We start from the raw sequence: 72,089 nt of genomic DNA on the forward strand, positions 1-72,089 counted from the left end.
GGGGGGGGTAGAAAGTGTAGAGGGGAGGGGAATATGGGAATACTGTGAAAGAAACGGGGGAATGGGGAAGAAGAAGGAGGGGGCGGGGAGGGGGATGGACTATGGAGGGGAACCTGAAAAAATAAAGAATAGAATTAAAGTTTTTTTTAAAATTTATTCTTTTTAACTTTTTTCTTTTAATTAAAAGCTTAAAATTTTTGTTTTATTTATTAAGTATTTTTTAAATCATAACCATTACATACACGTGCTTTTTGATGGTGATAGGCACACACTTTTGCCACGTCAGTTATACCACTGCCACATAAGCTTGGTCAATGGTCAATGGTATTTATTAATACTCGTTCTATCGAGTTGAGGTGTTAAAATGGGACTTTTTAAAGTTGATTTATGGGGATGAAAAACCGATGCAAGTTCAAGTGTTTACCGGGATGGAGTTGGTGGGGGCAGCAAGAGGGGTTTGCATACCACCCCAAATGCAAAAGCCTAAGGCTAAATCACTTGTGTTTTGCAGATGATGTATTATTATTTTGTAAAGGAGAACCACAAACAGTCATGCTCCTTATAAGAGGGCTTACAACCTTTTTCCAAGCATTAGGATTTGAGTACAAATAGTGCCAAATCCAACATCTTCGGTGCAAATATGGATAAGCAAAAATTGGCAGACATATGTGAACTAACATGATACCAAGAAGGGAAGCTACCAATTAAATATTTAGGAGTGCCTATCTCACCTAAAATGTTGTCAGTAATAGATTGTGAAGTCTTAGTGGAGAAAATGTCACGACTCAAATTCCACTGCAGGTCATGATGGCGCCCAACGCCATCATTAGGAAAGCCAACAAATATATCAATACATTAATAGTTAATCCAAAATATATTTCGAAGAAAGTAAGGAAATAAGGAGCGAAAATCACTCGTTTTTATAAAAAATATAGATATTATTATTTTAAATATCCAAATTAGGTAAAAATATAAACCAGAAAAATCATAGAGGAATACAATCAAGAGAAAAATTCTTAATTCCTAAAACCCGGTGTCACAAGTGCATGAGTATCTACTAGAAAGTACAATACTAATACAACATCTGTCTCGAATGTAAAATAGACAAGACAAAATAAATGAATATGATGGATACTCCGTGTGCTGGGGATCGTAACATGGAATGCAGTACACTGTAAAGTCCTCTCAATAGCTGCGCACATGCACCCAAATGACCACCAAAAGTACTTGTCTCAGTACCTGCATAATTAGTGCAGAAGTGTAGCATGAGTACACAAATCAACGCGTAACAAGTAAGTATCTAGCCTAACCCCAGAGAAATAGTGATGAGGGGTCGATATCAACACTTACTAGTGGTCCAATAAATTAGTACAATAAATTATAAATAGATATGAAACACAATGATAATGATGAGTTAAGAAACTGTAACTAACATAATCCTCCAACATAATGACAGTATGAATTTCTCAAATATCATGTGCTATCTCAAACAGATAAGAAATATCATGTAAATGCCAAGTCTCAAATCACAAGGGAAATCTCATGAATATTCGGACTCCTAGCGATGTTACGCACGAATTATGCTGAGGTCGTATGCCCTGATCCATAATATTCGTGTACATACACTGCCGAGGTCGAACGGTCCGATCCATGAATGCATCTCAAATATACTACTAAGGTCGTATGACTCTGATTTTGTGGTCAAAATTCAAGATTATCATTTCTAGTTTTATTTTTTTTTTAAAAATCCTACAATTTTCATAAATTATCACGTTCAAATCCATATAAAATCCATGTATTTAACTTCCAACAAGTGGGAATGACATACCTCATGATAGGTGATGTAAATGGCTCCTCCAAATCACCCAAAATCGGCTCCAATTGAGAGAAAGACATGAAATGAGCCAAAACGTGAAGGCCAAAATCTCCAGGCTCAGCTTCTTATTTTGCGAACGCGACAAGGTTACCGCAAACGTGTAGCACCACTACCCAGACCTTTGCGAACGCGATGAACCTGTCGCGAACGCGAAGAACAAATTTCTTCTAGCTCAAGATCCTTCCTCGCTAACACGTGCTCCCCACCAAATTCGCGAAGGACAAAACCAGAACCAGCACCAACAATTACAAAACAAAGAAAAATGGTCTGAAACCACCCCGAAACACACCCGAGGCCCTCCGAGACCTTGTCCAATCACACCAACAAGTCCCAATACCTTATCCAAACTTATCCAAAGGCTCGAAACTCCACGAGTAACAATAAAACCATGAATTGACGATCAAAATCCTTCTCTTAACTTTCAAATATTCAAACTTCGCTGAATGCATCCGAATCACACTTAGACATTTCATATCACAACTAAACTTCACGCATAAGTTCAAATCAATAAAATGAACCTATCCAAGGTCCCGGAATACCACCTGAAGTCTGATAAGATCGAAATCCATTCCAAGTCAAACTTAGCAAATTTCAAAATCTTCAAAATACCAACTTCCGATATTAAGCGCTGAAATGCTCTCAGACCATCCGATACTCAACCCGATAATACACCCATTTCTAAAATCACCTTACGAACCTGTAGGAACCTTCAAATCCCAATTTTTAGTTCGTTTACTTAAAAGTCAAACCTTGGTAAACTCTTCTAACTTAAGGCTTCCGAATTGAGAATTATTCTTCCAAATCAATTCTAAACTCCTCGAAAATCGAAACCAGCCACACGTGAAAGTCATAATACATAAAGTGAACCTACTCAAGACCTCAAATCGCCAAACGATACGCTAGAGCTTAAAATGACTGGTCGGGTCGTTACAAAAAATCACTAGCAGGATTCAAACTTTAGGGACTAGGAATATATCATATGGAGGAAGGGCACAACTGATTAACTCAGTTCTCATACAACTACATATCTATTGGGCATCAATATTCATACTGCCAAGAAAGGTTTTTAAAACTATAACTACAAACTCTAGGAACTATTTATGGGATGGGAAGACCAATACTACTAGAATACCATTGATAACATGGTCTACCATGTGAAAGGAGAAAAGAGGAGGAAGATTAGGCATGAAGGATTGTGTGGTATAGAATGAGGCTTCACTAAACAAATATGTGTGGCATGTCGCAAACAAGGCAGATAACTTGTGGATTAAATGGGTAAATCACATATGCTTAAAGGAGGCTGATTGGTGGCAATACAAGCACCCTCAAGACTATAGCTGGTACTGAAAGAAATGATGTAGTGTCAGGTAGGGGTGTACATGGACCGGGTTGGTTTGATTTTAATAAAAAACAAACCAAACCAACTATATCGATTTGGATTGATTTGATTTTTTCGGATTGTTTAGATTTTTCGGATTTTTTTGTTACATGAATATTATGCCAATAACTAAAACTATGATCATATGTTTGTCAATTTTTTAAATTTTTATTAAACATATATTTACTTATAAAAAATTTAAGTAAATATAAAAATCAATATGACACCTAAATAATGATATGTTCTATTTAGTTTTTAATTATCGAAATACCACTTTAAATTCGACAAAGATATAAGAATTTAATAGATCTTGACATATGAATAAAGAAGAACAAAGAGAACATGCCATTTGAGTATTTTAGCCCCGTTTACCTATTTATTCCCTCCTCTATGTCGTATTGTGGTTATGTGACTTGACGAGGATGTTTGATTTCAGTTCGGGTGAGTTTCAGAGTGAAATGGGACACATAGTCCCTAAGTTGGAGGCTTAAGTTGATAGAGTTGACCGTAGTTTGACTTTTATGTATATGACTCCGAAATGGAGTTTTGTTGGTTTCAATAGCTCCGTATGGTGATTTTGGAATTAGGAGCGTGTCCGGATATTGATTGGAGGTTTGTAGGTCGTTTCGTCTTGAAATGGCGAAAGTTAAAAAGTTGAAGGTTTGGAGGGTTGAAAAGTTTGACAGGGAGTTGACTTTATTGATATCAGGGTCGGATTCTAATTCTGGAAGTTGAAATAGGTCGGTCATGTTATTTATGACTTGTGTGCAAAATTTGAGGTCAATCGGAGTTGCTTTGGTATGATTCGGCATTAGTTTTGGAAGTCGGATGTTCATAGTTTCAATAAGTTGAATTGGGTTGCGATTCGTTGAATCGATGGTGTTTGATGTGATTTTTGGCCCTGAGTAGGTTCGTTATGTGTTTTGGGACTTGTTGGTATATTCGGACGGGGTCCTGGGGTCCCCGGGTGTGAATCAGATTATAATCAGGATGATTTTCTTGGACTTAGTGGTTGCTGAACCTGCCGCTGTTATGGTGTCATCACATCTGTGAAGGGTTTGTCTGCAAGTGCGGACACGCAAGTGCGAGGGGGCCCATCATAGAAGCGGCCTTGAGTAGGCTTGGCTATGACCACAAATGCGAGGAGATTCCACATCTGTGAGTCCACAGGTGCGGAGGAGCTTGTCGCAAATGCGAACTCGGCTAGCTTGGTCTATTGTCGCAGAAGTAGACATTGTTTGCGCTCCTATGTCCACAGGAACAGAAGCGCAGATGCGCATTTTGTACGTAGAAGCGAAGAGTGCTGGACCTTAGTGAGGACCGCACCTGTGATGGAAATTCTGCAGGTGCGGAGCCGCAGATGCAGCTGTGGGTTCGCAGATGCGAAAACGCTGGGTAGAAAAAGGCTTAGGTCGAGGGTTTTATTTCATTTTCCATCTTTGGCCCTAGAGAGCTCGGTTTGTGGCTATTGTTTGAGGGATTTTCAAGGAAATTTTCAGGGTAAGTGATTCTAACCTGAATTTGACTATATTACATGAATCCATTGTTATTTTCATCATTTAATTAGTGATTTGAGTTGGAAATTTGGGGAACAATTGTGAAACCTTCTTAGACTAAATTTTGGGGTTTTGAAAGGAAATTTGAAGTTGGATTTGAGTAATTCTAGTATGGTTGGACTCGTTATCGAATTGGTGTTCAGATTTTGTAATTTTGGTCGGGTTACGAGGTGCGGACTCGGGGTTGACTTTTTGTTTCTCTTTAAAGATTGCAACTTTATTGTTCGGAATAGCTTTCTATAGTTTATATTTATGGTATGAAGTTGTTTTGACTAGATTTGAGCCATTCGGAGTTGGATAATCGTGGAAAAGACTTACTAGTGGATTGAGTTAGCGTATTTTGAGGTAAGTGTCTTGCCTAACTTTGTGTGGGGGAATTACCCCTTAGGATTGGTGTTGTTTGTGTAAATTGTGATATGTGGAATCCACGTACGCAAGGTGACGAGTGTGTACACGGGCTAAATATGGTAATTGACCCGTTTTAGCTATGTAGATTCCTTTCATGCCTTTAATTGAGTTGCCATGGTATCTTATCTTCATCATCATTAGTTTATCTACACATGCTCTACTTGTCATCTTTAATACTTGTCTTAGATCTTACATGCTAATTGTCTTTACATGTTTAGCTGAATTTATTGTTCTCTCTGTTCCTTATTCATTATTTAACCGTTGAGTTCCTTAGTTGAAGTTGTTATTTCTTGGAATATCTTGTTGTTGAAATTGGTATTGAGTTATAAAGGTCGTGATTCACACTGAGGCAAAGTTATTAGTTGTGAAATGCAATTTTGTTGCGTTATTCACTTTCGGTTGTTATTGTTGACACTCTTGTGGATATTGTGGTTGAGCCATGGACTATTTATTGTGAAAAGACTATTATTGCTGACTTGATTTGGCAAGTTGTGATATTGGGCACTTGAGGTGCAATTTGTGATACTTTGTGATATTGATACGCATGCGGTAGTATAAGGATTGGGGTTGAAACGCATGCGGTGAGATAAGGCAAGCTTGATACACGTATTGCTAGTAGGGGATCTACTTGAAGCCACGCGGTGTGATAATGTGGCTAAAACACTGGTAGCTATTTTGTGATATGAGACTATGAGGCGGTATCTCAGTAGTAATTCGTGTTGATACCTTTCTACTACACCAATTGTGTTTGGGTTTCTTTGTTTCCTTGAGATATTGTTCTTTGTTTTCTTCCGTGATGCCTTATTTGCCTTAGTTTAGTGTAGCTATTCTTGGTATATTTTTCTATTATTTCATTTCCACTGTTTATCATTATTACACTGTCATATACCTCTTTAGCTTTCTTATTTATTCCAGTAGGGCCTTAACCTTACCTCGTCATTACTCTACTGAGGTTAGGCTTAGCACTTACTGGATACCGTTGTGGTGTACTCATGCTATGCTTCTGCACATTTTTTGTACAGATCTAGGTACCTTTTACCAGCCTAGGCACCAGTGAGTTCGAGCTCGGATTGGAGACTTCAAGGCATACATGCCGGCGTCCGCTGTCCTCTAAGTCACCCTCTATCTAGTTCTATTTCATTTTCCCTCTTTTTATAAACACTGTTGTATAGGGATGTTCAGTATTTTCTTGTATAGCTTTTGACTTGATATCACCAGATTTTGGGGAGTTCTGTTCTGTTGAGTTGCGGAGTTCTTTATATGGTAGTTGTTGAGTTATTAGAAGTTTTTATAATTTTTCAATTAGATTCTGCATGTATGTTAGGCTTACCTAGTCTTAGAGACTAGGTGCCATCACGACATCCTACGGAGGAAAATTAGGGTCGGGAGAAGTTGGTATCAGAGCTATAGGTTCATAGGTGTTACGAGTGACAAACAGGTTTAGTAGAATCTCGTGGATCGGTACGGAGACGTCTGTACTTATATTCAAGAGGCTACAAAACTGTTAGGAAAAGCTTCACTTCTTTGATTCCTTATCGTACGAATTTGTTGACTTTGAAATTCTAAATCTTGTCTTTCTATTCTCTCATATATGGTGAGGACATGCACAGCTGGATCTGACGATTAGACACCTGTGCCCCCTGCTAGAGTCGCGAGAGGCCGGGGCCGGGGCAGAGGCCGAGAATGGGCACGTGGTGCAGCTAGAACACCTGCCCAAGCTGCGACAGAGGAGCCACCAGTAGCTCCAGTTGGAGGGCAAGCACCTGATACACATGTTACTACCCCTGCACTTTATGAGACTCTCGCCCAGTTCTTGAGCATGTTTGGTACTTTAGCTCCGATAGGGTTGATCCCACTTACACCGGACACATATCAGGCTAGGGAGGAGCACAGAATCCCGCAGCCAGTACCCCAGAGCAGTGGGTCCATGTTGACCAGGTCCCAGAGGTCATACCAGTGCAGTCAGTTGTCCTAGTTCAGCCCGAGGTTAGGGAAGCAACATCTAAGGAGGAGCAGCTCACGCTCGAGAGGTACAATAAGTACCACCCTCTACTCTCAACGGCTTAGCTTCAGAGGATGCACATGGTTTTTTGGAGGAGTGCCACCGTAACCTCCGCACTATGGGTATTGTGGAGACGAGTGGGATTACTTTTACTACGTTTCAGCTAAATTGATCGGCATATTAGTGATGGCGAGCGTACGAGTTGGGTATCTCGACCGAGGTAGCTTTACTCATATGGGCTCAGTTTTCAGAGGTGTTCCTGAGAGATTTTGTTCCCTAGAGTCTTCAGGATGCATGGCGCGGAGTTTGAGTAGTTGTGCCAGGATGCTATGACCGTATAAGAGTATGCTGTCAGGTTTAGTGAGTTGTCCAGACATTCACCCGCCTTATTTTCCACAGTCAGAGAGTGAGTTTGTCGGTTTATCGAGGGGCTCAACTATGGTATTAGATTCAGCATGGCTCAAGAGATAGAGACTGATACCCCATACCAGCAGGTGTCAGAGATCGCTCAGAGATTGGAGGGTTGCGGGGCCGAGAGAGAGAGGACAGGGAGGAGAAGAGGCCTCGAGATTCTGGCACAAATAGTGGTGCCCGTGCCCCAGTTGCAACCCGTCATGGTAGAGGCTATGTGAGCCGTCCGGTTCATTCGGCACTTCCAGCTTCCAGTGGTGTTCCGGCTACTCCCAAGTCTCAGGTTTCCCATTATACACCGCCATTATCTAGTGCACATCCTGCACGAGGTGCTTTCAGCGGTCAGTCCAGCCGACCAGGCCCGAGCCAGTTTCGGTAGCCACGTCCTCTGAGAGCTTGTTTTGAGTATGGTGATACTCGTCATATGGTGAGGGACCACCCCAAAATCAGGAGGGGTGCACCTCTATAGACTACTCAGGCTCCAAGTATTCCACAGGGTCCCCATACTTCTCAGGCCATGGTTACCGCACCAATTGCCACACCACCTGCACAGCCAGCTAGAGGTGGAGGCCAGGGCAGATGTTATGCTTTTTGGGGTTGGACGGAGGCGGATGCATCAGATCAGTTATCACAAGTATTGTTCTGGTTTGTCATAGAGATGCATCAATCTTATTTGATCCAGGCTCCACTTCTTCCTATGTATCATCTTACTTTGCCCCATATTTGGGTATATCTAGTGATTCCTTGAGTTCCCCTATTTATATGTCCAGGCTTGTGGGAGATTCCATTTTTGTTGACTGTATGTATTAGTCATGCTTAGTTGTTCTGGGTGATTTTGAGACAAGAGTTGATCTATTATTACTCAGTATGGTAGATTTTGATGTTATTTTGGGCATTGACTGGTTGTTGCCCTATCATATTATTCTCGATTGTCATGCCAAAATGGTGACCTTGGCTATGCCAGGTTTACCGCGGTTGGAGTGGAGGGGTACTTTGGATTATGTTCCTAGCAGGGTGGTGTCTTTCCTTAAGGTACAATGAATGGTTGGGAAGGGATGTGATGCATATCTAGCCATTGTAAGAGATATCAGTGTTGACACTCCTACCGTTGAGTCAGTTCCGATAGTGAGAGACTATCCAGATGTATTTCTGGCAGATTTTCACGGCATGCCACCCGATAGGGATATCAATTTTGGTATTGACTTATTGTCGAGCACTCATTCCATTTCTATTCCCCCGTATCATATCGCCCTAACAGAGTTGAAGGAGTTAAATGAGCAGTTGTAAGAGTTGTTTGATAAGGGTTTCATTCAACCTAGTGTGTCACCTTGGGGATCTCCGGTCTTGTTTGTAAAGAAGAAGGATGGTTCTATGCGCATGTGTATTGATTATCGTCAGTAGAACAAGGTTACAATGAAGAACATGTATCCATTGCCACGCATTGATGACCTATTTAATCAGTTACAGGGTGCCAGAGAATTCTCGAAGATTGATTTGCGGTTAGGCTATCATCAATTATAAATTTGGGATTCAGATATTATGAAGACTGCCTTTAGGACTCGGTATGGTCATTACGAGTTCCTTGTGATGTCATTTGGGCAGACCAACGCCTTAGCAGCATTCATGCACTTGATGAACAGTGTATTCCAGCCCTATCTTGACTGATTCGTCATTGTATTTATTGACGACATCTTGGTGTACTCCCGGAGTCGGGAGGATCATGAGCAACATTTGAGGATTATGCTCTAGACCTTGAGAAAAAAAGAAGTTGTATGCAAAATTTTTGAAGTGTGAATTTTGGCTTGATTCAGTTGCGTTTTTGGGTCATGTGGTGTCGAGTGAAGGGATCAAGGTAGACCCGAAGAAGATTGAAGTAGTGCAGAGTTGGCCCAGACCGTCTTCAGCCATTGAGATTCGGAATTTTCTTTGTTTGGCAAGGTATTATCGTCGTTTCGTAGAGGGTTTCTCATCTATTGTTGTACCTATGATCAGATTGACCCATAAGGGTGCACCGTTCAGATGGACCGAGGAGTGTGAGGAGAGTTTTTAAAATCTCAAGACTGCTTTGACTTCGGCCACAGTGTTGGTGTTGCCTACAGGTTCGGGGTCTTACACTGTGTAATGTGATGCGTCACGTGTTGGCCTCAGCTCGATGTTGATGCAATACGGTAGGGTGATTGCCTACACGTCTAGACAGATGAAGGTGCATGAGAAGAGTTATCCTTTCCACGACCTGGAATTAGCAGCTATTGTTAATGCCTTGAAGATTTGGCAGCACTACTTGTATGATGTCCTTTGTGAGGTCTATACCGACCACCGAAGTCTACAACATCTGTTTAAACAAAAGGATCTTAACTTGCAGTATCAGAGGTAGTTAAAGTTGCTTAAGGACTATGATGTCACAATTCTATATCATCTCGGGAAAGCCAATGTGGTGGTTGATGCCTTGAGTCGAAAGGCGGAGAGCTTGGGTAGTTTAGCATATCTACTGGCAGCGGAGAGGCCATTAACATTGGATGTTCAGGCCTTGTCTAACCAGTTTCTTAGATTAGATGTTTCGGAGCCGAGTCGAGTTCTGGCTTGTGTGGTTTCTCGGTCTTCTCTATATGATCGTATCAAAGAGCTTCAGTATGACGACCCTCATTTGCTTGTCCTCAAGGACACGGTTTAACACGGCAATGCTAAGGAGGTTACTATTAGGGATGACAGTGTGTTGCAGATGCAAGGCCGACTATGTGTGCCCAGTGTTGATAGTTTGTGTGAGTTTATTTTTCAGGAGGCCCACAATTTGCGGTACTCCATTCATTCGAGTGCTGCTAAGATGTATCAGGACTTGAGGCAACACTATTGGTGGAGGAAGATGAAGAAAGACATAGTGGAGTATGTAGCTCGGTGTCTAAATTGTCAGCAGGTGAAGTATGAGCATCAACGACCTAGTGGGTTGCTTCAGAGGCTTGAGATTCCCGAGTGGAAATGGGAGCGAGTTACCATGGATTTCGTTTTTGGGCTCCCACAGACTCAGAAGAAGTTTGCTACAGTATGGGCGATTATGGATAGGTTGACCATGTCGGCTCATTTCATTCCTATGGTGACTACTTATTCTTCAAAGCAGATGGCTCAGGTCTATATAAGAGAGATTGTCCGACTTCATGGCGTGCCGGTATCCATCATCTCTGACTGGGATATGCTGTTTACATTATGATTTTTGAAGGTCGTACATCATGAGTTACTCACACGGGTTGGGTTGAGTACAACATTCCACCCTCAGACGGACGGACAGTCCGAGCGCACTATTCAGATATTGAAGGATATGATTTGTGCATGTGTTATGGAGTTGGAGGGTTCTTAGGATCAGTTCTTGCCGCTTGCGGAGTTTGCCTACAATAATAACTACCAATCGAGCATTCAGATGGCTCTGTATGAGGCTTTGTATGGGAGGCAGTGTCGATCTCCATTGGGTTGGTTTGAGTCGGGTAAGGCAAGGCTATTGGTTACTAACATGGTTTAGGATGCTTTGGGAAAGGTTAAGTTGATTTAGGATCGACTTCATACAACCCAATCTAGAAAGAAGAGTTATGCAGATCAGAAGGTTCGCGACGTTGTATTCATAGTTGGAGAGCGGGTGTTGCTCTGGGTTTCGCCCATGAAGGGTGTCATGAGGTTCAGGAAGAAGGTCAAGTTGATCCCTAGGTATATTAGACCTTTTGAGATTCTTGAGAGGATTGGTGAGGTGGCTTACAAGCTTGCATTGCCACCTAGTCTAGCTGCAGCTCATCCAGATTCATGTTTCTATGCTCCGGAAGTATAACAGTGATCTGTATCATGTGTTGGAATTCAGCTCAGCCCATATGGACAAGGATTGTCTTATGTTGAGGAGCCGGTGGCCATCTTGGACAGGAAGGTCCGAAAGTTGAGGTCCAAGAGCATTGCTTCAGTAAAGGTTCCGTGAAAGAGTCAACTAGTCGAGGAGGCAACGTGGGAGACCGAGCATGATATGCGTAGCCTCTATCCTCATATTTTCACAACTTCAGGTATGTCTCTATACTCGTTCGAGGACGAACGTTTATTTTAAGAGGGAGATGATTTAATGATCCGGTTGGTAGTTTTGAATATTTTAGCCTCGTTTCCCTATTTATTACCTCCTTTATGTCATATTGTGATTATGTGACTTGCCGGGGATATTTGGTTTAGGTTCGTGTGAGTTTCGGAGTGAAATGGGATACATAGTCCTTAAGTTAGAGGCTTAAGTTTGTAGAGTTTACCATACTTTGACTTTTGTGTAGACAACTCTAGAATGGAGTTTTGTCGGTTCCAATAGCTCCGTATGGTGATCTTGGACTTAGAAGTGTGTCTGGATGTTGATTTGGAGGTCCGTAGGTCATTTCACCTTAAATTGACGAACGTTGAAGGTTTGAAAGGATGAGAAGTTTGATATGGAACTGATTTTATTGATATTGAGGTCGGATTTTGACTCCGGAAGTTGAAATAGGTCCATCATGTCATTTATGACTTGTGTGCAAAATTTGAGGTTAATCGGAGTTGCTTTGGTATGATTTGGCATTAGTTTTGGAAGTCGGATGTTCATAGGTTCAATAGGCTTGAATTAGGTTGCGATTCATTGAATCGATATTGTTTGATGTGATTTGTGGCCTCGAGTAGGTCCGTTATGTGCTTTGGGACTTGTTGGTATAATTGGACAGGGGTCCCGGAGGTCCCGGGTGTGAATCGGATTGTAATCGGGATGATTTTCTTGGACTTAGTGGTTGCTGAACCTACTGCTGTTCTGGTGTCTTCGCACCTGTGGAGGGCTTGGCCGCAGGCGCAGACATGCATATACGAGGGGGCCCATCGCAGAAGTGGCCTTGAGTGGGTTTGACTGTGACCGCAGATGCGAGGAGATTTCCGCATATGCGAGTCCGTAGGTGCGGAGGAGCTGGTCGCAAATGCGGACTGGGCAAGCTTGGTCTATTATCACAGAAGCGGACACTGTCCGCAGGAGCGCGTGCGCTGAAGCTTTTCTATGTCCATATGAGCAGAAGCGCAGATGCGTGCTTTGTCCGTAGAAGTAGAGAGTGCTGGACCTTAGTTAGGACCGCACCTGGGTTGTACGCGGGCTCGGGGTTGACTTTTTGAGTTAACTTTTACTTTCTCTTTAAAGATTGCAACTTTATTATTCGGAATAACTTTCTATAGTTTATATTTATGGTATGAAGTTATTTTGGCTAGATTTGGGCCGTTCGGAGTTGGATAATCAAGGAAAAGGCTTACTAATAGATTGAGTTAGTGTGTTTTGAGGTAAGTGTCTCGCCTAACTTTGTGGGGGGGGGGGGGGATGGGAGGGGGTTACCCCTTAGAATTGGTGTTGTTTATGTAAATTTTGATATGTTAAAGCCGTATACGCAAGGTGACGAGTATGTACACGAGTTAAATGTTGTAATTGACCTGTTTTAGCTATGTAGATTCCTTTCATGCCTTTAATTGAGTTGCCGTAGTATGTTATCTTTATCATCATTAGTCTATCTTCACATGCTTTACTTGTCATCGTTAATACTTGTCTTAGCTCTTACTTGCTAATTGTCTTTACATGTTTAGGCAAATTTATTGTTCTCTCTGTTCCTTATTCATTATTTAACCATTGAGTTCCTTAGTTGAAATTGTTATTTCTTGAAATATCTTGTTGTTGAAATTGATATTGAGTTATAAAGGCCGTGATTCACATTGAGGCAAAGTTGTAAGTTGTGAAATACCATTCTTGTTGAGTTATTCACTTTCGGTTGTTATTGTCCAGACTCTTGTGCATATTGTGGTTAAGCCATGGATTCTTTATTGTGAAAACACTATTATTGCTGACTTGTTTTGGCAAGTTCTGATATTGGACACTTGAGATGCGATTTGTGATACGTTGTGATATTGATACCCATACGGTGGTATAAGGATTGGGGTTGAAATGCATGCGGTGAGATAAAGTAGGCTTGATACGTGTGTTGCTAGTAGGGGATCTACTTGAATCCATGCAGTATGATAAGGCGGGCTAAAACGCGAGTAGCTAGTTCTGGAAAAATGATTTTCAAAACTAAATGTAAGGCTCCCCTGGTGATATAAGAAAAGATTGTGAATTATTTTGTGATATGAGACTACGAGGCGGTACCTCGTTAGTGATTCTTATTGATATCTTTCTACTACACCACTTGTGTTTGGGTTGCTTCGTTTCCTTGGCATATTATTCTTTATTTTCTTCCGTGATGCCTTATTTGCCTTAGTTCAGTGTAGCTATTCTTGGTATATTTCTCCATTGTTTCATTTTCACTGTTTATCATTATTACACTGTCATATACCTGTTCAACATTCCTATTTATTCCAGTAGGGCCTTGACATGACCTCGTCACTACTCTTCCAAGGTTAGGCTTGGCACTTACTGGGTATCGTTGTGGTGTACTCATGCTATATTTGTGCACATCTTTTTATGTAGATCTAGGTACCTCTTACCAGCCTAGGCACCAGTGAGTTCCTGCTCGGATTGAAGACTTCAAGGTATACCTGCCAGTATCCGCTGGCCTCGGAGTCACCCTCTATCAAGTTATATTTCAATTGTTTCCCCTTTTTATAGACACTGTTGTATAGGGATGTTCAGTATTTTCTTGTAGAGCTTGTGACTTGATATCACCATATTTTGGGGAGTTGTATTTTGTTGAGTTGCGGAGTTCTTTATATGATAATTGTTGAGTTATTTTAAGTTTTTATCATTTTTCAATTAAATTCTGCATGTATATTAGGCTTACCTAGTCTTATAGACTAAATGCCATCACGACATCCTACGGAGGGAAATTGGGATAGTGACAAAGAGATTGTCACATTTCAATAACACTTGATAAGAAAGTAATCATACAACACATTACTTAAAGTTAATAAAAAATGGAGCACTTCATATTCTATTAAGTATTACATACCATAAGAGAATCCCAAATATCTCTAGACAAGTTTTAAGGAAAATTCTATATTAAGTCTTAAAAGTATATAAAAAATTATACATTTATATGTCAGTTTGATTCGGATTTTTTTACTCAATACCAAACCAAATCAAACCAAACTTTATCGAATTTTTTAATCGGTTTGATTTGACTTTTCGGTTTGGTGTTGTTTTCCAGTTCGGTTTGAACACCCCTAGTGTCAGGGATAAATTCAAAGAAGGATTCCAAGAGAATGGATGTTTAAAAAGCACATCGTGAGTATACAGTGGCTAGTGGATACAAATGGAGAATGGGGGATGAAACCCATTGACAGGAATGGAGATGGGTGTGGAACTCAGGAAATAAACCCAAACATAGCTAGCACACAGAAGATTGATGACTATGGAAATAATGAAACAAATTGGAATCAGTACAGAAACTACATGCAAAGTATGTGGAGACCAAGAAGAAACAATTGAGCATCTGTTTTTTAAATGCAAGCTGTCTAAAAGGTGTGTCCCGAAGCTGATGAGATGGCTAGGGGTAGAAGGGGATGGGGATATACTATCTCAGGAATATGAAGAAAGCTAAATAGATCAATAACAGAGAAGCAATGCAAGAACTTTGCACTATAAGTATTTGTTGCCCTAGTATATGCTATATGGAAAAATAAGAATGATGCTGTGTGGAATCAACATTTGACAAGAGACCAAATCATATGCAGACAAATCAAAGAGGAATGTAGATACAAGATGCAGAGAAAAGGGAAACAAAGCAAAAGACAAACGAAATGGATAGAAAACTTGTATTGATAGAATAGAGTAGAGGATAGATGAACTGCATAAAACAGCTACAGGAATATGCAGTTGAAGTTTTATAGATGTCAGCGACTACACAAGCTTTGTATCGTCAGTTTTAGTAGGTGATTTGTGATGACCTGATAGGTCAGTATCAGTTTTATCTTTCATTTCTATGTTCCAAGACCTCAAATAGCTTCGTTTAACCTTTCTCGATTTGCGTACGTAGTCCGTGTCTCTTTTCGAAAAATTGTTATGTGAGAAATTGATAAAAATTTGAAATTTTGGCTTAAAACTCATTTGAGTTGACTACGGTCAATGTTTTGTATAAACATAGCCGGATAAATGTTTTGACAGTCCCGATGGATCCGTATCATGATTTGGGACTTGGGCATATATCCGAAATCGAATTCAGAAGTCCCTAACTTGATTTAATGTAATTTGTTGAAAACTAGCAATTTAAAAGTTTAAAATAAATTCTAAGTTTGAAAGTAAGTTGACTTTGTTGATACCTAGGTCGGATTTCGGTTCCGAAACTTGGTATAGAATCATTTCAATTTTTATAACTTGTCTACAAAATTTGGTGCAAAACGGATCGGAGTTGATTTGACGCGATTCGGACGTCTGGTTGTAAAGTTTCATATTTTTGAATTTCTTTGAAAATATCATTCATTTTGATGTCCGATTCGTAGTTGTATGTGTTATTTTGATATTTTGATCACACGAGCAAGTTCGTATGATGTCATTACACTTGTGTGCATGTTTGGTTTGGAGCCCGAGGGTCTCGGGTGAGTTTCAGATAGGCTATAGAGTAATTTTTGGACTTAAAAGATTAGCTGATGACTCTCTATTGCTAGTGTAGTTTGCAGACCTCGCAATTGTGAGGTGGGGGATCGCATTTGCGATGTCTGACCAAGTCTGTCATGATCGCATTTACGAACATTTTGTTTGCAATTGCGAATAGTGCCTGGGAATAGCAGAGATCGCAATTGCAATCATTTGATCGCATTTGCGAAGATCCAGAGTTCGCAATAGCGAACAATTCATTGCAATTGCGATGAAAGCAGATATGGGAGTGTCTTTGCATTTGCGATAGATTTTCTGCATTTGAGGGGTTCACAATTGGGATCTGGTCGCAATTGCGACATCTGCGCCTGGACAAAAAGTTGAGAGCACGATATTTAGCTCATTTTTCACAAACTCTCAACCCTAAACACCGTAGAGGCGATTTTTACAAGATAATTTCTTCCTAAATTCATTGGTAAGTGACTTTAATCTATTATTTTTTCAATTACCCATTACATTTCATAAGATTTCAACATTAAATATAGTATTTTCATGGTAGAAATTTGAGATTTGAGAAGAATTGAGAATTTTTATAAAATTGAGATTTAGACCTCAAATTAAGGTCGGATTTTGAAACTAATCACATAATCGCGCTCGGGGGTAAATGGGTAATCGGATTTTGGTTTGAATCTCGAGTTTTGACCAAGCGGGCCCGGGGTTGACTTTTATTGAGTTTTTGAAAAATGTGTAAAAATCTTAGCTTTATATATTGTAATTGATTTCCCTAACATTGTTTGTCGATATTAAGTCGATTTTGGTTATATTCGATTGGTTTGGAGGCGAATGTTTGAGGAAAGGCCCCAGTTGAGCTTTGATTTGCTTGTAGAGCGAGGTAAGTGTTGGGTCTAACCTTGACTTGAGGGAATTAAGAACCCTCGAGCTATGTGCTATGTTAATTATATGTGTAGCGGCATATATGCGAGGTGACGAGTGTATATACGCCGTCAAAATAGTCGTTTTCATGCTTTCCCATATTTCATTAATTATCTCATTCTATGTCTTAACTGCTACATGTTTTACTTGCTTTCTATGCCATAATTTGTTACTTGTCATCTATTTACTCTTGTACTAAAATGCTCGTTTCCTCCATGATTCCCATAATTAATTACTACTTGCCTTACTTGTCTTACTTGCACACTTTGATTGTCATATATTTGACTTATTTTGTTGCTTTGTATTAATTGTAGCATTCATTGATTTGGTACGAGGTCCCTTTATGGCTTGGCTTTCATAATTCTCTAATCGTTGAGATTCTTGTGAATTGAGTTATTGAATTGTCTGCATTTATTGATTTTGTTTATGGGTCGGGTTGCACGCCACAACAGGTGAAATAAGGGAGGATTAATATTGATATGGTGGGATCGGGTTGCATGCCCAACAGATTTTATATGTGATTTTGATATGGTGAAATAAGAGAGGATTATGATATTGATTCTGATTATATGATGGGATCGGGTTTGCACGCTGCAACGGATTTTACATGTTATTCTTGATATTGATATGGTGAAATAAGGAAGGATTGTGTTTGTACGGTGGGATCGGGCTGCGCGCCGCAACGGATTGTGTGTTTTGTATTCATTGTTGCATTGTGTTAGCTTTCAGTATTTTCATACAAGAATCCGAGGACTGATATTTCTGGATTTATTGATTTCGAAGATTGAGTTTATTTTCATAAGTTAACTGCCTTACTTTTCCTATTTTTCTTTCCTGTTATTATTGTTGTACTGCGTATAAGTTATCGTAAGTGACCCGCCATAGCCTCGTCACTACTTCGTCGAGGTTAGGTTCAGCACTTGCAGAGCACATGGGGTCGGTTGTACTCATACTATAGTCTGCACTTCTTGTACATATTTTGGAGTCGGTCTTAGCGGCGGTCAGTAGATTGCTCGGATTGATTGCCGTACAGAGACTTGAGGTACAGCTGCATGGCGTTCGCAGCCCTGAAGTCCCCTTCTACCTTATCCTAGCTGTTTATTTCATTTCAGACGGTCATGTTTTTGTTCAGACCATTATTTATATTACTCTAGTCGCTCGTGTACTTGTGACACCAGTTCTGGGAGTGTATCTAGATATCGCGGTTGTTATGATTTTCTCACTCTATTTCTGTTTATTCAGTTTCTTGGTTATTATTTAATTTGAATTGTTAAGAATGACTAATTTCTATTCTAACGTTGACTTGGCTAGCAAGTGAAATGTTAGGCGTCATCATAGTCTCAGGGTTGGAATTACGGGCGGTGACAGGATTAATAAGATTTTTCTTTTCACCAAAAAAGAAAGTGGGGAAAGGACTTTGGTATTGAGTATTTGAGTTGGCCGAAACCAATGGTTTCTGTTTGGCTCACTATATTTTTCTCGTGGACCCACTTTGTTGGTTTCATTCTCTATGTTGATTTCGTAGCCGCATCAATTCTAGCCGTAATTTACTTTGTCAAAAAAGATTTTCTTACATTATATGTTTCACGAAACTTGTATATATTCTTATAATTTGATACTTTTGCCAGAAATTTGAATTCTGTTGGCAAATGAGCGTAAACATAATTGGTACTATGAATAAGTAAAATGAGTTTCATTGCAGAAGATCGAATAAATTTTAAAAAACTAAGTTGTTAAAATATGTTTTTGACCCTCAAAGTCAAATCAAAATTCTCATTTTGACAGAAAATGAATCGATAAATAAATCCTTCCTGTAATTTAGTGATTATATATCATGTAGGTACTTTAACTATTTGAACTGAAAATTAATTTTAAACTCATTTGTTTTCTCCTTCAAAGTTCAAACACAAGTTGTTAAAATAAATACAGATTCATATTGCATCGATTATGGTGTAAGTCAAAGTACAAAAAAGAAGAAGAAGGTATTTAGATAGAACGAACATGTGAAAAGAAACATTAGTATCCTATTAACAAAATAAGTTTATCATAAAATTTTGTATATGTTATACGGTCTGATTTGTCGTATAAGAAATAGTAATCGATGCATAACTTAATACCATATTTTGTTGGCCAATTAAACTCCGCATTGCTGATACTGTATGGGAATATGTATAATAATTTATGTTGGATAGAATATGAAATAAAAATACGTGTATTGAAAATACATAGATAATTAGTAACTAAAGATTAAAAAGCCCTTAAAGTAAATTATTCTCATCAAATAATTTTTATATTATTATTCGCCGCATAACAATTTCACAGTATTAATTATCATATAAATTATTTCTATATTATAATCTCTGCATAATTAGTACATCAACTAAATAACTCCTAAGAGCATATTTTGATGAAATCTTAATTAAAAAGGCAATGTGAGGATTTGGATGAAATCATTAAAAAAGAATGAAGGGAATATGTCTGTCAGCCGTTTAATCAAAGATCTAATCTAACGGTTGAGGGTAATTCTTTCAAAGTTTTGTTAAGGCGGGTTAAATAATTAATTTGGACTATATAAATTAAAGAAAACTTTACACGATATACCCCCTCTAAAGAATTATTAACACTATATACTTCAGTTATAAAATTACATGCAGTATACATTAATTAATTATTCCACATATTCAATTAGTCAAAGGGCAATAACTACCTAACAAATTTGTCGCCTAAATTAAAGGAAATTATATATACGAAGCAAATCCAAAATCTTACTACATCCATATTAAACTTGAACATAAAATTAAAGAATAAAAAAAATATTATCCATTAATTTTTTTTGTAATTATGGGAACCTTTGTCCTTATTTTCTTATATACAATAAAAAATTATACAGTAAACTAGTCTATATACTATTAAAGTATGTTAATATTCCAAGTAAAACAATATATACACAATAAATAAAACTAAAAAGTATGTTTGATTTGAATATTATATTCCAAATTAGAATACTGATCTATATTTAGTTTGAATACTGTATTTCAAATTAGAATATTGTGGTATATTTGGTTTGAATACTGTATTCCAAATTAGAATATTGTGATATGTTTGATTTTGAATATTGTATTCTTTATTAGAATATTATGGTATGATGGTTTGAATACTATATTTTTCATTAATCTATTGTAATTTGTTACGTTTAATTTGGTTTGGATAATATATCCCACGTTAAAATATTGTGGTATGTTTAGTTTGAATATCATATTCTATTAGAAAATTGCGGTATGTTTAGTTTGAATATTGTATTCCAAATTAGAATATTATGACATGTTTGATTTGAATATTATATTTTTTATTAGAATATTGTGGTGTATATATTAGTTAGAATACTAGTATATTCTAATATATTTTTTTAGTTTAGATACTGTATCCCAAATTAAAATATTTTTACGTTATTTTAATTTTTTTTTTGATTACATATATAGAAGAGAAAAAAAAAAGATGAAACACTTCATCTGACAAATAAATGGTAAAGAGGTAATGTCTAACAAATGTTCCATTTTAATATTCTTCTTTCTTCTGCGTCCCCATGTCATAGAAAAGAATAGAGAGGATTGTTTATTTAGAACAAGAGAAATTATTAGGGTTCGAATTTTTTTGGTGAAAATGTATAATTCTAATTTCGTGGGATGATGGAGTATTTTAAGAAATTTATTAAGTTGGAGTAAAAGATAATCTAGTCCCTTAAAAGGTGGGATATGTTTAATGGCATATACTGATATTAAAGATTTAAGAAGTAAATAAAGTTTTATAAAGTAGGTATAGAATGTAAAATAAATATTTTAAAAGTATATGGTGTTAACTAGTATTTTTAATAGGTAGACCACATAGATTATCCTTTTAGTTTAGGCTCCTTTGGGCTTCTTGGTCAACCAACATCTAACCTCTCCCCCTTTCTTTTGGGGAAAGTGCACAAATACGAGATTTCGAGGTCATTGTTTAAGTTGTACCCTAAATTTTTATTTTTTATAATTTTATCTACTTTTAATACAATTTCAGACATATATGACTGAAAAAACACAATTCACGTATAAAGTTATAAATTTTATCTGAAGTTGGAAAGTCGCAGTCATATGTTGTGATTTAAGAGGAAATCGTTTTAAGTGTATGCAAAAAATTAGTTACACTTCAGACGCATACGTTTAAAGTTTATCTTAATTAAAATTTTACATTTAAGACATTTTAGTCTGAAGCAAAACTAATTTTTGCATGCACCTAAGATATTTTAGCCTGAAGTGCAAACATTGAAATTATGATACACTAAGACATTTTAGTCTGAAGTACAACTATTTTTTGCCATGCCCTTAAGACATTTTGGTCTGTAGTGTAAATTTCTTAGAAACAGAAACTTGTTATTCGAATTTTAACAATCTAACACATGATTTATGTAACGATTCGATCGGTCGTTTTGTGTAATTACGCACTGTTACTCCTTTTATTGCTTGACACTTGCGTGTTTATATCTTTATGACTTGCGGGGTTGATTATTTCGTTCCGGGAGACTTTTGGATTGATTTGGACCCTTGATTCTAGACTTAGAAGTTTAAATTTGAAAATATTGACCAAACTTTGTCTTTTGAGAAAACAATCCCGGAATTGTATTTTTATGACTCCGATAGCTTTGTATCGTGATTGCGGATTTGGGTGTATGCCCGAAATTAATTTTGGAAGTTCGTAGGTTAATTTGTGTTGATTTGCCGAAATTTGGCTATTTTAAGTTGAAAAGTTTGACCGTAGGTTGACTTTTAGCTATTGAGCTCGGAATTTAATTTTAGGACTTGGTAGGTCCGTTATGGCATTTATAACTTGTCTTCAAAATTTGGCATCATTCGGAGTTGAATTTATAGAAATTGGACGGGTAGTTTTAATTTTAGAAGTTCTTGAAATTCTCTTTGAAAATCCTGCGTTTTAGAGTTCAATTCATAGTTTTAGATGTTATTTTTGTGTTTTCATCGCGCGAGCGAATTTGTATGATATTTTTAGACTTGTGTGGACGTTTGGTTTGGAGCCCCGAGGGCTCGGGTGAGTAGACGTACGCTTAGCGGAGTGTTGTTGAAAAATTAAAGTTGTTTATTTTTTGCAGGCCTCTGATCTCGCATTTGTGAGTTTTTTGTTTGCATTTGCTAAGTCAAGCCAAGCCTGCTAGGTTTGCATTTGCAAAATCTTATGGGATGGGCTAGGATCACAATTGCGATGATTTGTGTCGCAATTGCGAGGGCAACAATGATTGCCAATGCGATCCAACCTTCGAATTTGTGAAGAGTACCCCAAGCTTTCAGTGCTGCAATTGTGAGTCTTTGTTCGCAATTGCAAACCCATGCCGCAATTGCGACATCTACACCTGATCAAATAGTTGGGAGACGGGATTTTTAAGTTCATTCTCTCATTTTTGAAACCTAGACTCGGTAGGAGGTAATTTGGGGTGGGGATTTTTACCTACGAACAATGGGTAAGTGATTCTAATCTATTTTTAATCATATTTCTTCAACATATCTTAGATTTTAACATCAAAATCATGTGAATCAAAGTAGAAATTTATGAAACCTTGCCAAGTTTTTGAAAAATATGAAAATTGAGTTTTGAGAGTCGATTGGAACTTGGATTTTTAAACTAATCACATATATGAACTCATGGGGTCATAGGTATACTGCTATATCCAGTTGCTCCGGTTCATCCCGTGGTTAGGGCAGCAACATCTGAGGAGGAGGAGCTTAAGCTCGAGAGGTTCAAGAAGTACCACCCTCTTACTTTCAGTGGTTTGGCTTCAGAGGATGCCCATGATTTTGTTGAGGAGTTCCACCATATTTTTCGCACTATGGGCATTGTGGAGACGAGTGGGGTTGCTTTTACTATGTTCCAGCTGAAGGGAGCGACATATCAGTGGTGGCAGGCGTACGAGGTGGGTAGCCCGGCCGATGCAGCTTCACTTACATGGGATCGGTTTTCAGAGTTTTTCTTGAGATTTTGTTCAAGAAGTACCACCCTCCTACTTTCAGTGGTTTGGCTTCAGAGGATGCACATGATTTTCTTGAGGAGTGCGACCGTATTCTCTGCACTATGGGCATTGTGGAGACGAGTGGGATTGCTTTTACTATGTTCTAGCTGAAGGGATCGACAAATGAGTGATGACGGGCATACGGGGTGGGTAGCCCGACCGAGGCAGATTCACTTACATGGGATAGGCTTTCAAAGTTTTTCTTGAGAGAGTTTGTTCCTCAAACCCTTCGAGATGTTTGGCGCACCGAGTTTGAGCAGCTGCGCCAGTGTACTATGTTAGTGTCGGAGTATGCTGTCCGATTCAGTGATTTATCTAGGCGTGCACCAGCCTTGGTTGCTAAGGTCAGAGAGCGATTCCGTCGATTCATCGAGGGGCTCAACCAGAGTATTAGATTCAACATGGCTAGGGAGTTGGAGTCAGACACTCCGTATCAGCAGGTGGTTGAGATTGCACGGAGGATGAAGGGTATGCAGGACCGTGATAGAGAGGTTAGGGAGCCCAAGAGGCCTCGAGGCATAGGGGGATTTAGTGGTGGTCACGCTGTAGCTTCAGCTCGTCATGGTAGGGGCTATGTGAGCCGCCCAATTCATTCAACATTTCTAGCTTCTAGTGGTGCTTCGGTTGTATCGAGGTCCTAGGTTGCACACTTTGCTCAGTCACTTTCTAGTGCACTTCCTGCATAGGGTGCCTTCAGTGGTCAGTCCAGCCGACCAGGCCCGAGCCAGTCCCAGCCTCCACCTGGTCAGAGACTTCCCCAGACTCAGTAGGGGTGCACCTTCCCAGATTACTCAGGCTCCACGGATTCAATCAGGTCCGCAGACTTCTCAGGCCATGATTGCTGCCCCAGTTGCTGCTCCACCCACTTAACCAGCTAAAGATGGAGGTCGGGTAGGTAGAGGTTGCCCTAGAGGGGGAGGCCAGGCTAGATATTATGCTCTTCCTGCTAGGACAAAGGCAATTGCTTCAGACTCAGTCATTACAGGTATTGTTCTGGTCTGTCATAGAGATGCATCAGTCTTATTTGATTCAGGCTCCACTTATTCCTATGTATCATCTTATTTTGCTCCATATTTGGGTATATCACGTGATTCCTTGAGTACTTCTATTTATGTGTCTACACCTGTGGGAGATTCTATTATTGTGGACCGTGTGTATCAGTCATGTCTAGTTGTTATTGGTGATTTTGAGACCAGAGTTGATCTGTTGCTACTTAGTATGGTAGACTTTAATGTTATCTTGGGCATGTACTGATTGTCGCCCTATCATGCTATTCTTGATTGTCACACCAAGACTGTGATGCTGGTTATGTCAGGTTTACCACGGTTAGAGTGGAGGGGTGCATTAGATTATGTTCCTAGAAGGATTATATCATTTCTAAAGGCTCATCGGATGGTTGGGAAGGGGTGTAATACATATCCAGCCTTTGTGTGGGATGTCAGTGCTGATACTCCTACCGTTGAGTCAGTTCCGGTAGTGAGAGACTATCTAGATGTATTTCCAGCAGATCTTTCGGGCATGCCACCCGACAGAGATATTAATTTCGGTATTGCTTGTCGCCGGGCACTCAACCCATTTCTATTCCACCATATCGTATGGCCCCAGTAGAGCTGAAAGAGTTAAAGGAGCAGTTACAAGAGTTTCTTGATAAGTGATTCATTCGACCTAGTGTGTCGCCATGGGGTGCTCTGGTCTTATTTTGAAGAAGAATGATGGATCTATGCACATGTGTATTGATTATCATTAGTTGAATAAGGTTACAGTGAACAACAGGTATCCATGGCCATGCATTGATGACCTATTTGATTAACTACAAGGTGCCAGAGTATTTTCCAAGATTGACTTGCGGTCAGGTTATCATCAGCTGAAGATTCGGGATCCGGATATTCCAAAGACTGCCTTTAGGACTCGGTATTGTCACTACGAGTTCCCCGTGATATCATTTGGGCTGATCAACGCCCCAGCAAAATTTATACACCGGATGAACAATGTATTCCAGCCTTATCTTGATTCATTCGTTGTTGTATTTATTGACGACATCTTGGTATACTCTCGCAGTTGGGAAGTTCATGAGCAGCACTTGAGGATTGTGCTCCAAACCTTGAGAGAGAAGAAGTTATATGCAAGTTTCTCAAAGTGTGAAATCTGGCTTGATTCGGTGGCATTATTGGGTCATGTGGTGTCGAGTGAGGGGATCAAGGTAGATCCGAAGAAGATTGAGGCGGTGCAGAGTTGGCCCAGACCGTCTTCAACTACTGAGATTCAGAGTTTCCTTGGTTTGGCCAGGTATTATCGTCATTTCGTAGAGGGTTTCTCATCTATTGCTGCACCTATGACCAGATTGACCCAGAAGGGTGCTCCTTTCAGATAGACCTAGGAGTGTGAGGTGAGCTTTCAAAAGCTCAAGACTGCCTTGACCACAACCCTAGTGTTGGTGTTGCCTATGGGCTCGGGGTCTTATATTATGTATTGTGATGCGTCACGTGTTGGACTTAGCGCGGTGTTGATGCAAGACGGTAGGGTGATTTTCTACGCATCTCGATAACTGAAGACTCATGAGAAGAATTACCCAGTCCATGATTTGGAGTTGACATCCATTGTTCATGCATTGAAGATATGGAAGCATTATTTGTATGGTGTTCCTTGTGAGGTCTTTACCGACCACCATAGTCTACAACATCTGTTCAAACAAAAGGATCTTAACTTGTAGCAGTGAAGATGGCTAGAGTTGCTTAAGGACTATGATATCACCATTTTATATCATCCCGGGAAGGGCAATATGGTGGCCGATGCCTTGAGTCGCAAGGCGGAGAACTTGGGCAGTTTAGCATATTTACCGGCAGTGGAGAGACCATTAGCCTTGGATGTTCAGGCCTTGGCCAACCAGTTCGTTAGATTGGACGTTTCGAAGCCGAGTCGAGTTTTGGCTTATGTGATTTCTTGGTCTTATCTTTATGATCGTATCAGATAGGGTCTATATGATAATCCCCATTTGCTTGTCCTCAAGGACACGGTTCAGCATGGCGATGCCAAGGAGGTCATTATCAGGGAATTGATTCTTAAGGAGGCTCACAGTTCATGATACTCCATTCATCCGGGTGCCTTTAAGATGTATCAGGACTTGAGGCAACATTATTGGCGGAGGAGGATGAAGAAAGACATAGTGGAGTATGTAGCTCAGTGCCTAAATTGTCAGCAGGTGAAGTATGAGCATCAGCGACCAGGTGGGTTGCTTCAGAGGCTAGAGATTCCGGAGTGTAAATGGGAGCGGGTTACTATGGATTTTGTTGTTGGGCTCCCACAGACTCAGAGGAAGTTCGATGCAGTATAGGTGATTGTGGATAGGTTGACCAAGTCGGCTCATTTCATTCCAGTGGTGACTACTTATTCTTCAGAGCAGCTGGCTCAGGTCTATATTCGCGAGATTGTCAGACTTCATGGCATGCCGGTATCCATCATCTCTGATCAGGGCATGCTGTTTACATCACGCTTTTGGAGGGCCATACAGCATGAGCTAGGCACACGGGTGGCGTTGAGTACAACATTTCACCCTCAGACGGACGGACAGTCCGAGCACACTATTCAGATATTGGAGGATATGCTCTGTGCATGTGTGATGGAGTTTGGGGGTTCTTGGGATCAGTTCTTGCCGCTTGCGGAGTTTCCTATAATAACAGCTACCAGTCCAGCATTCAGATGGCTCCGTATGAGGCCTTGTATGGGAGGCGGTGTCGGTCTCCGGTGGGTTAGTTTGAGCCAGGCGAGGCTAGACTATTGGGTACATACTTGGTTCAGGATGGTTTGGAAAAGGTCAAATTGATTCAAGATCGTCTTTGCACAGCCCAATCTAGACAGAAGAGTTATACGGATCAGATGGTTCGCGATGTTGCATTCATGGTTGGGAAGCGGGTCTTGCTCCGGGTTTTTCCTATGAAGGGTGTTATGAGGTTCGAGAAGAAGGGCAATCTGAGCCCTAGGTATATCGGACCTTTTGAAATTTTTGAGAGAATTGGAGAGGTGGCCTACAAGCTTGCACTGCCACCTAGTCTAGCTGCAGTTCATCTAGTATTTTATGTTTCTATGCTCCGAAAATATTACGGTGATCCGTCTCATGTGTTAGACTTCAACTCAGTTCAGTTTGACATGATTTTGTCTTATGTTGAGGAGCTGGTGGCTATCTTGGACCGGTAGGTCCGAACGTTGAGGTCAAAGGATATTGCTTCAGTGAAGGTTCAATGGAGGGTTCACCCAGTCGAGGAGGTGACTTGGGAGACCGAGCATGACATGCGGAGTCGTTATCCTCATCTATTCACCACTTAATGTATGTCATTATGCACGTTCGAGGATGAATGTTTTTTTTAAAAGAGGGAGAATGTAACGACCTGATCGATCGTTTTGTGTAATTGCGCCCCGTTACCCTTTTTATTGCTTCACACTTGTGTGTTTATGTCTTTATGATTTGCGGGGTTGATTAGTTTCGTTCCGGAAGGCTTTCGGGTTGATTTGGACCCTTGATTATAGACTTAGAAGTTTAAATTTGAAAATTTTGATCAAACTTTGACTTTTATGAAAGCGACCCCGGAACTGTGTTTTTATGACTCCGATAGCTTTGTATCGTGATTTCGGACTTGGGCGTTTGCCCAAAATTGATTTTGGAAGTCCGTAGGTTGATTTGTGTTGATTTACCGAAATTTGGCAATTTTAAATTGAAAAGTTTGACTGTAGGTTGACTTTTAGCTATATTGAGCTCGGAATTAGATTTTGGGACTTGGAATAGGTCCATTATAGCATTTAGAACTTCTGCAAAATTTGGCGTCATTCACAGTTGAATTGATAGGAATCGGACTCGTAGTTGTAATTTTAGAAGTTCCTGAAATTCTCTTTGAAAATCATGCATTTTAGAGTTCAATTCGTAGTTTTAGATGTTATTTTTGTGTTTTGATCACTCGAGCGAGTTTGTATGATATTTTTTGACTTATAGTTTGGTTTGGAGTCGCGAGGGCTCGGGTGAGTTATGGACTCTTAGCGGAGTGTTGTTGAAAAATCGAAGTTGTTTGTTTTCTGCAGGCCTCTGATCTCGCATTTGCGAGCTTTTTGTTCGCATTTGCGAAGTCAGGCCAAGCTTGCTGGGTTCGCATTTGCGAACCCAGTGTTCTCATTTGCAAATTCTTCTGGGATGGTCTAGGATCGCAATTGTGATGATTTGTGTCGCAACTGCGACGACAATAGTTATTGCAAATGCGATCCAACCTTCGCATTTGCGAAGAGTCCCTCAAGCTTTCAGTGTAGCAATTGCGAGGCTTTGTTCGCAATTACGAACCCATGCTGCAATTGCAACATCTGCACCTGATCAAATTGATTGGAAACAGGATTTTTGAGTTCACTCTCTCATTTTGAACCCTAAACCTTGGGTAAGTCATTCTAATCTATTTCTAATCATATTTCTTCAACATATCTTAGATGTTAACATCAAAATAATGTGAATCAAAGTAGATATTTATGAAACCTTGTCAAGTTTTTGAAAACTAAGAAAATTGAGTTTTGAGAATCGACTGGGACTCGGATTTTGAAACTAATCACATATATGAGCTCGTGGGGTCATGGGTAGACTGAATTTACTATTGGACCCAGGGTTTGACCGGGTGGGCCCCCAGTTGACTTTTTGGGAAACGTATAAAAATCTTAATTTTATCTATTGCAATTGAATTCCCTAGCATGTTTGATGATGTTGAGTCGATTTTGGCTAGATTTGAGCCGTGTGGAGACGGATTTTAAGGGAAAAGCTATTTCCGAGTGTTGAATTGGCCTAATCGAGGTAAGTGTCTTGCTTAACTTCGTGTGGGGGAACTGCCCCTTAGGATTGGTATTGTTTGAGTCAATTGTGCTAAGTGAAAACCGAGTACGCAAGGTGACGAGAGGGTACACGGGGTGTATGTAGTATTTGACCGGTTTAGGCTACTTAGACTATTTTCCTGCTTTAATTGAAATGCCATATTATATTCTAAATTCTCATAATTAAATCATCCTTAATTGTATTAGACTATCCTTAAATGCCTTAGTTGACTTGTTTAACAGTTGTTCTACATCCTACTTGCTAAATTGCTCACATACTTTAGTTGAACTTGATGTCCCTTTTATTGTCACATGTTATCTCTTCATTGTTAATTATCGTTGTTGAATTAATTATTCATGTTGCCCCTTTATTTGTTGACTTCCATTTTGAAGATTATTTCCTTTATTGTGAGATAGTCTTATCTAATATCATGGTTACACGTTGTTTTCTCATTGTTGAGTTATTTGATGTTGAGATTGTGGAAGTTGTTAATACGTTGAGGCGATGTTGGTTATTGTTGAAACATCTATCCTATTGAGCATGTTTCATTCATTAGTTATTGATATTCTCGTATACGTTGTGTTGGAGCCATGGGCTATTGTTGTGAAAATATTGATATTATTGTTGTTGGCAAGTAGTGATATATGGGATCTTGTGGTGCGAGTTGTTATTGTGATGTGATATTGATGCGCATGTGGCAGTATAAGGCTTGGGTTGATTTGCATGCGGCGGTATAAGGTGGAACTTATGTGATGTTGCTTGTAGCGGAACTACGTGAAGCCACGCGACATCATAAGGTGGGCTAAAATGCATGTAGCTATTTCGGAAAAACTATTTTCAAAACCTATTTTTTAAATGCAAGGCTTACGTGGCGGCATAATGAAGGATTGTGATTGAAATTGAGAAATGTGAATATGAGGCGGTACCTCAGTTGTTATTCTTGATTATACGAGGCAATACCTCATATGATTTCATTATACACGAGGCGGTACCTCGTTGTGTTTCTTGCTGTTATTTTCTGTTGCAAAGTGTCGTGGAAGGAATATTTTTTGTTGCTCCATTCATTATTATTCTAGTAGTTGTAGTCCGTACAAGATCTTTGTATCACTTTAGTTACTTCTTTCATGCTATTCTACTGCTGATTTTTCCGGTATTAGATCATGTTATCATCTTGTTCCATACTAGTTATTTTCATATCCTTATTTCATTTTATATTGTTTATTTCATATCCTAGTAGGTATCTTGACTTGGTGTCGTCACTGCTCTACTGAGATTAGGCTTGATACTTGCTGGGTACCATTTGTGGTGTACTCATACTATGCTTCTGCACATCCTTTTGTATAAATCCAGGTACGTCTGCTCGTGCCAGTAGATAGATATTCCCACAAGCTGTTTTATCGGAGACTTCAAGGTATGCCTGCTCGGCGTCCGCAGGCCTCGGAGTCACCTTCCTTTATACTCATTTACTGTTGTACATATTTTCAGACAGTGATGTAGTAGTTACTCTTGTTATACTCTGTAGAGCTTACGTCTCGATTTCACCGATTTTGGGGTGTGTATTGCGAGACTCGATTTTCGAAAGGTTTTCCATCCATTGTTCAGTTATTTTCCGCAATTTGTTAATTCATTTTTGTTCTGTTTTCATTATTGTTAGGCTTACCTAGTCGTACAGATTAGGTGCCATCACGATATCCTACGGAGAAATTGGGGTCGTGAAAATTTAACGCCCAATCTATTCCAAATGAACTCACATATGAAACATAACTTTCAAATATAATAAAGAACAATCTATGATCGCAATTTATCAAAATAACAACAAATCCAATAAATTCATTTTACTGCTAAGAAGAAGAAGAAGAAGAAGAGGAGGAAGAAGAAGAAGAAGAAGCAAACAAAGGAGTGTCACCGCAACTTACTACCCTAAAACATCACACACCATCTTAAAACCTGCTCACAAATACCATGTAAAGCCGTAGTCACCTCTATTTTCGCAGCAACTAAGAAGAACAAGGAGGAGGAAAATTAGAGAAGAAGCAGCAATTCTGAAATAATTATTACCTTGAGTACCAATTAAACTTTTTAAAAAAGTAAATACCGATTAAATAGGGGCAACCAAATAGGACACCCCAGTGAAATTTTTACCTTTCTTTTTCATATTGGCTTTTACTTTTAGTTTTTATTCTTTAAAGTATTGGCATTTAAAGATTTAATGAAGCATAAATATAGTATAAGAGGTGGTGAAAATTTGACAAAAATGTAAGAATAATACTGCTAATAAAATCATGATTAACAAAATAAGACCACAATTAAATTAAATCTTGACTAAGATTGATACTTTTTCCAAAAGTACTTAGTTTAAGATAAATAACATAAGTTAGTACATGATTAATTTTTTTTTTAAAAAATTTACCAAAAGGAAGTAGTGGTGAAATAATTTATAGACCACATTAATTGAGAAAATCAAAATAACTACGAATCCGAATTAAAGTGACAAATAAAAAGTGTAAATTAATGGCTGGTGTGTTTGTAGCTAGTTAGCCGATTGACGAGGTATTTGGAAGTATATCTCATAATTTCGGTTCTCGATGTGAATAAGTTTTTATCAAACTAATATGAGTTAATTGAAGTATGAAAATAACTTTCTTAGCTAGATGACCAAGAAATACAATAACCAAGTTTTTGTGTCTAAAACATGCCGATATACAGACGCTGAACAAATAGTTAGATGATGAGAGACTTAAAATTTCATGAAGAAACTAGATTAACGGAATTCGCAATATTTATTATAACGATTTGGCCAATCATTTTGTATATTTGAGCTCCGTTTTTTCTTTTGAGGCTTTCCGTTTTTGTATTGGTGGTTATGTGACTTGAGGGAATGATTGGTTCAGTTTCGGAGAGAGTTTGGAGAGATTCGGAACTTTTGGTTCGTAGTTTGGAAGGTTAAGTTGGAAATGTTGACCAGACTTTGACTTATGTAAAAATAACCCGAAACGGTAATTTGATGGTTCCAATTCGTATGGTAATTTCGGATATTGGCGTGTGCTCGGAATTGGATTCGGAGGTCCCTAGGTTGAATTGGCTATTTTTGCTGAAAGTTGGTAATTTGAAGGTTTAGAAAATTTTCAAGTTTGACCATGGTTTGACTTTGTGTCTATCAGGTTCAGATTTTAATTTCGTGATATAGAATAGGTCCGTTTTGTTATTTGAAACTTGTCTACAAAGTTTGGTGTCATTCCAAGTTGGTTTGATAGGAATCAGGTGTTTGGTTGTGTTTTTAGAAGGTCTTGAGTTTTATTACGATTTTCATGCGATTTGGTGTTCAATTCATGGTTTTATATATTATTTTGATGATCCGAGTGTGTGAGCAAGTCCACATGATGTTTATGTACTTGTGTGGATATTTGGTGTGGTGAGACTCTTCTCGCAATTCAAATTTTAACATATATGATGTTTGCAAGGAGATGGTCGCATTTGTGAGACTCTTCTCGCTTTTACGATGTTGGGCCAGAGGATCAATTTTTGCACTTGCGGAACAGTGTTTGCGTTTGCGACAGGTGCTGGGTTCGCCTATGCAGACCCTTGATCGCATTTGCGATGGCTTGTCCCTAGGGGATCTTTGCATTTGCGCATTTTGTGGTCGCACTTGCGACATTTTCGCTGGGCTAGGGTATTCGCATTTGCGAACATTTTGTTGCAAATGATAATTGCTGGGTCTGTCAGGGGTCTCTTTGGCGAGTCTTTGTTCACTTTTGCGGAGGTCGCGTTTGCGATCCCCTCGTCGCAAATGCGACATCTGCATCTTGTTTATAGTTGGTCATTTCGGGATTTAGTCTCATTTTATCACATTTTGAGCCCTAGACTCGGTGGGAGGCAATTTTTGGAGGGGGTTTTCATATTTAGCTATTGGGTAAGTGATTTTGACTCAATTTGTCACGACCTAAACTCCCCCCATATAACGTCATGACGGCACCTAGTCTCTACGACTAGGTAAGCCTAATAAATTGCGGCAATATAACAAAAATAAAAGTAAAACTTGGCAACTAACAACAGTGGATAACTGAATAACTAGTAACAATGCCGCTTGGTATGTACAATAACCAATACTCTATAATACATAATCTTCCCAAAACCCAGAACATCGTAAGTCACAAGCTACAGAAGGAAACTAGTATCTCTTTACACCGGAGTCTAACAAAAGAAGTACGGAAGGTAAATATCATAGGAGAGAATAGAGGGGGACTCCGAGGTCTACGGACGCGGCAGATGTACCTTGAAGTCTCCGTACAGTAGCAAGCACTCTCAGCTAATAGCGGAGCTGATAAGTAATACCTGGATCTGCACACAAAAATATATGCAGAAGAGTAGCATGAGTACACCACAATGATATCCAGTAAGTGCAGAGCCTAACCTCGGTCGAGTAGTGACGAGGTTAGGTGAGGCCTACTGGTATATAATAAATAAAGCAGGAGAATGTATTATATAATAAGAGACTAGAATTTAAACAAAGAGAACATAGCAAAGTAGCAACGCAGAACACACAGGGGTAAACAGCAGGAGATCTCCCAAGATACCGTCTCGTAGTCCCAAAATAAATATACAGGGAGAACTCCTGAGGAACCGCTTCGTAGTCTCAAAAGTAAATGTGCAGGGAGAACTCCCGAGGAATCACCTTGTAGTCTCAAAAGTAAATATACATGGAGAACTCCCGAGGAATTACCTCGTAGTCTCAAAAGTAAATGTGCAGGGAGAACTCCCGAGGAACCGCCTCGTAGTCTCAAAAGTAAATATACAGGGAGAACTCCCGAAGAACCGCCTCGTAGTCTCAAAAGTGAATGTGCAGGGAGAACTCTCGAGGAACCGCCTCGTAGTCTCAGAAGTAAACACACAGCTCAACCAATAAATACCATAGTTAACAGCAAGCATTTTACACTTAAGGCTGATAAAGAACAAGAAAAAACAGGAAATTAACTAGGCATGCTTTACAGAGTTCAAATAAGTAGTTAAAGCACGTAGACATACAATATTAGACTAAACAGGATAACTACGCATATTAGGATAACTCAATTAAGAATGAAAAATAAACTAATACTTATTTAAACGGTATAACTCAAATTAAAGGAAATAAATCGCTACTCAGTAAAATAAATCGAATTTTTCAACAAATAGCACGTGTACGTACTCGCCACCTCACGTACACGACTCTCACATATCACAACAGTACCAAATCCTAAGAGGATCTCCCCCACACAAGGTTAGGCAAGCCACTTACCTCGAACCAAGCTCAATCAATCGGTAACAATGCCTTTTCCACGAATATCCGACTCCGAATGGCCCAAATCTAGCCAAAATCAAATTCATACCATAAATACAACTATAAGAAATTAATCTAATTAATGAAATCAAAGCTAAAGCAAGAAATTAGAAAGTCGCCCCAAAAAGTCTCCCCGGGCCCACATCTCAGAATTGGATAAAAGTCACAAAATACGAACACCCATGCACTCACGAGTCTAACCATACAAGAATCACTCGAATCCAACCTCAAATCACCTTCCAAAACTCAAAATTTTAGTCTATGAAGTTTCTACCATTTCCCCCCAAATTTCCAACTCAAATCCCTAATTAGATAATGAAAATAGCAATAGATTCATGAAATATAGTCCAATCCGAGTTAGAACCACTTACCCCATCAATCTCCTTGACGAAACCTCGAAAACTTGCCTCACACCGAGCTCTCAAACTCCCAAAATCGAAATGGATAATCAACCATCGAATTCATCTTTTCTACCCAGTAAACTCGCTTCTGCGAGCCTTCAACCGCACCTGCGGGAAATCCATCGCAGGTGCGAAAATCATTAAAGGGGGTTGGGACCGCATCTGAGGCAAGGGGGCCGTATCTGCGGCAAGGGGGCCGCACCTGCGTGTGCCCGCTTGCGGAGCACTGTCCTCTTCAGCGGTCATTCACTGCGCCTGCGGTTCCTATAACGCATCTGCAGGCATTGCAGATGCGAAAACTTCCCTCGCACCTGCGATCCCTGCCCACACCTCCAATCTCCGCTTCTGTGCTTTGTGCTCCGCACGTGCGATCCCACACCTGCGGTCTCCCCGCCACAAGTGCAAAAGTACCAGATGCCTGAAGACTTCAGCAACAACACCAACCCAACTTTTGATCCGTTAAGTACCCGAAACTCACCCGAGGCCCCCCAGACCTCAACCAAACATACCAACCAATCCTAAAATATCATACGAACATAGTTGAGCCCTCAAACCGCATCAAACAACGCTAAAATCACGAATCATCCTCCGATTCAAACTTAAAGAACTTGAAACTTTCAAATCCTACAACCGATGCCGAAACCAACCAAACCACATCCGATTGATCCCACATTTTGCACACAGGACATATTCAACCCTACGGACATACTCCAACTTCCGGAATTAGAATTCGACCCCGATATCAAAAAGAACACTACCGGTCAAAATCTCCAAAAATTTGACTTTCGCCATTTTAAGCCTAAATCAGCTACAGACCTCCAAAACATAATCCGGATAAGCCCCTAAGTCCAAAATCACCCAACGTAGCTAACACAACCAACGAAACTCTATTCTGGAGTCGTCTTCAAACAGTTCCGACTACGGTGTACATCCTAAGGCTTAAACCTCCATTTAGGTACTAAGTGTCCCAAAATACTCCAAAAACCAAAACGAAACCTCCCAGCAAGTCACAATAGTAGAAATAGATATGGGAGGATCAATTAATAGGGAATCAGGGCTATAACTCTCAAAACGACCGTCCGGGTCGTTACATCCTTCCCCTCTTAAAACAATCATTTGTACTCGAACGAGCATAAAGAAATACCCGAAGTAGTGAAAAGATGAGGATAACGGCTGCGCTTACCATTCTCGGTCTCCCAAGTCGCCTCCTCGACCGGCTGACCCCTCCACCAAACCTTTACTGAAGCAATGTTCTTTGACCTTAGCTTTCTGACCTGCCTGTCCAAAATAGCCACTGGCTCCTCAACATAAGGTAGGTCCTTGTCCAACTGGACTGAGCTGAAATCCAATACATGAGCCGGATCACCGTGATACTTCCGGAGCATAGAAATGTGCAATACCGGATGAACTCCTGCTAGGCTGGGAGGTAAGGTAACATCATAAGCAACCTCCCCAACACTCCGCAACACCTCAAAAGGACCAATGTACCTCCGGCTCAGCTTACCCTTCTTTCTGAACCTCATAACGCCCTTCATAGGCAATACCCGAAGCAAGACCCGCTCTCCAACCATGAATCTACATCGCGAAGCTTCCGATCTACATAACTCTTCTGTCTGGACTGGGCTGTTCGAAGTCGATCCTGAATCAGCTTCACCTTATCTAGGGCATCCCGGACCAAGTCTGTACCCAATAATCTGGCCTCGCCCGGCTCGAACCAACCCACTGGGGACCGACACCGCCTACCATACAGAGCCTCATACGGTGCCATCTGGATGCTCGACTTATAACTGTTGTTGTAGGCAAATTCCGCAAGTGGCAAGAAGTGATCCCATGACCCTCCAAACTCCATCACACACGCACAAATCATATCCTCTAATATCTGAATAGTGCGCTTGTACTGTCCGTCCGTATGAGGGTGAAATGCTGTGCTCAGCTCCACTTTAGTACCCAACTCATGTTGTACGGCTCTCTAGAATCGTGATATAAACTATGTATCCCGATCAGAGATAATAGATACCGGTACGCCATGAAGCCTGACGATCTCACAAATGTAGATTCGAGCCAGCTGCTCGGAAGAATATGTAGTCATCACAGGAATGAAATGAGCTGATTTGGTCAGCCTATCCACAATCACCCAAATCGTATCAAACCTCCGCTGAGTCCGTGGGAGTCCAACAATAAAATCCATAGTGATCCGCTCCCATTTCCACTCCGGAATCTCTAACTTCTGAAGTAACCCACCCGGTCGATGATGCTCATACTTCACCTGCTGGTAATTTAGGCACCGAGACACATACTCCACTATGTCCTTTTTCATATTCCTCCACTAGTAATGCTGCCTTAAGTCCTGATACATCTTCGCGGCACCCGGATGAATAGAGTGCCTCGAGCTATGAGCCTCCTAAAGAATCAACTCGCGCAAACCATCTACATTAGGCACATATAGCCTGCCCTGCATCCTCAATACGCCATCATCCCCAATAGTGACCTCCTTAGCATCACCGTGCTTAACCGTGTCCTTAAGGACAAGCAGGTGGGGGTCATCATACTGACGCTCCCTAATACGATCATAAAGAGAAGACCGAGAGACCACATAAGCCAACACTCGACTCGGCTCAGAAATATTCAATCTCATAAACTGGCTGGCTAAGGCCTGAACATCCAATGCTAAGGTTCTCTCCGCTGCTGGAAGATATGCTAAACTCCCCAAACTCTCCGCCCGGCAACTCAAAGCATCGGCCACCACATTGGCCTTTCCCGGGTGGTACAAAATGGTGATATCATAATCCTTAAGTAGCTCCAACCACCTCCGCCGACGCAAGTTAAGATCCTTTTGCTTGAACAGATGCTGCAAACTCCGATGATCGGTGTAAATCTCATAAGAAACACCGTACAAATAGTGCCGCCAAATCTTCAGGGCATGAACAATACCTGCTAACTCAAGGTCGTGGACAAGATAGTTCTTCTCACGCACCTTCAGTTATCTGGACGCATAGGCAATCACCCTACTGCCCTGTATCAATACCGCACCGAGACCAATCCGCGATACATTACAATATACAGTATAAGACCCCCAACTTGTAGGCAATACCAATATTGCGGTTGTAGTCAAAGCTGTCTTGAGCTTATGAAAGCCCTCCTCACACTCCTCTGTCCACCTGAACGGAGCACCCTTCTGGGTCTGCCTAGTCATAGGTGTTGCAATAGATGAGAATCCCTCTACAAAATGACGGTAATACCCCGCCAATCCATGAAAACTCCGGATCTCCATAGCTGATGACGGTCTAGGCCAACTCTGCACTGCTTCCACCTTCTTTCGGATCCACCTGGATCCCATCACTCGATACTACATGACCCAAGAATACCACTGAGTCTAGCCAGAACTCACACTTTGAAAATTTTGCATATAACCTCTTTTCTCTCAAGGTCTAAAGCACAGTCATCAAGTGCTGCTCATGATCCTCCCGAGTCCGAGAGTACACCAAAATGTCTTCAATAAACACAATGACGAATGAGTCAAGATAAGGCCGGAACACACTGTGCATCAAGTGCATAAAAGCTGCTGGGGCATTGGTCAGCCCAAATGACATCACAAGAAACTCGTAGTGACCATACCGAGTCCTGAAAGTAGTCTTTGGGATATCTGGCTCCCGAATCTTCAGCTGATGATAGCCCGAACGTAAGTCAATCTTGGAGAACACCCTGGCACCCTGCAGCTGATCAAATAAATCATCAATAAGAGGCAATGGATACCTATTCTTCACTGTAACTTTGTTCAACTGGTGGTAATCAAAACACATCCGCATAGAACCATCATTCTTCTTCACAAATGGGATAGGAGCACCCCAAGGTGACACACTAGGCTGAATGAATCCCTTATCAAGCAATTATTTTAATTGTTCCTTCAACTCCTTCAACTCAGGAGGAGCCATACGATACAGAGGAATAGAGATGGGTTGAGTGTCCGGCAACAAATCAATGCCAAAATATATATCTCTGTCTGGCGGCATGCCCGGAAGATCAGCTGGAAATACATCTGGAAAGTCCCTCACTGCTGGGACTGACTCAACTGTAGGGGTATCAATACTGACATCTCTCACATAAGCTAGATACGCGTCACACCCCTTCTCAACCATTTGTTGAGCTTTAAGAAATAAAATAACTCTACTGGGAGTATACTCTAAGGTACCTCTCTACTCAAATCGCGGTAAACCTGGCATAGCGAGCGTCACGGTCTTAGCATAACAATCAAGAATAGCATAATGGGGTGACAACCAGTCCATGACCAAGATAACAACAAAGTCTACCATGCTGAGTAATAATAAATTTGCTCTGGTCTCAAAACCACTAAAAGCAATCAAACACGACCGATACACACAGTCCACAACAAGAGAATCTCCCACAGGAGTAGACACATAAACAAGGAAACTCAAAGAATCCCGATATATGCTCAAATATGGGGCAAAATAAGAGGACACATAGGAATATGTAGAGCATGGGTCAAATAATACCGACGAATCTCTTTGACAGACCAGAACAATACCTATAATGACAGATTCGGAAGCAACTGCCTCTGTACAAGCCGGAAGAGCATAATATCTGGCATGGCCTCCCCCTCTAGGGCGACCTCGACCTCCCCGATATCCACCTTGAGCTGGCTGAGGAGGTGGGGCAGTAGCTGGTGCTGGAATCATAGCCTGAGGACCCGATGGAGAACGTGGTGGCTGAGAAGTCTATGGAGGTGCACCCCTCCTAAATCTCGGGAAATCCCTCACCATATGGCGAGTGTCGCCACACTCAAAACAAGCTCTCGGAGAGCGTGACTGGCTCGGGCCAGGTCTGCTGGACTAGCCACTAAAAGCACCCGAGCAGGAGGCACACTAGATACTGGCGGTGCATAATAAGGCTCCTGGGGCCTAGAAGGGACCGGAATACCACTGGCAGCTGGAAGAGCTGAATGAACGGGGCGAATCCCATAACCCCTACCATGGCGAGTTGCTGGGGCACGAACACTAGAATAAGAACCAGTCTCTCGAGACCTCTTGGACTCTCTCTCCTCTCTATCCCGAGCGAGCATGCCCTCCAATCTCCTAGCAATACTCACAACCTGTTGGTAAGAAATATCCATCTCTAGATCCCTGACCATACTAATCCTAATACTGGGGTGGAGTCCTTAAATAAACCGATGAACCCTCTCTCCAACTGTGGCAACCAAGGACGGTGCATGTCGGGCCAAATCACTGAAGCAGACTGCATACTCTGACACAGTCATAGCACCCTGGCGCAACTACTCAAACTCCGCGCACCATGAGTCCATGTAAGTCTCTGAGGCTCTGAGGGACATACTCTCTCAAAAACATGTCCGAGAACTGAATCCATGTAGGTGAAGCTGCCTCATCCGGACTACTCAACTCATAAGCACGCCATCCTCTAAGCTAGAAGGTGGTAAAAGAAACCCGACTAGTCTCCGATACTCCCATAGTACGGAGAATAGGATTACACTCCTCCAGAAAACCTTGAGCATCATCAGTATCCAATCCGCTGAAGGTAGGTGGGTGGTACTTCTTGTACCTCTCAAGTCTGAGCTACTCCGCCTCAGAAGCGGCTGTCCTAGTCTCGTGCTGAACCGGAGCTACCGACTGCATAGGGATGAACTCTAGGGCCTGGTCAACCTGGACCCTCTGCTCAGGAGTGCGGGTTGCGGGAGTTTATGCCCCTCCCCCGGCCTGAGATGTGGTAGGAGCAAGTGGAATCAATCCAGCCTGTGCTAAGGTGCTGAACATGCTTAGAAACTGGGCTAGAGTCTCCTGGAGGGCTGGTGCAGCAACAGTTATCTCAGGTGTCTGCCCTCCAACTGGAGCTACTAGGGGCTCCTCTGTAGCAGCTAGTGCGGAAGCTCTGGTTGCACCGCGTGGATGTCCTTGGCCTCCACCCCGGCCCCGACCTCTCGCGGCTCTAGTAGGTGGTGCGGGTGCCTGGTCATTAGATCCGCGTGTACGTGTCCTCACCATATGTGAGAGAATAGAATACGAAAGTTTAGAATTTCGATGTCAACAAATTTCGTACGACAAGGAATCAAAGAAGTATAATGTTTCCTAACAGTTCCATAGCCTCCCAAAGATAAGTACAAACGTCTCCGTACCGATCCGCGAGACTCTAATAAACCGGATTGGGACTCACGACACCTATGAACCTAGAGCCCTAATACCAACTTGTCACGACCCAAACTCCCTCCGTATAATGTCGTGACGGCACCTAGTCTCTACGACTAGGCAAGCCGAATAAATTGCGGAAATATAACGAAATCGAAAGTAAAACTTGGCAACTAACAATAGTGAATAACTGAATAACTAGTAACAATGCCGCTCGGCATGTACAATAAACAATACTCTATAATACACAGTCTTCCCAAAACCTATAACATCGTAAGTCACAAGCTACAGAAGGAAACTAGTATCTCTATACACCAGAGTCTAACAAAAGAAGTACAGAATGTAAATGTCATAGGAGAGAATAGAGGGGGACTCCGATGTCGACGAACGCGGCAGATGTACCTTGAAGTCTCCGTACAACAGCAAGCACTCTCAGTTAATAATGAGGGTGATAAATAGTACCTAGATATGCACACAAAAACATGTGCAGAAGAGTATCATGAGTACACCATAACGGTGCCAGTAAGTGCCAAGCCTAACCTCGGTCGAGTAGTGACGAGGTCAGGTGAGGCCCACTGGTATATAATAAATAAAGCAGGAGAATGTACAATATAATAAGAGACTAGAATTTAAAAAAAGAGAACATAGCAAAGTAGCAACGCAGAACATACAGGGGTAAACAATAGGGGATCTCCCGAGATACCGTCTCGTAGTCCCAAAATAAATATACAGGGAGAACTCCAGAGGAACCGCCTCATAGTCTCAAAAGTAAATATACAGGGAGAACTCCCGAGGAACCGCCTCATAGTCTCAAAAGTAAATGTGAAGGAAGAACTTCCGAGGAACCTTCTCATAGTCTCAAAAGTAAATATACAGGGAGAACTCCTAAGGAACCGCCTCGTAGTCTCAAAAGTAAATATGCAGGGAGAACTCCTGAGGAACTGCCTCGTAGTCTCAAAAGTAAACACACAGCTCAGCCGATAAATACCATAGTTAACAGCAAGAATTTTACAGTTAAGGCAGAAAAAGAACAAGGAAAAATAGGAAATCAACTAGGCATGCTTCATAACGTTCAAATAAGCAGTTAAAGCACGTAGACATGCGATATTAGACTAAACAGGATATCTACGCATATTGGGATAACTCAATTAAGAATAAAAAATAAACTAATACTTATTTAAACGGTATAACTCAAATTAAAGGAAACAAATCGCTACTCAGTAAAATAAATCGGATTTTTCAACAAATAGCCCGTGTACGTACTCGTCACCTTGCGTACACAACGCTCACATATCACAACAGTATCAAATCCTAAGGGGATCTCCCCCACACAATGTTAGGCAAGCCACTTACCTCGAACCAAGCTCAATCAATCGGTAACAATGCCTTTTCCACGAATATCCGACTCCGAATGGCCCAAATCTAGCCAAAATCAAATTCATACCATAAATACAACTATAAGAAATTAATCTAATTAATGAAATCAAAGCTAAAGCAAGAAATTAATAAGTCGCCCCAAAAAGTCTCCCCGAGCCCACGTCTCGAAATCGGATAAAAGTCACAAAATACGAACACCCATGCACTCACGAGTCTAACCATATAAGAATTACTCAAATCCGACCTCAAATCACCTTCCAAAACTCGAAATTTTAGTCTATGAAGTTTCTACCATTTTCCCCCAAATTTCCAACTCAAATCCCTAATTAGATGATGAAAATAGCAATAGATTCATGAAATATAGTCCAATCCGAGTTAGAACCACTTACCCCATCAATCTCCTTGACGAAATCTCGAAAACTCGCCTCACACCGAGCTCTCAAACTCCCAAAATTGAAATGGATAATCAACCATCGAATTCCTCTTTTCTGCCCAGTAAACTCGCTTTTGCGAGCCTTCAACCGCACCTGCGGGAAATCCATCACAGGTGGGAAAATCACTAAAGGGGGCTGGGACCACATCTACGGCAAGGGGGCCGCACCTGCGTGTGCGCGCTTGCGGAGCACTATCCGCTTCTGCGGTCATTGACAACGCTTGAGGTTCCTATAACGTATATGCGGGCATCGCAGATGCGGAAAATTCCCTCGCACCTGCGATCCCTGGCCACGCCTCCAATATCCTCGTCTGTGCTTTGTGCGCCGCACGTGCGATCTCGCTCCTGCGGTCTACCCGCCGCAGGTGCAAAAACACCAGATGCCTGAAGACTTCAGCAACAACACCAACCTAACATTTGAGCCGTTAAGCACCCGAATCTCACCCGAGTCCCCCGGGACCTCAACCAAATATATCAACCGATCCTAAAATATCATACGAATATAGTCGAGCCCTCAAACTACATCAAACAATGCTAAAATCACGAATCATCCTCCGATTCAAACTTAAAGTACTTTAAACTTCCAAATCCGACAACCGATGCCGAAACTAACCAAACCACGTCCGATTGACCCCAAAATTTGCACACAGGTCATATTCAACCCTACGGACCTACTACAACTTCCAGAATTGGAATCCGACCCTGATATCAAAAAGTTCACTACCAGTCAAAATCTCCAATAATTCAACTTTCGCCATTTCATGCCTAAATTAGCTACAGACCTCCAAAATACAATCCGGACATGCCGCTAAGTCCAAAATCGCCTAATGGTGCTAACAGAATTGACGGAACTCCATTCCAGAGTTGTCTTCACACAGTTCCGACTATGGTCCATATCCTGAGGCTTAAACCTCCATTTAGGGACTAAGTGTCCCAAATACCCCAAAAACTAAAACGAAACCTCCCGGCAAGTCATAATAGCATAAATAGATATGGGAGGAGCAGTTAATAGGGGATCGGGGCTATAACTCTCAAAACGACCGGCCGGGTAGTTACACAATTTCAATATTTTAACTTGATTTCTTATGAATTTTAACATCAAAATCATGGGATTTGAAAGGAAATTTTGGGATTTTTGACTATGTTTTGAAAAATAAAAATTTGAGATTTGAGAGTCGAATTGGACTGGGATTTGAATACCAAATACATATTTGAACTTGTGGGGTTATGGGTAGTCATGATCTACCCTTCCACTCGAGTTTACCGGGTGAGCCCGGGGTTGACTTATATTGACTTTTTGAGAAAAGTGTAAACATCTTAACTTTATTAATTATAAGTGAACAATCTTGCATTTTTTATTTTATTAAGTAATATTTTGTCAGATTTGGGCCAAACGGAGGTAAATCTTAAAGGAAAAGCCATTTTTGAGTGTTGATTGAGGGATTTTGAGGTACATATCTTGCCTAACTTTATGTGGGGGAATTACCCCTTAGGATTTGGCCTAATTGCTTATTTATGAGTGTGATTGACGTGTACACGAGGTGACAAGTGTATACATGATCGTATGTACAATTTATGACTGAATTTGACCCGAGGTTGCTTTTATCGCTTTATTTTGATTGAGAGGTCTCTGCTTTACGTGGTTTCACTTTGGTTGTTACTTGAGTTTTTATTCCATGCTAGATCATGTTTTAGGATTTTAATTCCTTAATTGGCCAAGTTGGGCGTTTGTGAGATTGTTGCTAAACTGAATTAGCTGAATTCATGTTGTTATGTTGGATACCCATTCGCATCCCCTTTATTGGTTCGTTCTCGTGCACTGTGTTGGCCATTATGAGTTTATGTCTTGATGACAATTGTTAGCATGTTGTGTTGTTATGATTATAGAACATATGGACTTGATGGGCAGATTGTTCAGGTGTTTGCACGAGGTTTCTGCCATGCTATTGTTATTGTTGATATTGCATATACGACGAGACCAGGCAGACTATGTACATCAGGTTTGCACATGTGGCGAGACAAGGTGGAAAATTATTAATATGCGTGTGACAAGATAAGGTGAGCATTTACTTTATTTTTGCACACACGATGTGATAGTGGTGGCTATGTGGGGATGATTTGTGATGGCCTAAGGGCGTGTTGTTGATGAAAACAACGTATTCTTGCTTGTGCTTATAACTTCCTTGTGTGTGTCATGCATATTACATGATTTGTTGGGTTGTTCCCAATGTGCTATTCTTTGTGTCACGACCCAAAATTAATTAAAGGCTGTGATGGCACCGGACACCGCCGTCAGGCAAGCCAAAAATAAATACTTGATTTGGTTCTCATTTTAGTATTTTTAAAATCATATTTTCCTTCGATTAAATAGTAAAAGATGAAATTCACGGTGTAAATAATAATATTCTTAACAATTTCAATACAGAACAACCCATAATCACCCCAAAACCCAATGTCACAAGTGCATGAGCATTAACTAAGAAGTAAAAAATAAAGTACAACATCTCTCCGGAATACAACTTAGATAGGAAAAATACAAATAACTCTGAAGGATACTCTGTTAGCTGCGGGTCGTAATATGGAATACAGCTCACGTAAATCCCCGCGTTCACACACACCTCTACTCTCACAAGGCCACTAGTCACATATGTACCTGCACAAAAATGTGGAGTAAGTGAAGTATGAGTACGTAATCAACGTGTATGCAGTAAATATCTAGCCTAACCCCGGAGAAGTAGTGACGAGGGGTCGATATCGACACTCACTAGTGGTCCGACAATATCAAGTACAGTAAAGAGGTAAGTAAATTTGAGGCAGAGTAAATAAGTGAGATAAACAAGTATAAATCACGTGGTACAAATCCCTCTCTTTACGAGGAACTCAAACTCTCCATTAGAAATTCCCTCCTTAACCGGAGCATATATATAGATATAATGGATCTCATTAGATGGATAGTCATAACTCAAATCGGGAAAACTCACAGATACACCGGCTTCTTGCCAAAGATTACGTATGATTCCATAAGGATACGATATAGAAAATGCCGAGGCGTACGATCCGATCCAACATAAAAATTTAAACTGTGCACTGCCGAGGGTCGAACGACGCAGACCATAGATGTATCTATTAAACTGCCGAGGCGAACGACTCGCTCCCATAAGAGTGTGGTATATAAATCCTGCCGAGGCGAACGACCTGATCCCATAAGAGTGAAATATATAACCCTGCCGAGGCGAATAGCCCGAACGCATAAAAGTGAAATATATAATCCTACCGAGGCAAACGGCCCGATCCCATAAGAGTGAAATACATAATCCTTTCGAGGCGAACGACTCGATCCCATAACAGTGAAATACATAATCCTGCTAAGGCGAACGGCCCAATCCCATTAGAATAAGAAGCTTTGACGGGTCCTTTACCCCACTCATGAATAAACGTGTGAGTTATAATTTCTTTAACGAAAAACCTTTCCTTGAAGTATATATATCACGAAAACATGCTGTAAGAGGAGTAGAATTATTCGGTGACTAATCATGAACTCGTGAAGTCTCTACAATAACAAGTCTAGTCTCAAGTAGTAATATAAAATAGAGGAATTTAATAGGCGAGAGACTGCTCAAATAATACAGCTATAGCATGATATGAACCTAAGCCTACCCGTACAATAATATGAATGTAGCTACGTACGGGCTCTCGTCACCTCGCTCGTACGTAGCCCCCACAACAAGTAGCACACATCAATATACAACACCTAGGGGTACTTTCCCCCTCACAGAGTTAGACAGGAGACTTACCTCACTTCGACGTTCCAAAACTGGCTCCAACACCGCCCTAACACCTCCAACTGGTGAGCGCTGATCCAAAACTAGTTAAATAAGATTCAACCCAATCAAAATATACTCTAATACTCACAATTAATTAATTTATAACAATTTCCAACTCCGCTCGAAAAATCAATAAAGCAACCCTCGGGGCCACGTGCCCGGATTTCGAAAATGTTCGAAGATAAACTTTACCCATAACACCACGAACTCAAATATATAATTTATTCAAAATTCCATGTCCAATTTTGTGGTCAAAATTCAAAAATACCAATTTCTAGGTTTTTCTTCAAAATCCCAAATTTCTACAAATTTTCATGCTTAGATCCTTAAACAAACCATGTATTTAACCTATAATAAGTGGGAATCACTTACCTTGTGTTGCTTGATGAAACCCTCGCTTTGAAGCTCACCAAAATTGCCCCAACCAAGGGAAACATGGAAGAAAATAGGCCAAGTCCCGTCATTAAAACAATCTGCCCAGCCGATCTTCCGCATCTGCGGTACACCAGCCGCACCTACAGTTCTGCACCTGCGGTTCTGCACCTGCGAAAAATCCATCGCAGGTGCGGTTCCCTCCAAGCTAGGGGAAATCCTCTTTTGCGGTCCTCCACGTGCTTCTGTGCCTTCGCATATGCAGATACCCTTCCGCTTCTGCGACCCAGCTACCCCTCTCGCATTCTCGCACCTGCGACACTTTAGTGTATCTGTGGCCTAGCAGGTGCGGACAACCCTTCGCACCTGTGATTACTGCCCTGCTTCGCCCAAACCGCACCTGCGGCCATTTCCTCGCCTCTGCAGTCACACAACTGCGGTCAAACGTGTGCAGGTGCAATTACACCAGAACTGGTGCACTTCATCCAATCCTTAAGTCCAAAACTTGCTTCGTTAACCATCTGGGACCCACCCGAGGCCCCCAGAACCTTAACCAAATATACCAATATGTCCCAAAATACATTACGAACTTAGTCGAGCCTTCAAATCACATCAAACAACGCTAAACCCATGAATCGCACTCCAATTCAAGCTTAATGAACTTTAGAACTTCAAACTTCTATAATCGATGCCGAAACCTATCAAATCACATCCGATTGTCCTCAAATTGCGCACAAAATTCGACATTATAGAATTATTCCAACTTCCGGAATCGGAATCCGACCCCGATATCAAAAAGTCCACTCCCGGTCAAACTTTTCAAAAACCTTCAAATTTCTAACTTTCGCCAAGTGACCCCAAAATGACCTACGGACCTCCAAATCCACATCCGGACGTGCTCCCAATACCAGAATCGCCATATAGAGCTATTCCCAAACTCGGAATCCCAAACAGACATCAATAACATTGAAATGTAGTTCAACCCAAATTTAAGAAATTCTTCTAAAATTGCCAACTTCCATAATAGGCGCCGAAATGCTCTCAGATCAACCAAAACCCGATCCGGACATACGCCTAAGTCTAACAATCATCATACGAACCTGTTGGAACCTTCCAGTCCTGATTCCAAGGTCATTTACTAAAACATTCAAACCTTAGTCAATTCTTCCAACTTAAAGCTTCCGAGATGAGAGTTTTCTTTCCAAATCAACTCCGAACTTCCCGAAATTCAATTCTGACCACACGCACAAGTCATCATACCTGAAGTGAAACTACTCAAGGCCTCAAACCGCCAAACGACGCGCTAGAGCTCAAAACGACCGGTCGGGTCATTACATTCTCTCCCACTTAAACATATGTTCATCCTCGAGCGTGCTAAGAACTGCTCTGAAGTTGTCCGAAATCATTGTTTAACACCTCGTGCACCTACCCATGCTACCACAACCCAGTTGAGCACATTTGCTCGAACAAACCTGAAAATCCTCCCTTTTATCTAGTCAAATAAGCGTTAGAGCCAAATTCCAACATCTGAAATTCTCTACCAGGTCTGTTTCCAACATACAAACACCTTATCCATCACTACACGATGCACCAATACATGATTGCATACCTTTACTGAATTCATACCATGCACCGTGTAACCCACATGACCATAATAACATCCTCTGACAACGATAGTCAAAATCCCATGAATCTGATGCCCACACGCACCTCATGAATATAAGTCCCATTTCATCTCTCGCAATACTGCCACAACAGAAAGGATGTGTAAAAATTCATAACCAACTTCCGAGTCGATAAATCATTGAGTCCCTCTTCCTGACAAGGACCATTACCCCATTAGGAACCAAATAACGATATTTACTTTTTTTTTATTATGCCTCATATAATCCGATCGCGCTGATCCCAGGTCCAATAATCTCGTCTCACCAAGTATAAGTTATTCCGGCAATAAGCCACCACAAACACTACCAAAGGTCTCATATGATGCCATCATGCGCCAACAATCCACAAACTCGCATGTGATACATAAGGAAAAACGAACTCTGGAAAGAACTACTCAACCCACGTAACTAATTAAACAACCGAAAGGTTGTCTTGAACCTTCTTCAGGAAATGAGAAGCAAAACACGCAATAATAGATATGGGAAACTGTACTCAATAACACACTGTTGCGACGTGCAACCCGATCCACACATGATACCGTTACGGCGTGCAACCCGATCCAACATGATACCCGTAGCGGCGTGCCACCTATTCTAAACAACATATCCATGGAGGCGTGCCACCCGATCCAACCATATACTCGTGGTGGCGTGCCACCCGATCCACACATAATAATCTAAAGGGAACACATATCGAGCCGTAATGCTTATAGTCACGAAATGCTTGAATATCAATCATAAGCACGCCAAGTGCATAATACAAATCCTGGGGACACGGGTAGCATCACGCGCTATAAAACCCAAGCACAACTAAGGTGCGATACATGATCTGCATCTCGAGAGCCATCCTGCTCACATAACACCACAAACTATAGGGATCTCAATACGAGTGCGAATAATCAAATCGCCTCATAACCCACATGGCACTATAGGGACTAGACGGAAGGGCCGGCAACAGAAATATCATCCAAGGCCCGAAGACCCCTTCGAAAACAACGCTATGCTGAAATGAACATATCCGGCCTGATATAGAGCCCATATTCACATTTAGATCCATCCACGGACCTCAAGCCGATTCTGATCGTACCGCACATGGATAATAACCCTTCAAGGTCCCATAATGACCTATTCATAACTCATAAGAACAACCGTCAAATCCGAAATGAACTCACATGGTCCACAACCCAAGGAATAGAATGCCTCTCGGGCATAAACTCTCGCACTTGCGATATTACCATGACCTCCACATTCGGTCTCAATCTTTAACAATCAAGTGATTGACATGTCACACTTATACAAATCTCCCCGTGGGGCATGCTCCCATGACTATTCTGCTCAGGTAGCAAGGTCCTCACATCCATACCATTAGTCGTTCTAATTCTGTAGAGTGAGTAAAAAATATGCAAGTCAATACACAAAGCCTCTTCCACCTGACATCGATCTCAGGTGATGCTAAAGACAATACCAGCTTACTATAAACATCTGAATTCTTCCCTACTCACCCGAGCTCTTGACATTCTTGTTGACATCAACTGCAACCTTGATCCTCAACTTCCAATTTATTCTCAACTTGCCTTAGAAACAATAATAGTTCCAGTTATTAACGTAACATAACCCAACAACACTCATCCCGAGTGACCCAATCTAGGAGACCACATCGTCTCAATACCCATACACCGTCTCATATTCACCTTAAGCGCTCAATAGCATAGCCAACTGGTACACCCGTTCTGCAAGATTTTTCATGAATTCGGAGCTACTTATTCCCTTCCTCCAGTACCGCACCGCATACCCAATAATAACATAGAACATTCCAAGTCCTTAGGCATTGTACTCAAATTCTTGAACCCATCAGGACCACTGTTGAGAGTCACCCACTCTGTTTTGGTCCCGAGTATAAGCCAAACTCTAGCGCTCTGCCAGCATGTGAACATCCTATCAAAGAAGCACCCAACTGAATTCTTTCCCCTTGTACATTACTTCCATCAGAAGCAAAAACTCTGAGTCTTCTCAAAACTAAACATGAACCGATAAGGCCCAAGTATAGCACACATTCCTCCAATCCTTTGCTCAATTTACCACTGATGTTTTCTTTCCTTAGTCGTAATAACCCACCAATATGCCGATAACCAGAAACCTCACAAGTAGGCAACCATGAAATCCAATCTTAGATGGTGGGGCTCTCCCACTTAGCTTGAAGCTACAATTACATTACCCCGGAACCCACCAATATTCCTCCTTCCTCAAAGACATGAGCCCGCACAATCAACCTGCCAAATTTCTCGAAATCCTCCTGTTAAACATTTCATGGCTACTCTGAATCACTAGCCACATGCACATATTCGACCTATTCTTAAATAGTTAGTAGAAATTCTTCGTAGGAGCTTCGTCAACACCACACAACCGCTAACTTGCTCATAGGAGATAACCCACATGTGGAAACTCCATGCCGACATCATCCAGTGCCACTGTACTGAGTACCATTACTACGAAAGCAGTAACCCATCCTGAGTCCGCGCTCATTCACCAGCTGTACAAGTCCGTTCACTCCTCATGGACATCAACTAAAGGTGCGACAATAAATTTCAATCCAAAGTCATGTTGTATCCTTCTTCATATCATGCAACTCCTTTCCGTCATATCCAACCCTTCTCTGTATAGCAGCCAATCTTCCAAATTAAGCCCGTAGACCGAGTTGCTGTCCACCATGAATCCCAAATCATTCTAAACTTTCTCAAGGCATGTAGTCATCATACCATAGAACCCATATACTGCTCTGCCACTTTCCCACTTTGGTCAAACCCTCTCCTTTAAGCAACTACTCGAGTTCTGTTTCTCACACTTGGCCTTCTAGAATTTTAACCACTTCAAGACACCTCCCACATGTTCTTCCTCATCCATCGCTGCCCAGTTGTTGCCTTAAATAAAAATCTATCTCTGTAGCACTTGAACTAATCTATCGCTACCAACTCCAAACCTTTTCGAAGATCATCTTTCTCAAGCCATCAATACTAGAAACACCGATTCGATTCTGAAATTGCTACACCCCGTTATTTTTGACAACCACTTCCATTTCACAATACCCCGCCCCGAAGGTGAATTGAAGAAGACCACAACATCGGCGAACTTAACACATCCAGTCCAGGACGATGACACGACATCACAGATGAAAATTCCATCATACTCAAAAATACCAAGTCTCGTTACTCCATCAATCCAACCTAAACATTCTTAGTCTGATTGCCTTTACTCCGCCGAAACTAAATACTGAACCTCTAAGCCGTGAAATGAGAAGTCCTTCTATCAAGTCATTTACTGCCACAATTCATAGATAAGCACCCTACCATTACACCAACACTATGCGATAGCAACACACGAATCATCATAACAATCAGTACCAAATCTCAAACCATAGGCAATACTGATACTGAGCTGAAATGACAGAACAGCCTTTCGCAAGGCGATGACAATAGCCCAATCAAATACGTAGGGAGAAGCATCCTACACCACCTTTGCAGTACCATTAAAATTCCTCGATTCCAAATTTAAAACAAGCGCTTCACATCGCACAAGATTGAATAGGAAGGAAATAAAGGCATAAGCCTCAAAGGAATCAAATCGCACGATGTGGAATCAAGAAGGGAAGTGCTCCTTACAGTCCTGTAGACTCTCGAAGATAAGTATAGACGTCTCCTTACCGATCCGCAAGACTTTACCAGACTCGCTCATGACTCGTGAGACCTAAGTGAAACTAGTGCTCTGATTCTATGTTGTCACGACCCAAAATCCATTAAAGGTCGTGATGGCGTCGGACACCACCGTCAGGCAAGCCAAAAATGACTCATGAGACCTAAGTGAACCTAGTGCTCTGATTCTATGTTGTCACGACCCAAAATCCATTAAAGGTCGTGATAGCGCCGGACACTGCCGTCAGGCAAGCCAAAAATAAATACATGATTTGGTTCTCATTTTAATATTTTTGAAATCATATTTTCCTTCGATTAAATAGTAAAAGATCGAATTCACGGTGTAAATAATAATATTCTTAACAATTTCAATACAGAACAACCCATAATCACCCCAAAACCCGGTGTCACAAGTGCATGAGCATAACTAAGAAGTAAAAAATAAAGTACAACATCTGTCTAGAATACAACTTAGATAGGATAAATACAAATAACTCTTAAGGATACTCTGTTGGCTGCGGGTCGTAATATGAAAGGTAGCTCACGTAAATCCCCGCGTGCACACACGCCTCTGCTCTCACAAGGCCACTAGTCACATATGTACCTGTACAAAAATGTTCAGCAAGTGTAGTATGAGTACGTAATCAATGTGTACGCAGTAAGTATCTAGCCTAACCCAGGAGAAGTAGTGACGAGGGGTCGATATCGACACTCACTAGTGGTCTGACAATATCAAGTACAATAAAGAGGTAAGTAAATATGAGGCAGAGTAAATAAGTGAGATAAACAAGTATCAATCACATGGTACAAATCCCTCTCTTTACGAGGAACTCAAACTCTCTATTAGAGATTCGCTCCTTAACCGGAGCATATATATAGATATAGTGGATCTCATAAGATAGATTGTCATAACTCAAATCGGGAAAACTCACAGATACACTGGCTTCTTGCCAAATATTATGCACGATTCCATTAGGATATGATATAGGAAATGTCGAGGCGTACGACCCGATCCAACATAAAAATTTAAACTGTGTACTGCCGAGGATCGAATGGCGCGAACTATAGATGCATCTATTAAACTGCCGAGGCAAACGGCCCGCTCCTATAAGAGTCTGGTACAAAAATCCTGCCGAGGCGAACAACCTGATCCCATAAGAGTGAAATACATAATGTTGCGGAGGAGAACGACCCGATCCCATAAGAGTGAAATACATAATGCTGCGGAGGCGAACGACCCGATCCCATAAGAGTGAAATACATAATCCTGCCAAGGCGACTGGACCGATCCCATTAGAATAAGAAGCTTTGACGGGTCCTTAACCCCACTCCCCAATAAACATGTGAGCTATAATTTCTTTAACAAAAAACCTTTCAATGAAGTATATATATATTACGGAAACATGCCGTAAGAGGAGTAGAATTATTCGGTGACTAATCGTGAAGTCTCTACAATAACAAGTCTTTTCTCAAGTAGTAATGTAAAACAGAGCAATTTAATAGGCGAGAGACTGCTCAAATAATACAGCTATAACATGATGTAAACCTAAGCCTACCCGGACAATAATATGAATGTAGCTACGTACAGGCTTTTGTCACCTCGCGCATATGTAGCCCCCACAACAAGTAGCACACATCAATATACAACACGTAGGGGTAATTTTCCCCTCACAGAGTTAGACAAGAGACTTACCTCACTCCAACGTTCCAAAACCGACTCCAACACCGCCCTAACACCTCAAACCGGTGACCACCGATCCAAAACTAGTCAAATATGATGCAACCCAATCAAAATATTCTCTAATACTCATAATTAATCAATTTATAAAAATTTCCAACTCCGTTCGAAAAATCGATAAAGCAACCCTCGGGCCCACGTGCCCGGATTCCAAATATTTTCGAAGATAAAATTTACCCATAACACCACGAACTCAAATATATAATTTATTCCAAATTTCATGTCCAATTTCGTGGTCAAAATCCAAAAATATCAATTTCTAGGTTTTTTTTCTTCAAAATCCCAAATTTCTACAAATTTTAATGCTTAAATCTTTATACAAACAATGTATTTAACCTATAATAAGTGGAAATCACTTACTTTTTGTTGCTTGATGAAACCCTCCCTTTGAAGTTCTCCAAAATCGCCCCAGTCAAGTGAAAAATGGAAGAAAATGGGCCAAGTCCCGTCTTCAAAACAATCTGCCCAGTCGACCGTCCACATCTGCGGTACACCAGCCGCACCTGCGAAAAATCCATCGCAGGTGCGGTTCCCTCCAAGCTAGGCGAAATCCGTTTCTGCGGTCCTCCACGCGCTTCTGCGCCTTCACATATGCGGATGCCCTTCTGCTTCTGCGACCCAGCTGCCCCTCTCGCATTCTCGCACCTGCGACACTTTACCGCATCTGTGACCTCGTAGGTGCAGACAACCCTTCGCACCTGCGATTGCTACCCTGCTTCTCCCAAACTGCAGTTGCGGCCATTTCCTCGCCTCTGCAGTCATGCACCTGCGGTCAAACGTGCGTAGGTGCGATTACACCAGAACTGGTGCACTTCAGCCAGTCCTTAAGTCCAAAAACATGCTTCGTTAACCATCCGGGACCCACCCGAGGATCCCGGAACCTTAACCAAATATACCAACATGTCCCAAAGCATATTATGAACTTAGTAGAGCCTTTAAATCACATCAAACAATGCTAAAATCATGCATCACACTCCAATTCAAGCTTAATAAACTTTAGAACTTCAAACTTCTACAATCGATGCCGAAACCTATTAAATCACGTCTGATTGACCTCAAATTTTGCACACAAGTCACATTCGACATTACGGACCTATTCTAACTTCCGGAATCGGAATCCTACCCCGATATCAAAAAGTACACTCCCGGTCAAACTTCTCAAAAACCTTCAAATTTCTAACTTTCGCCAAATGACCCCAAAATGACCTACGGACCTCCAAATCCACATTCGGATGCTCTCCCAATACCAGAATCTCCATACGGAGCTATTTCCAAACTCGCAATCCCAAACGGACATCAATAAAATTGAAATGCACTTCAATCCAAATTTAGGAAATTCTTCTAAAAATGCCAACTTCCATAATAGGCGCCGTATTGCTTCCGGGTCTTCCAAAACTTGATCCGGACATACGCCCAAGTCCAAAAATCATCATACAAACCTGTTGGAACCTTCTAGTTCCAATCTCGAGGTCGTTTACTCAAAAATCAAACCTTAGTCAATTCTTCCAACTTAAAGCTTCCGAGATGAGAGTTTTTTTTCCAAATCAACTCTGAACTTCCCGAAATTCAATTCCGACCACGCGCACAAGTCATAATACCTAAAGTGAAACTACCCAATGCCTCAAACCGCCGAACGATATGCTAGAGCGTAAAACAACCGGTCGGATCGTTACACTTTGTCTCTGTTATTACTTGATGATTTGGATTCCAAGATAGATTTTACGTGGAATTATTTTCTCATATTCTATTGAGTTATCGATAACATAACAGATTGACATAAAAGGAAGTTACTATCATGCATTATTTTATTTGATTCTTGATAAATTTCTCTTGAACATGTTATTGGCAACAAACACGGGTACGATATATGTGGTGGTACGAGGTCTTTGCCGTGCGGTTGTGATATATATTGTGGCACGAGGTTTTTGCTGTGCAAGTGAGACTTATATTATGGCACGAGGTCTTTGCCATGCGAGTGAGACTTATATTGTGGCACAAGGTCTTTCCCATGCGAGGATGATTGATAATGTGGTCATAAAGTTCCGTGTGTGTGTGATTCTATTTGATGACTTATTGTTGAAACGGGATCTTTATTTGTTCTAAATGGTTATCGCTTAATTTGATGAGATTACAGTTATTTCTTTCTGTTATTATTCCTTTTTGCCTGTTTTTGATATTTTGCACAGGTTATTTGATTAGTGAGTGTCTTGACTTTAATCGCATCACTACTCTATCAAGGTAATTCTTGATACTTACTGGGTACCGATAATGGCGTACTCATACTACACTTCTGCATATGTTTTGTGCATATCCAGGTGTTGGAGATAGCAGATCTAGGCAGTGAGAGTTTTCTTTGATCGTGAAGATTCAAAGTAGAGCTGATTTGATCGTCGCAGTCCCTTAAAGTCCATTCCTTACATTTGTATTGTCAATTCTCTGTCCGAACAGTATTATGTTTGAGTTATTTGTACGTATTTAGTTAGAGTTTGTGACTCTATACTACTTAGTCTTGGGGATTTATTATGATTGGCTTGTATCACCTTTATTTTTGCATTTATATTAAACTTTGCTTTGTAATATCATATTTTATTGGTTTGACTATTATAAATGATCGGCTTACCTAGTTTTAGAGACTAGCTGCCATCACGATCCTTAAGGTGGGATTTTGGGTCGTGACAAGTTGATATTAGAGCTCTAGGTTTTTAGGTTCTACGAGTCACGAGCAAGTTTAGTAGAGTCTTGTGAATCGGTACAGAGATGTCTGTACTTATCTTCAAGAGGCTACGAAACTAATAGGAAATTTCACCTCTTTGATTTCTATCGTGAGGATGTTGATTTTAGAGTTTGAGCCTTTGTCCTTCTATTCTCTCACAGATGGTGAGGACACGGGCTGCAGTTATTAATGACGTTGCCCCCAGGGCCGGTGTTTCTAGGGGCCGAGGCAGAGCCCTAGGAGGAGCATGTGCTACAGCTAGAGCACCAGTTAGGGAGCCACCAGTAGCTCCAGTTGGGGAGCAGGCACCCGAGGCGACTGTTGCTACCCCTAAACTTCAGGAGACAGCACCCGAGGCGACTGTTGCTACCCCTAAACTTCAGGAGACTTTGGCACATTTCCTGAGCATGATTGTACCTTGGCTCAGGCGGGATTTATTTCAGTTGCACCAGCTACTTCACAGTCTGGGGAGGAGCTCAGACTCCCGTCGCCCGTACTCTAGAGCAGCGAGCTCATTTTGATTAGACTCCAGGTATTATGCCGATACAACCTGTGATTATGATCCAGCCTAAGGTCAGGCCAGCGACATCGGAGGAGGACCAAAAAAGGTTAGAGAGGTTCAAGAAGTATTATCCTCCTACTTTTAGTGGTGTAGCTTCTGAAGATGCGCATGGTTGTCTAGACCAGTGTTACCGTATTCTGCGCACTATGGGCATAGTAGAGTTGAGTGGTGTAACGACCTGATCGGTCATTTTGAGCTTTATTATTCCGTTCAGTAGTTCGAGGTCTTAAGTGGCTTCATATTGTGTATTATGACTTGCATGTATGGTCAGTTTTGATTTTTGAGTATTCCGGGATTGATTTGGAAAAATGTTCATTTTAGAAGCTTAAGTTGAAAATATTTACCGAGGTTTGAATTTGTGAAAACAATCCCGGAATGGTATTTTGATGGCTCCGATAGGTTTGTATTTATATTTTTTACTTGGTAGTATTCTCGGAATTTAATTTGGATATCCCTAGGATGACTTAGCTTGCTTTTTCAAAAGTTGACAATTTGAAGGTTTAGAAATTTATTAGATTTGATTATGCTTTGACTTTATCGCTTTCAGGTTTAGATTTTTATTTTGGGACTTGGAATAGGTTCCCTTTGCTATTTGGAACTTATCCGAAAATTTAGTATAATTTGGAGTTGGTTTTGATATGATTCAAATACTTGGTTGCAATTCTAGAGGTTCTTGAGTGTTTTTTATAAATATCTGATGTCTGGTTCGTGGTTATATATGTTATTTTGGTGTTTTGATCACGCGAGAGAGTTTGTATGATGTATTTAGATTTGTGTTGATGTTTGGTGTGTAACCCTGAGGGTTCGGATGAGTTTTGGATGCGTTTCAGAGTGTTTGAAAGAGTTTCAGTTTTGCTGGTTTTTGGACAAGTGCTCCAGGTCTCGCAAATGCGAGATTTGGTATGCTTTTGTGATCTTCACATTTGCGAGGTGGGGGATCACATTTGTGAGATTTTCTAGGAACTGGTATGTTTGCATTTGTGAACACTATGTTCGCTTTTGCGATGGGGGCTACTTGGGCTAACTAGATCGCATTTGCGATCTCAGGATCGCTTTTGCGAAGGGCCTGACTTTGCAAATGTGAAGTCAAGGTCGCATTTGCGACATTACCTGGGTTCATCAGGCACCGCATTTGAGATGGATTGTCCACATTTGTGAGGGTTCGCAATTGCGAATATAGTGTCGCAATTTCAACATCTGCACCTGAACAAAAGGACTGGATAGATGGTATTTGGCTTCATTGTTTCATCTTTTGAAACCTTAGATTCGGTAGGAGGCGATTTTGAGGAGGGATTTAAAAGATAAAACCATTGGATAAGTGAAACGTTTGGGGATATTTTTTTTATATTTTGAAAAATAAAAATTTGAGATTTGAGAGTCCAAATGGACTAAGATTTGCAAACAAAACACATATATGGACTCGTGGAGTTATAGGTAATCAAGATCTACCACTAGGCTCGGGTTTTGACCAGGCAAGCATTGGGTTGACTTTTGTTACTTTTTGGGTATTGTGCAAAGATCTTAACTTTATTTATCGAAATTAGTTCTCTTGCATTATTTGATGTTATTAAGTCGATTTTAGTTAGATATGAGCCGAGCGGAGGTGAATTTTAAAGAAAAATCTATTTTTGAGTGTTGCTTTGTCCTAGTTGAGGTAAATATCTTGCCTAACGTTTTTTGGGAAAACTTCCCCGTAGGATTGGATTTAATTGCACTATTTGAATTATGTGAAAGACGTGTACAAGAGGTGACGAGTGTGCACACGGCCTCATATGTGAAAGTTGAATGGTTTAGACTCTTAGGCTTCTTTCATGCATTCGACCGAAGTTGTCATATCATGTTACATCTGCTATTGTTATGTTTACTCTTCCATCCTATCTTAGAAGCTGTCAAGTTCACTCTTATATACTATAATTGAAGTAGTGATCTCTTTTATTGTCACGTTACCTCTTTTACTATTGAGTTATTCTTATTTGAAATTTTCATTACATGTCACCACTTATATTGTTGATTTATCCCTATTTGAAGTTGCCATTACTTATTATCTCTCTCATTGTTGAGTTATTCTTATTTAGAGTTATTATTACATGTTATGTCTTTATTGTTAAGCTTATTCTTCTGTTTCATTGTATTGTTGAAATCCTTGTGTTGATTTAATTGTCCTACTCCCGTATTACTATTGTTGTTGTACTCAGTATTGTTGAGTCGTGGGTTATGTATTGTTGTGGTATTGGAATTGCTGTTATGAAAATGTTGTGGCATATGGGCATATGTGGTGCGAGTTGTTATGTTGTGTTTTTGGCACATGTGGAATTACTAAAAGGATTGTCGGGGTCTTTGCACATGAGTTGTCCGTGCTATTATTATAATTGATATTTGCCCATGCGGCGAGACAAGACGGGCTATATATGTTAGGTTTGCGCACGTGGCAAGACAAGGTGGGATAATTATTGATGCGCGTGTGGTGAGACTAGATGGGTATATACTTTATTTTTGTGTATGCGGCGAGACAAGGCGGGCTATGTCGGGGATAATTTGTGATGGCCTGGGGGCATTGTTATTGACAATATTTGTGTAGTGGTGTGACCTTCTTGTGTGTGTCATGCATATTACGTGCTTTGATGTGTTGTTCCCAATGTTACTCCGTGTCTCTGATTTTACTTGTTGACTTGAGCTGTGATAATACACTTGGACAAGCATACATCATAACATGTCACCTATATCAGTCCAGGAGTATGAATCTTAATGGTTATTGATCATGTACACGTGTTCTTGTATACATGCCTTCTGTGAATGGATTGGACTGGTGGCATGTGAGTTGTCCATGCGGATATGAGATATCATTACTATTGGCACATGAGCTATCCGTACAGATATGAGATATTGTTACTAGTGGCACGTGAGTTGTCCGTGCAGCTCTGAGGTATTAATGGTATTGGCACGTGAGTTGTCCGTGCATCATGCGAGTAATCCGTGCGGTTGTTATTGGTAATGCGGTCACAAGATGCCATGTAATTATGATTCATGATTTGGGACTCGTGATTTGTGATTACGAGGCATAGTACCTCAAGGTGATTCTTGTGTAGACCTTGCGATAGAATGATTGTTTACTTGGTTGTCATCTGTTTTCCTTAATTGATTTCACTGGTACTTTAACTGTGTTCTGATTACTTGCTACATTATCACCTGTTTACTTGTTGTTGCTACTTGTTGTTTCTACTTTTCATTGCTTGCGTTGTATTGTTATTCTTTCCATGTTTGGCTTTACATTGATATTTGTTTCTATGTTAGCTTTATATTAACATTTTTGCATAGGATATTATGTATGGTAGGTGTCTTGACCTGACCTCGTCACTACTCCACCAAAGGTTAGTCTTGATACTTACTGGGTACCGTTGTGGTATACTCATGCTATGCTTCTACATATTGTTTTACAAATCGAGGTACCTCGGAGGGTACCATGCATTAGTTAGATGCTTGTGGTTTGCTTCAGAGATTTCAAGGTAGACCTACCAGTACGTTCGCAGGCCTCGGAGTCACCTTCTGTTGTTTTGAATTTTTACTATTTATATTCGCTCCGGAACAATATTGCATTTTGAGATTTTAGATTACTCAGTAGATCTTATGACTCTGTACTACCGGTTTTGGGATTGTATGATTAAATACTCATTTGAGTGATGTTCTGTCATTTACTAGATATATTTAATAATTAAATGGTTTAACTATGTTAAAATTCAGCATGTGTTAGGCTTACCTAGTCTTATTGACTAAGTGCCATCACGACATCCTAAGGTGAGAATTTGTGATGGTGATAAGTTGGTATCAGAGTTCTAGGTTCATAGGTGCTACGAGTCATAAGAATGTTTAGTAAAGTCTTGTTGATCGGTACGAGGACATCTGTACTTATCTTTGAGAGGCTACAGAACTATTAGGAAAACATCACCTATTTCATTCATTTCGTGCGGATTTATCGATTTTAGAGTTTGATCCCTTGTCATTCTATTCTCTTATAGATGGTGAGGACTTGAGATGCAGTTACTGATGATTATGCCCGCAGAGCCAGAGTTACTAGGGGCTGGGGTAGAGGCAGAGACTGAAGAGGAACACGTGCCTCAAGTAGAGCACCTGCAGAGTAGCATTTGAGGAGCCACCAGTAGCTCCGATTGTGGGATAGGCACCGGAGGAGCCTTTTGCTACCCCTGGATTTCATGAGACTTTCGTGCAGTTCCTGAGCATGTTTGGTACATTGGCTCAAGCGGGGTTGATTCTAGTTTCACCAGCTACTTCACAAACCAGGGAAGGAGGGTGGAAGGGAGCTCAGACTTGTGCCGCCCGTACTCCAAAGAAGCGGACTCATATTGGTCATGCTCCAAGTGTTGTGCCAGTACAACCCGTCATCACAATTCAGCCTGAGGTCAGGCCAGAGGCATCTAAAGAGGAGCAGAAAAGGCTTGAGAGGTTCAAGAAGTATGACCCTCCTACTTTCAGTGGTGCAGTTACTAAGGATACACATGGTTTTCTGGATAAGTGCCACAGTATTCCGCACCATGGGCATTGTGGAGGTGAGCGAAGTAGTCTTTACTATATTTCAGCTATCAGGGCCAGCATATAGGTGGTGGCAGGCTTATGAGAAGGGGAGGCCAGCTGATGCAACGCCACTCACTTGGACTCAGTTCTCAGAGATGTTTTTGAGGGAGTTTGTTTCCTAGACCCTCCGGGATGTGTGGTGCATAGAGTACGAGTAGCTGCATCAGGGTACTATGACAGTGTCAGAGTATGCCATCAGATTTAGTGAATTGTCCCGACATGCTCCTGCCTTGGTTTATATAATCAGAGAGTGGGTCCACAAATTTATCGAGGGGCTCAGTTATGTTATTAGAGTCAGCATGGCCTGAGAGTGGAGATGGATACTCCGTTTCAGCAGGTTGTAGAGATTGCTTAGAGGATGGCGGGTATGTGGGGACAAGAGAGGGAGGATGGGGATGCTAAGAGGCCTCGTGGACCGAGAGGATTTACTGATCCATATTTTGGAGGCAGGGCATGTTATGGTAGAGGTTTTGTGGGTCATCCAGTTCATTCTGTACTTCATGTTCATATGGTGCTTAAGATATCCATGGTTCCCAGAGTACCCATTCCAAACAGCTTCTATAGCCATGTCGGCGGAGAGATTGCATTGCGTGTGGGGATACGAGGCACATGATAAGAGATTTTCCTAGACTCCAGGTGGGTGTACCACAACAGAGTATTCATGCTATGGGTTCCGCTCCAGTTGCCACTACACCTACACCGCCAGCTAGGGGTGGAGGTCAAGCGGGTAGAAGTCGTCCTAGAGGGGGAGGCCAGACCCGTTGTTATACTTTTCCTTGTTGGACTAAGGCTGCTGCACTAGATGATGTCAATACAAGTATGGTTTTGGTTGGTTATAGAGGCGCATTGTATTATTTCGATCCGGTCCCATTTATTGGTAAGATTCATCCTACCTTGCTTCATACATGGTTGTGTTTCATTATTCTTGTACTCTATTTATGAGTTCACGCCAGTTGGGGGATTCTATTATGATAGCCCGTGCCCATCATTTTGGTTTGGTCTCTATTGAGGGTCATGAGGCTTGTGTGAACTTTTTGTTAGTTAATACAATAGGTTTTGATATGATTTCTGGATGGTTTGGCCCCGACGTGTGAATTGGGTGCTCTATAGGTGTGGGAAGTCTGTTGCATGTCGTGTTTTTTTTCTATGAGATTGAGTTAGTAGAAATTTTTTAGTTCTCGGGATGTTTATCTTACTTGTGATTCAGAGTGGAGGATGGGAACCTTATGTTCTTTGTGGATAGTTGTCTTTTTACCAGGCTAGGTGTTGTAGTGGGGTTATGTTAGGATGAGATTCGTTATGGTTATTACGTGTGTTTTTCTTCTTCCTCATGGGAAGGATTCGTAGTATAGTAACGATGGGGAGTTGTACCTGTTGGACTTGTTTGATAGTTCTCTCATGTGTTTCTCATTCCATATTTAGTCATATTCGAGTTGTGTTTGTTAGGTTTGGATTGCGATGTATGTGCCTAGGTGGCGTTTGGTGTGGCTTGTTGGTCGGGTGAGTAGTTATGAGTTTCACATATTTCTTGCATCATTGTCAGTGTTGTGAAGGTTTGGAACATGGTTCTAGTTGATATGAGGATATTTACCTGTACCGGGTTTGGTAATAGGCAGCTATTAGGATCAGAGTTATTGCTATTAGCATATGTGTGTTGTCTTATGTTGTGTGGTTATATCTTGTGGATGTATACTTGAGCTATTGCAGCTATTTGAGGATTATGCAGTGTTTTTATGTGAGAATACGTGGTGGATGTTGAAATTTGGTTCTAAGGCTTATCAGCTTGAGTGGAAGGAATAATCTTCAGTTGAGATGTTGTTGTTGGGTTTATGTGGATTGGGGTGATGTGGGATCACTCATGTGTGTGTATGATGACTTTATACAATGATTTGATGGCTTTGGGATGACTCTTGGCACGTTCGAGGACAAATATCTTTTAAGAGAGGGAGAATGTAACGACCTGACCGATCATTTTGAGCTTTAGCATTCCGTTCAGTTGTTTGAGTATTGAGTGGCTTCATATTGTATATTATACCTTGCGTGTATGGTCGGTTTTGATTTTTGAGTGTTCCGAGATTGATTTGGAAGAATGTTTTTCGTTTTAGAAGCTTAAGTTGGAAATATTGACCGAGGTTTGACTTTCATGAAAATGACCCCGCAATGATATTTTGATGGCTATGATAGGTTTGTATTGAGATATTGGACTTGGGCGTATGCCCGAGTTAAAATTCGGAGGTTACTAGGTTGACTTGGCTTGCTTTGCCGAAAGTTGACAATTTGAAGGTTTAAAAATTTCTTAGGTTTGATCATGGTCTGACTTTATGCTATCGGGTTCGAATTTTGATTTTGGGACTTGGAATAGGTTCGTTTTGCTATTTGGAACTTGTATGCAAAATTTGGTGTAATTTGGAGTTGGTTTGATAGGATTCAGATACTTGGTTGCAATTCTATAGGTACTTGAGTTTTCATTTGAAATTCATAGGTTTTTATGTCTGATTCATGGTTCTAGATGTTATTTTGGTATTTTGATCGCGCGAGTGAGTTCGTATGATATATTTAGACTTGTATTGATGTTTGGTGTGGAGCCTCGAGGGCTCGGGGTGAGTTTCAGACGTGTTTCAAAGTGTTTAAAAGAGTTTCGGTTTTGCTGGTTTTTGGACATGTACATCAGGTCTCGCTAATGTGTGATTTGGCACGCATTTGCTATCTTCGCATTTTCGAAGTGAGGGATCGCATTTGCGAGATTTGCTGGGAACTGGCAGGTCTGCATTTGCGAACACTTTGTTCGCTTTTACGATTGGGGAGGGGTGGGTGGGCTAGCTAGATCGCATTTGCGATCTCAGGATCGCTTTTGCGTAGGGCCTGACTTCACAAATGCGAAGTCAGGGTTGCATTTGCAACATTCCCTAATTCATCAGGTGCCACATTTGTGATGGATTGTCCGCATTTGCGAGTGTTCGCAATTGCGAAGCCATTGTTGTAATTGCGACATCTGCACCGAACAAAAGGGATGGACAAACGATATTTGGCATCATTTTTCATATTTTGGAACCCAAGACTCGATAGGAAGGGATTTTGAGGAAGGATTTTTACATACTATCATTGGATAAGTGATTTCACATACAACCATTGGATAAGTGATTTTGATCAATTTTCAATTATATTACATGATTATTTATGAGGTTTATCATCTAAATTAGAAGATTTGAAGGGAAATTTTGGGGATTTTGTTTCTATGTTTTAAAAAATAAATATTTGAGATTTGAGAGCCGAAATGGACGCGAATCTACCCTTTGACTCGGGTTTTGACCGGGCGGGCCTGGGGTTGACTTTTTATTGCCTTTTTAGAAATTGTATAAAGATCTTAATTTTAATTATCGGAATTTATTTCTTTTGTATTATTTGATGTTATTAAGTCGATTCTGGTTAGATTTGAGCCGAACGAAGGTGAATTTTAAAGAAAAAACTATTTTAAGTGTTGATTTGGCATAGTTGAGGTAAGTATCTTGCCTAACTTTTTGTGGAAAAAACTTCCCACAGGATTGGTTTTAATTGCACTGTATGAATAATGTGGAAGACGTGTACACGAGGTGACGAGTGTGGACATGACCTCATATATGAAAGTTGATCGGTTTAGACTCTTAGGCATCTTTCATGCATTCGACCGATGTTGTCATATCATGTTACATCTTCCATTGTGAAGTTTACTCTTCCATGCTATGTTATAAGTTGTCAAGTTGACTCTTAAATACGTTAATTGAAGTTGTTATCTCTTTTATTGGTGAGTTATTCTTATTTGAAGTTCTCATTACATGTCACCCCTTTTATTGTTGATTTATCCCTATTTGAATTTTTCTTTACATATTATCCCTCTCATTGTTGAGTTATTATCCCTCTCATTGTTGAGTTATTATCCCTCTTCATTGTTAAGCTTATTTTTCTATTTCATTTTGTAATTGAAATTCTTGTGTTGATTTATTTGTCGTACTCCCATGTTACTATTGTTGTTGTTGTTGTACTCAGTGTTGTTGAGCCGTGGATTATGTATTGTCGTGGTATTGTAATTGATGTTATGGAAATTGTGTGGCATATGGGCCCGTGTATTGCGAGTCGTTATGTTGTGTTGTTGTGATTTTGGCACATGTGGAATTATTGAGAGCACTGTTGGGGTGTTTGTACGTGAGTTGTCCGTGCTACTATTATTTGTTTTCTTCTATTTATTATTATTATTATTATTATTATTATTATTATTATTATTATTATTATTATTATTATTATTATTATTATTATTATTATTATTATTATTATTATTATTATTATTATTGATATTTGCACATGCGGTGAGACAAGGCGGGCTATATATGTTGGGTTTGTGCATGTGGAGAGACAAAGTGGGATAATTATTGATGCGCGTGTGGCGAGATAAGGCGGGCATATACTTTATTATTGCGTACGCGGAGAGATAAGGCGGGCTATGTCGGGGATGATTTGTGATCGCCTAGGGGCATTGTTATTGACGATATTTGTGTAGTGGTGTGACTTTCTTGTGTGTGTCATGCGTATCACATGTTTTGATGTGTTGTTCCCAATGTGATACTCGGTGTCTCTAATTTTACTTTTTGACTTGAGCTGTGATAGTAAACTTGCACAAGCATACATCGTAGCATGTCACCTATATTAGTCCAAGAGTATGAATATTGATGGTTATTGATCATGTACACGTGTTCTTGTATACCTTCCTTCTGTGTATGGATTCTCGTGGCACGTGAGTTATTGGTGTGGATATGAGATATCATTACTATTTGCACGTGACCTGTCCGTGCAGATATAAGATATTATTACTAGCGGCACGTTAGTTGTCCGTACAGAACTGAGGTATTTATGGTATTGGCACGTGAGTTATCCGTACAACACGTGAGTTATCTGTGCGGTTATGATTGGTAATGTAGGCACGAGATGCCATGTGATTATGATTCGTGATTTAGGATTAGAAGGAGTAGTACCTCAGGGTGATTCTTGTGTAGACCTTGTGATAGAACGGTTAATTATTTGGTTGTCAAATGTTTTCCTTAATTGGTTTCACTAGTACTTTAACTATGTTCTGATTACTTGCTGCATTATTACATGTTTACTTCTTGTTTCTACTTGTTTTTTCTACTTTTCCTTGCTAGCTTTATTGTTATTCTTTCCATGTTTGGCTTTACATTGATATTTGTTCCTTTGTTAGCTTTATATTAACATTTTTGCATGGGATATTATGTATAGTAGGTGTCTTGACCTGACCACGTTACTACTCCACTTAGTTTAGCCTTGATACTTACTAGGTACCATTGTGGTATACTCACGCTACGGTTTTATACATTTTTGTGCAGATCCAGGTACCTCGGAGCGTGTCGGGGATTAGTTAGCTGTTTGTGGTTTATCGCGGAGATTTCAAGGTATACCTACCAGTGTGTTCGTAGCCTTCTGAGTCACCTTATATTGTCTGTCATTTCTATTATTTTTATTCATTTCGGAACTGTATTGTATTTAGAGATTTTAGTGTACTCAGTAGGGCTTATGACTCTGTACTATCGGTTTTGGGATTGTATGATTAAATACTCATTTCAGTGATGTTCTGGCATTTACAAGATATATTTGATAGTTAAATAGTTTAAATCTATTAATAACTCAGCTTGTGTTAGGCTTCCTATTCGTATGGACTAGCGGGGTCGCCCTTACTACTTTTCAGCTGACGGGGTCGGCATATAGATGGTGGCAGGCTTATGAGGAGAGTAGACCATCTTGCACAGTGCCACTTACTTGGTATTCACTGATCTGATTTTGAGGGAGTTCGTTCCACAAGCTCTCAGGGATGCGTTGCGCACCGAGTTCGAGTAGTTACGCCAGAGGACTATGATTGTTTCCGAGTATGCTATGAGGTTTGCTGATTATCTCATCATGCATCTGCTTTGGTTTCCACTATTAGAGAGAGAGTCTGAATATTTATTGAGGGACTCAGTTATGGTCTCGAATTTGGGACGGCAAAGGAGTTGGAGACTGATACTCCATTTGAGCAGGTTATGGAGATCGCTATAAGGTTGGAGCATATCCGCAGTCTAAAGAGGGAGAATAGGGAGGCTAAGAAGCCTTGTGGACCTCGAGAATCTACTGATCCCTATTTTGGGGGAGGGCGCATCATGGTAGAGGTTTTGTTGGTCAGCTAGTTCAGTCTGCGCTTCAGGCTTCATGTGGTGCTTCATTATCCATGGGTCCCAAAGCACTCATTCCGGACAGCTCCCACAGCCGCGTGAGCAGAGATGTTGCTTTGGGAGTGGGGATGTTAGGCACATGGTGTGAGATTGTCCTAGATTCCGGGAGGTGTGCCTCATCGGGTAATCAGGCTATGGTTTCTGCTTCAGATGCTATCCCACCTGTACAGTCAGCAAGGGGTGGAGGACATGCGGATAAAGGGCGTCCTAGAGGGGGAGGCCAAGCCCGTTGTTATGCCTTCCCTAGTAGCCAGCATATAATGTCATTACATGTAATGTTCTGGTTTGTTAAAGAGATGCATCAGTTTTACTTGATCTGGTTCCACTTATTCATATGTGTCATCCTATTTTATTCATATTTAGACATGTCTCGTAATTCTTTGTATATCCATGTTTATGTGTCTACGCATGTTAGGGATTCTATTATGGTAGAACGTGTCTATTGGTCGTGTTTGGTAACTATCAGCGATTATGAGACCAGGGTTGACTGTGTACTACTCATTATAGTGGGTTTTGACATGATTTTTGGGATGGTTTGGTCCCGACTTGTGATTGTGGTGCTCTACAGGCATGGGAGTCCGTTACATGTTGTGATTTTGTTTTACGAGATTGAGTTAGTGAAAGGTTTTTGGTTGATGGGTTGTTTATCCTACTTATGATTATGAGTTGAGGATGGGATCCTCATATTTTCTTGTTGATCAGTATGTTTGGACCGGGCTACGTGCCGCAGTGGAGCTATATTAGGACTAGATTCTTTGTGGTTATTTCGTGTGCTTTGCTTCTCCCTTGTGGGATAGACTCATAGTCTGGTACTGATAGGAGAGTTGTGCTTATTAGGCTGGTTGGATAGTTCTCTCATGTGTTTCTCTTTCAATCTTCAGTTACATTCGAGTTGTTACTTGTTGGGTGCGAATTGCGATGTATATGCCTAGGTGGTTGTCACAAACCTAAAATCTCACTGTTAGGATCGTGATTAAACCTAGTCTCTAAGACTAGGTAAGCCTAGCATACAACAACATAAGACATGAAATAACAACTTAATATTAAATAAAACTGAGAAGAATGACCCAAAACATAGCCAAAATCATAATACAACTTTCACAATTCCAAAATTCGATAATGCAGAGTCATAAGCTATATGGAGAGTACACAATATATTCCAAAATACAATACTATTTTGGATCACAATTTAAGCAATAGCATAAATGAAGCAAGAGGGTAACTCCGAGACCTATGAACGGAACAATAGGTATACCTTGAAATCTCCAACTGCACATGCACCACTGCCAAACCAACATGATCTAAAATATCTGGATCTGCACAAAAATGTGCAGAAGCGTAGTATGAGTACACTACAATGGTACATAGTAAGTATCAAGACTAACCTCGGTGGAGTAGTGACGAGGTTCAAGTCAAGACACCTACTAGACATAGAACCCTGTGCAGAATCTAAGTATAAAGCTAACAACTAAAAATAAAGGCAATAAATAAATGGCATCAAAGAGAAAACATAAGATAGAACAACAAAATAATCAAAACATAATCAAATACAAGTAAAATCGATTAAGGAAAAGCAATAATAGTTCAAATAATCAAGTCCTTCCAACATCGAATTTACAAAAAGAACCATTTCGAGATACCAAACCTCATAACCACAAATCACAATTCTAAAAATCACAACTCTTATTCACATGGCACCCCGTACCCACATTATCAATCACCTTCGCACGGCAAAGAGCGTTTTCCACCACATATATCGTATTCGTGTTAATTACAAATAAAATATTCAAAAAGTTTATTTGAATTAGTAAAGCATGATATCAATTCAAATAAAGTAAAACACCAAATGAGATAATGAGTTTAATTTAATAATTAAATAAAGTAAAACGTGATAATAATTTAAATAAAGTAAAGTATCAAATGAGGTAATGAGTTTAATTTAAGAATTTAAATAAAGTAAAACATAATAATTTCTTTATTTTAATCTGTTATGTTACCAAAAACTCAACAACATATGAGATAATAACTCCCGAAAGTAACTCCATCTTAACAACCAATTCATCACATAATAACGGAGGCACATATTAGCACATTAAAACAACACAAAAAATCACATAAAATGCATGACACATACCAGAAGTCACAAACCGGTTCAACACAAATATAACAACAAGAGTCACTTCGATGTACCACATTTTATAATTACATTCATCTTTATGACGCCGCGTGAGCCTTATATTTATTTTTAAAGTATGTTTTTCCGAAATAGCTTCACACGCTTAAGCCCCCTTATATCGCCGCATGTGCTTTAAAATGAAGTAATTCCCTTTACTAGCAACACGTACATAAATCCCCATTATCTCGCCGCATGCCCATCAATAACACCACCCTTATGACGCCGCATGCGCATCTCATCACAAGACAATAATCAACTCGCACCACACGTGCCCATATTCCACAATATTTTTAAAATAACAATACCAATATCACAATAATATATATCGCACGACTCAACAACAATGTCTATAAGAATTTCAACAACACAATGAAACGGAAAATAACTCAACAATGAAAGATATTCCATATAACAACAACTTCAATTAAAAGCATATAGCCTAAGAGTCAAAACCAGTCAAATACCACATATAAGCCCGTATAAATGCTCGTCACCTCATATACACGTCTTTCACATAATTCAAATAGTGCAATTAGACCAAATCATATGGGTAAGTTCACTCCCCTCACAAAGTTAGGTAAGATAATGTCACGACCCTAAATTTCCACCTTCGGACCGTGATGACGCCTAACATTGTACTTGCTAGGCAAGCCAACGTTAGAATAATATTATCTATTTTTTAAATAATGTTTAAATTTATTAATAACCAAAGAACAAATGCAGAAGTAAAGTCTGAAATGTAGTGAATAATCCATAAAAACAACGAGGTCTAAATACCATCCCAGAATTGGTGTCATAAGTATACGAGCTTCTAGAATAATACAAATAAAGGTCTGAATAAAATAAAGCTGTCTGAAAATAAACACACAACTAAAGTACAATAGATGGGGACTTCAGAACTGCAGACGCCATGTAGTTATACCTCAAGTCTCCTCCGAGTAGCTGAAATCCGAGCAAGTCTATGGCACGCAGCTGGGACCAACTCCGAAATCTGCACAAGAAGTGCAGAGTGTGGTATCAGTACAAACGACCCCATGTACTGGTAAGTGCTGAGCCTAACCTCGACAAAGTAGTGACGAGGCTAAGGCGGGTCACTTACATTACCTGTACACAATATTAATAACAACAACAATAATAGAAATAAATCAGGTAACTCATTTATAATAATTGAAGCCAACTCAGTAGTCATAACCAATTATCATTTCCATCAATTCTGTTGCAGCGTGCAACCCGATCTCACAAATATATTCACATTCAATTCTGTTGCAGCGTGCAACCCACTCTCACAATATATTCACATTCAGTTCTGTTGCGGTGTGCAACCCGCACCTCTAATATATTTATTTTAATCAAGTCTGTTGCGGCGTGCAACCCGATCCCCGAATATATATATATATATATATATATATGTATGTATGTTGATTTTTAAATAAGTCCATTGCGGCGTGCAACCCGATCCTCCAATATGGACTTTTTATAAGTTTGTTGCGGCGTGCAACCCGATCCTCCAATATATTCATTATAATTAATTTTTATAGAAGATATTTCCCCAATAAATACAATAATTAATATAAAATTATAAGACAACAAGCATACAATAATTATGATTTAATTATGATACAAACAAAGGCAAATAGCAAATTATTATGGAAATCAGAAAGAAAATATGCAGTTTAATATTTAATATGCTAAATGTCAAATAACAATTAATGCACCTAATTCAAATAGCATGTAACAATTAATTCAGGAATTCAAGAATTAATATTTGACAAAGAATAGGAGAGAACCAATTTTTATAATAATTAATTCATGATTTAAAATAATTTATGATTTTTCAAGTAAGCAGGCAAACAATTAATTTGA

This window comes from Nicotiana tabacum, chromosome 2 (genome assembly GCF_000715075.1).
Source record: "Nicotiana tabacum cultivar K326 chromosome 2, ASM71507v2, whole genome shotgun sequence".
Lineage (NCBI taxonomy): Eukaryota > Viridiplantae > Streptophyta > Magnoliopsida > Solanales > Solanaceae > Nicotiana > Nicotiana tabacum.